Here is a 72,089-nt window from a genome sequence, read left to right on the forward strand (position 1 = left end):
AGGTAAAACAATATTCTTTTAGAATGGTGGAGTTGAACCATGATTTGGGTTTTGATCTAGGCTTTGGAAGAGATTTGGTGGAGTAGAGTCATATTCCCTTGCAGAAGTCAGTAGAAATCCTTGTGGAGCAAACTGTTATTTAGGGTGAACAAGGGCTGCAGAAGGCAGGTTGCATCTTAGGCCCATTGCAAATCCCTTTTGACTAGCAATATTTGCAGTAGGTTTTGAATGGGAAAGCCCATGGGGGTGTAAAAATATACCTTGAAGGTCATTGTGTGAGGAGATTTGCCTCCAAGCAACAAAGCCTATGAACCACTCAGTTTTTTCTATACAATGGTGAATCTCTAAGCATTTCAAGGGAAACGGGAATTGCTAGATTGGCCTTTTCAGATTACTTGGCCTCCCAAAACTTTGCCTTCATAAGCAAGCCTCTACACCCACTGCGGTGTGATCATCATGGGAAAATCAATTTATCTCAGCTCGTATATTTGCTCAATAGTATACTTGTTTTAACTGTATAATGTGAGCCTCCCAAAACATTGCTTGGAAGCAAAAGCCAAATAGAAGGAACTGTATGGAAATTTCACAGCTTTGTCCTTTGTAGCTTCACATAGATGACTTCACTCTTTTCTGTGTGGGGGCTCCAGTTTAAGTTTCCCCATTTCCAAGAATTTAAGCATCTGTGAGACTTGTGAGAGATTTTATTATCATTTGAGACTTTTTCCTCCTCCTTCTGTCTTCAAAATTGAAACTGGCTGATAGATGAGACAGAGAGGCATGATCTCATAACATGGTTTGTTAGAAATGGAAGCTAACAGATAATCTGTGTAAAAACTGTTCGCCAAATCAGATTTTCTTACAGATTTCAGAATTTCACTATTTTATATGTTTATATGACACGTTCTTGTTATTGCTTACCTTAAAATCTCATGCTAGATATTACTAAAAATCAGCTGGGTAGGGTTTTTTTTGTTTGTTTTGTGTTGTTTTTTTTTTCTTTCTTTTGTGTTACTAGAATACATTGTAATGTTGATATTACTTAAGAAGGGTTTGACTGTCAAATATCCTTACTGACAGCATCTTCTGAAAAAATTTTGAGCCAATAAAGCAGGGTAAGCCACTAAGGTGAAGAAGACTTACAATCAACCCACTCCCAAACACAACGAGCTTGATTTTATGCAGTGCAGAGGACAAAAGTAATGAAAAATGAAGGCTACTTAATAGTTGCTAGTCAGATGTGGTAAGTCCTATGGTAGATCTTAAACTTAATGACTCTGAGCTAAGGAATAAAGAAGTCTTTTTCTTCACAGCATCCAGAAGAATGAGTGATGATTTCCAATTGAACTCTTTTAAAATTAAATCAGTGGACAAGTTTGCCTCACATAATGGATCATTTTTAGGCCAAATGCAGCTTTCACTGAAGTCAATGGAAATATTTTCATTGACTTCAACAGATTTTGATTCAGGTGTCTCTATCTATTAAGCTATATAAAGTTCTGGAAAATCAAGGAAATGGCATTTATGTGGTTATTTGTAGTGGCTTTGAAGCTCTTTAGGGATCTCAAAAATGAGCTCAATTTTTTGTCCAAACCTGAGGTTTTATAGCCTGTTAGTCAATAACATGGACTGAAACTTTTTATGCTGTCCAAAAAAATACTAGATACATTTAAAAATAGCTCCTGAGAAAGGTGTGCCACCTACCATTTCCACTGTTGTTTTTCAGCAGCACAAAGCATTACTATACTGCTTTATGATGACTATTTTTACTCTTTGTTTACAAAGCCTGCATTTCAAAGTGTGATAATCCCCTAAACTCAATGCAAATCTCAGAGGGCTGAAAACTGGCATAGGTGATGCCAATCCAGGTGTGGTGCTCGCTTCAAAGCACGATAGAAGTCATGGCTGAGTTATAGGGTGGCAGATGCACACACATCACTTAGCCAAGTTGTAGCTTAAAATGGCTTAATATCAAAACACAACAGTTTACAGGTAGACAGTTAATCCTTCATATGGGCCAGGTGCCTGTTGTGAATAAGGAGGGACAAACCTGATGGAGACTTTTATTTTCCCATCCATTTCTTTCACAAAACAAATAAAGAAAAAAACCCATCAGTTCCTTGTTTCCTCTTCTCACTTCTTAAATCTCTTCATCTCCAGCCTTCCTATTACTCTTGCCAGTCCATTTCTTCTCTCTCATAATGTCTTCCCTTGTTGATGGTGTTTCCACTCATGTGGTGGTTGCTAATTTAACTTTTCAGGGAGTCAGCAACTGGTGTTTGTGTTATGCTGCTTGTTACAAAGGTTCCTTATACACTGTGGAAAGTATTGGAAACCTGTGTCCTTGATTTTCTTTTTGGTTATTTTTCCTTAGTCAATGAAACTGTATAAACCTATTCAGATTGAAAACACTCTTGTTATTTGTGCATGGGGTGAAATTCTATACATTTCTGCCAGGGAAGTGAACATCGAAAAGTGCAAGAATATTTAAAGAAAAATTGCTGAAGACTGTGTTGTCTTTTGAGTTTCCGTGATACATAATCTCTACTATGCTCTTCTGTATGGAGGAAGTTTTCTATCATGGACCTTTTGTTCTCTATTAGCTAGACAGCTAAGTTTGGGTTTTTTTGGGGTTTGTGTATCTGCTAAATAAGTGAGGGTGTCCACAGGTTGTGAATTAATACAAGGTATGCAGTTAATGTAGTCAGTCATCTGTACATTGGGTCAACGACCAGCATTTGTTCTTTAGGGAGTAGCTGCTAACCTTGGAAAATGGTTTGGTTGTTTCACCATGTTGTTCTCTTCTAGCATGTACAATCAGGGTGACTCTTGTAAGGAAGTATTCTACTGGACTTAACTTTCACTTAGATTTCAAGTATCCAGGAAAACATGATCTGAGTATTGGACTTGCCTGGGACAATTTAAGGCATTTCAGGGAATAGTTAGGGCTTGGTGTGATAATGACTTTTGGGTTCCAGGAATCTAAAATTGTTTCATTGGAAATGTTTTCTTAAATCGGAAGCTCCTTGGTGTGGGGGCCAATCCTGAGATTTTGGGAAGGCACACCATGGACAGAATTAGAGCATTAAGTTGAACAGAACTCTAACAAAAGAGATTAATTTTACATCCCTGATGGGGAGCCTTTATCTGGACTTACCTATCCATTTGGCCGTAGGACACATAAATCCTGTGTCAATTTTCTCAATAACTATAACTTCTATAATTTTTTTTTCCTAAATGGACTACAATATTAACTGTGTCATTTTTTCCCCATGCCAATTCTGAGATTAGAATTTTCTCATAGCCACAGCTCCAGTTAGTGGCAGTGCTGGGATTAGAATTTGATGCCAATGTCATACAGAGATTGACATAAATACCAAAGAGAGGAAATTTGGATTAAATATAAGTAAATATAAACAGAGACTGTAGTATAAACTACTTCAAAATCACACCCACTCCTTCAGAGCTTACTCATTAGAAATGTGTCTGACTTTAACTTCTATAGGGGAAACGAACACTGGAATTTGTACAATATTGTCTCATGGAAGAAAATTACTTGCTGGCCATTCTTTGAGGGGTGGAATAGTTTAAGCAGCAGTTCCATTATAGTGCTTTTACTGGGCATTATTTTTACTATGGAAAGTCCTTTAAAATTAATGGGAATTGATTTCAGTAGCCTTTGACATATTACTGAAAATAATATGGCAAAATACAACCTTTTCCCTCGTACCGCTACGTAAAGGCTTTAACTGGGAAAGCAGTTTACAATGGTGCCCCATGTAAGGCTTTATTCAAAAGATTTTACGCTTGATAACATCTGAGCCATAGGAGCTGTATGTGGGGTTTAGCATCTTAGCAGCTGCAATTCTTAATCCTGATTCCGTTGCCTCCATATTAAAAGCTCCATGGTCACAGGACACCAGCTTTGGCCGTTCTACATTGTCATTCATTCCTCTCCCCCACACGCGTGCCTGACCATATAGGAAAATGAGTTTACAACTGACTACGCCTATGGGACTCCCGGAGGGATACAATGTGAGAGCCTTTACTAGTGGTGGATGGTCCTCAAAAGGTTTGAAAGTTTGGTAAGTACATCCTTAGCCAAACTCTTTTGACCTTTATTCAGATTTGTTTTTGGAGAAGGGCAAAGGGTTGGGCCAATTCTTGTTTAACCCAACTGGCTTGTCCATCTGTAGGCTGTAATTAATCACTAAATCGCTGCCATACTTTGTTTTGGAGGCTAGGTCCCAATACAGCAGGGCACTATACTTAACTTTAAGCACATGACTAATTCTTTAAAGTCAAAGGGATTACTCATGTGCTTAAAGTTAGCTGCATATTTAAGTAGTTTGCTAGATCAGGCCTTGAGGAGTTAGGGAGCATTTATATATCTTGTACAGCAGTGCCAGGTTCCTCAGTTTGCCTTTGCATCACTTTGGTCTTCTTTGTTGCCTGGGAATTTTCTTTACAGCAATGGTGCAAAGAGACAGTAGTGTATAATTTGAAGCTGGGCTTCATCCACTCCCGAAGTGGGGGATTAAAGGACTAAGTTTTCAGTTTTGTGGATTTTTGCAAAAAGAGGTAGGTTCAGAATCTGGCCACTTTCAAAATTAGGGAAGTTTCCTATTTGTTACTTCTATTTCATCAGGACTCAGACCATGAGTAGCCTTTGTTTGGTTATGCATTTGTTTCTTAATGTGAAGCTGCTTTGTCATATCAAAAATATAAAGACATATAATAATCAGTATCCAAGAAAACCAACAGAAATCACTCTGTTTGGATCTTTTGCAGTAACTGATCATGTTTCTTCAAGCCTAACTCTCAGCTTACTCAAATAGGTAGCAAGAGCAGTTTTACACCACTTGAGGATTGTCTCCTTAGGAACAAACAGATCTTGCAAATATGCGTTTTGTATTATAAAATGCAGAGGGCAGTGAACTGAACTACATCCCACAGGCTGAAACCTCACCAGAAAATTTGTAATACTAATTTAAAAAAAAAAAGAAAGAAATGCTACCTTTTTTAATGAAACTGACTTTCTGAGTGTACATCAAGGATTTTATTACTGGTTCTACATAATAAAGTAATTGTGTAATTAGTAATACATTTGTCACTCCTTTACTGGGGAAAAAGTAAAACATGTACCGCTTTTGTGTAAATCCTGACAGTGGTGATTTTTTTCCTGAGAATTATACCATTATATCATAAAAGTGTCAAGGCATGAGTTTACTGTTCCTACTAATATTCTAAAATATTCTCTTAGGCTGACATCTCTGTCAATTAAAATTAAACAAAATTGCATTCTGCCATATACACTTCAAATAGGAAGCTTTCAAGTTTATGGCTGTTCTTTGAATTGATTTTTAAGATGGCATCTGTAAAACTTGGCTAGTACAAGATGAGGTAGGATGTAGTTAAGGTTCAGTCAATTTTAAAAATGTTTTAAAGATCATAAATTGACAACTGAAATAGACTGAACATCCTTGGGATTTTGGGCTGTCAAATATAAATCCAGGGTTTTTTAAAAACTGAGCTCTTGCAAAGTGAAAATTTTATGAAAACATGTTCTCCCCCTCTCCCCCCACCCTTGATATTTTTGCAATAAGTTACACAAACAAGAGGGCTTCTGGTGTTGTTTCCAGTTGCTTGGTCTCGCGGGATTTGGAATTCTTCTTCTCCTGGTGTTTCCCACAGAAATAGAGTGAGAACGTGCTTTCTCACGGGACTGTATTTCTCATGGAAAATAATAGGGTTGCCGGCAGCAAACGTTTTCTGCAGTGATACCCTGCCAATAAAGTCTTCAGGGAAATTATTGCCCTCAATAAGATGAAGACTAGTAAATTGGAACCCCCATCCCTACTCCACAAAGATATGTCTTTAGGAAGCTTTCTCCTTCTATTATTCCCTGGAAACCCTGACCCCAAGAAAATGCTGTAGACAGTAATGCTTGGTTTACACTTAATTTTGTTCCCCAGAATAAAGATGTCAGTTAGTGTGTAAAAATAAAAAAAAGAACAATCCCCCCTTCCTACACCCTGACCAACATATTTATGCCAGCCAAAGCCCTGGTATAGACAGTTATGCTGAGGAAAGTTATTTTACAGAATAGCTTTATTATGTTCAAGGAACTACTTTAAACTATAAGAGACAATGATCTTACTTGCTCTTAAAAACTGCATCCTCTAAGAGGGAGGTTTCTGACACAGCAAACCATTATAGGTGTAAACTTGTCAAAGACATGTTGAATGCATTCTAATATCTGGAAGACAAGAGAAATTTGCCACATTAGGTTTTATTATTATTCTGAGACAGAAAAACCTGGCTTTGCTGTGTCTCCACTTCCATCACAACCCATAATACTGCAGATTAAAGAATGGACTCTGTTCATTTAGTGCACACATTTTTGGAAGATGATCTTCTGGCCAAAGGGACTTCAAAGTCAAGCAGTGTGCTTTCCACTGTTGGAAATGCAACAGGTCTCTATGTTTGGAGTGGCTAGGAAATTCGGATCATTCTTAAGAGAAATATTTTCTGGGGAGGAGAAAAAAAAAAAAGAAGAAGAAAGCAAAACTTCCCCCATGAAAATGAGCACTGAAAGAAATGCAGGTGTTAGCCACGCAGGAGTTCATGTCAAGAGAAATATTTCCCCAGAGTCCCATGAGAGGAAAGGGGAAAGGGGGGGACTCTGGGGTGCCTGACCCAGGGAGTAGGGAAAAAAAAGCAGAGACTGGTGACAGAAAGACCTTAATTCATGCACCATGTGCTTGAGTGATGTGTTTACTTTCAACCTTCAAGTCAAATTCAAGCAGCAGCCAAAAACCACAGATCAACACATTTTTAGTACAAAGTGAAAGTAGGGTCATTGGCACCCTCGGTGCTCCACCAATTTCTGAAACAACATTAAATCCATATTAATACTCACTTCTAGTTAACCGTGTCAAAGGAGATGGTAATTATGGGTAAGTAGGAAGGTTGGGATGAAACCAAATAATTGCTGCTGAAGGAGGTAACATAAGCACAATTAGTTGGAAGGGTTATTTTCAGTCTTGAAGGAGACTTTAAAGCCAGTTCTGGTTTAAGTCACTTGTTAGCTTGGAATATGCTGGAAAAACAGGAGTCTGAAAAATCAGAATCTAACTAAATTCATCTTCATGCTAATAGGGAAATTTTTTTTTTTTGGCTACTATTACCATAATTATGCCTTCTGACAGTGTTTCAGGTGTTGCAAAGCAACATGCATCCATTGAAGTTCAGTGGATCTATGCTGGTTTACCCTGGCTGCTCCAAGAAGGTGATGGTGTATTTAGCAGAATTTGACCCTAATTATTAGTCTGTTCAACCAGGGTGGGAGGTTGCTAGATATGGAAATGATCTCAAAGCCAAACTGCTGGGGTCAAGTAGGATGCATCAGAGAAGACTGTTTCACCATGGTTTGTGAATCAATCTAAGTGCTTTCTCTAGCCCTGCTGCTTTGCTGGCTTTGGGGTCCTTGAGGCATCTCACGTATTTTCTTTAGAGTGGTGGCAGCAATGCTAATGGAATCTCATCTAGGAGCAGCTTTGACTCTTGTCAGGGTTTGGGGCAAGGAAGGGCTTTCAAATCTGGCTTTATTCATTGACTGGAGAACCCTACTTAGTGCCCTGAGAAGGCACTAAGCCTGAGCAGTAGGAGTGAAACCTCTTCCTCAAACAGCCAATGTTAGCTGCAGAGGAGAGTAACCGTGCTCTTAGTCTTTTCTGGGACATATTGGGGTTTTACTCAGTCAATAACCACACAGAGGGTCAGGTTTATGCCACATCCTGATGACTGACACCCATCATAGCAAGTTTTGTTTCCAGATTTTTAAATTAAAAAAACATAAAGTAATTCTATTACAACAGTGATCTGGCAAATAAATATATTTTCTTAGTAAATCCGGTGTAGCCAAAATGGACCAATGCTTAAAGAAAACATCTAGCAAAGGTGGGCTTTTTTTTTGTCTCACCTTTTCACATTTGTGTGAAGGTCTTATTTAAGTTTTATTTCTGTTGGCTCAGCCATCTGTGCATTTTATTGCCTGTTCTAAGGAACTTTGCAATGTTTTTGTGAAGAGCAGTAGGAAAGCACTGAGGAAAAAATTGAGTAGATATAAAGCCTTAGAGAAGAGAAGTGACACAACAGGCAATTTCTCCATTTGCTCCTCCAGATATTGAGCTGAGCTGGGGAAATTACTTTAAGTACATAAGGTGACACAATTACTACAGTTGGGTCTTTGTTTAATTTTCAAATAGACAGTCTAGTACACTGAATTCAAAGGTGATTGGTTATGGGCTCTCCAGCCCTTCACCTCTAGGTCATCGGGTTCAATACCATCTCAGGTTGTAGCTCTGCGCTCTATCCTTTATGAACAATCTGTCTGAGAAATTTATACCTTTATTCTGCTCGTGACTTATCTATTGACAAATTTTGGTTTTTTACAAATACGTTCACAATTCAAAATAATTTGGCATGTGGTTCATGTGGTCCTATTTCAGCTTGTGGACTAATCACAGACTATTCACCATGACTGTTGCTTTGAGTATCTCCTATTCACGATGCCTGATTAAGATGCACAGCTATGTTTCTCTGTCTTCATTGGATGACACCCGTATTGCAAAGAGCTTTCAACTGACCTTCTAGCCCTTTTGGTGAAAATATATGTGCACGAGCACCCACAAGGCTCTCTTGCAGCTTTTTTTTTCTGGGCAAAATTTCATGCAGACGAGTGTTAGTGAAAAGTGCCTCATAAAGAACATAAACAATATCTAAAGAGATGGATGAAATTTATTCACACTGATGTTCTGAAATGCTATTTTGGAACTCTTTTCTTAGGTCTTGAAGTGAGCAAAAAACTGTTGTGTGAAATCTTCCCATGCGAAATACATGAATAGTTTCCCTCCATTTCTTAGTGAACATTGCAAATACAGTCACAGCATCCAGCAGTAACTTAATAACTTTGAAGCAGTCTCCACAGCAAAGTCACAGGATACTTGGCATTCAGTGATGCCCTGGCCATATTACTCCTGGGTGTAGTACAGACATAACTAGCTGGTAATATATTAAGGCTCCTGCACTGTCATTTCAGGTGGAGTACTTTTACTAAGGACGTCAATCTCTGCATCTATTAACCTTTAACCAATTAATTTCACTTTAATTATTTTTTTTAATTAAAAAAAAAAAGAGAAAAACCCAAAATCAGTACTGCCCAGAGATAAGAAATGACCAAGCCTCATCTTGTAGTTCTAATTCCAAAGAGAGAACAGGGATACAGTCCAGGGCGAAGAACTGGCTCATTTAATTACACCTGCCCAGTATTTCAATAGTATGCCTTGGTGAGAGGGGCTTTTAAGAGTAAAGTGCTTTGAAATAAAGCTATTAAATGCATATGGAGACATTGATCGATACACTTGAGTTATGGGGGGGGGGGAGGAGGCAGAGAGAAGAAAAGAAAAAGACTTTTTTCTTCTCTGTAAGAGTGGATTTGGAATCTTCAAGGGCATAAGGATGGTAAACGATTGCTAAAAGTCCAAATTAAGAGGTATTAGTCCATTGTGCGGCAGTCAGTCACATCATATTCACATTGCTGTTTTCTTGTCGGAGGTTTTGCCTTGATCTACCCCGGACCACATTGACAAGTCACAATTGAAGCATTCTAAATAATCCACAGTGAAATAAGGCATAGGGTGTCACTCTCTAGGCTACAGAAAGCCTGAGCGCAGTGAAGTTAGAAAGGGTAGCAAAGCCCTTTTCAGTCGCGTTTCTCAGCCGATTAAACTCATTCAGGGCCAGGCTGCTGGAACGAAAACAGAAAGATCACCTCCTGTTCTCCAGTGTTTTGTTGGCAACAGCAGACAGATGTAGAAAAGTAGAAACATTTTTACTATAGCAACAAAGGGGAAAGGGGTGGGAGGCAAATAAAAAAAAGAAGTTGAAATTTGCAGGCTTGTTAATGTTCCAGGTACTTTGGGACAGTACTCCAGGTTAAGAGACCTTGTCAGCATGGACTGGAATTCTAAAGGTTCATGTGAAATAACTGTGCAGTGCAAACCTGTGTCCTCTTTTCTCCTTAAACTCCTCCACTGGTACATTAATTAACCATAAGAACAGATTGACACATGGAGATCCAGTTCATTAACATTTTTTGTTTGGTTGGTTTTTTGGCTTTTCAGAAAAACCCATGTAAGAGTGATGCCTTCTTTAAGAGTATCCCATCCACCCATGCAGCCACACTGATGTGACATACTGTGACATAAGATGCCACATAAAATTAAGCTGAGCCCTCCAACTGAAGACTTGATTTAGCCATACATTCTCCACAAGTCACCATTTAAATTAACTGTTGTAGATTCAAGCTAGGAAAACGATAATTCATCTAGTGTGAGTAGTTGTGCAGAAATGGTTTGCTGCTGCTGGAAAAATAATCTGCAAAATACATCCTTAAAAAATGGTACTTTTCTATGTATAAAGGTAAATAAATTCATTTGCAATAAATGCAACACATTTTTAAGAGGTGACTACAATTTTTTTTACTTGATGAGTATTATGCATTTGTGCATACATAACACACGGTCTTAGCAAATGCAGATTTGCATGTATAAATGTGCATACATATGTATGTTCAAATATATATAATTAAAAAGTTTTTGCTAACTTTCAGTATAGAAATACCCATACATCTAGTTGGGAGTAAATGACAATTATTTTATCTCTGTGCAATGGAAAAAACACCCAACAACTGAAACCTCAACTAAAGCAAGTACAGGAATGATTCTGTAACCGTTCAATTAGGGCAGTAAAATGGGGGACCCCTGTCCCAGCCTCTCCTCTGATGAAAACATTCAGTATAAAATAATAGTTACAATGGCAATACTGAACAAGACTTATTCGCTACCAAGACCTGTGGTTAGGGCAGTCATTTCAGATCTGGCTGACATAGATTTCACTTCTGTAAAAAAAAATTGGGACAGAAAGGATTTATATGGAAATGTTTCTACCTTCTAAATAAATATGCAGATGATGAACATATTCATGCTAAAAGCCCTCTAAAAGCCAAGCACTGCCACCACTTTGGAGTGTTTAGTTAGAAAATTTGGCCATTAACCTTGGTATTTACATTAGTGTTGAGCCCTTTTGAAGATCAGGTCTTGGAGGTGATTGTATAGTTAAATGTTTCTGGAAAAAAATTACTTTAAATTTCTAAGTCTCTCAAACACCTAAGATCCACTTATTTTCACTTAGGTGCTTTTGGAAAAACAAAAACAAATCCAAAACTATCGGTCGCAAAGGAGACAATAAGTGCAAGGCAGGACTTAGCAGTGCCTGTTGGAAGGGGGCAGGAGGATGCACAGGGTTTCTGCACCAACCTGTCACTGTTGGGATAACAAGTTCTGACCCTTCGGAAAGCAGAGGCAATTCCCCTGAGGGCATGTAAAGCAATGTCAAACACTTTAGCAAGTAGGGTAGCCTACATCTGAAGCACTTGAGTGTTTATAGGCAATGACTGGTTCAGAGTTTTTTGTAAGTTCTTGTCTTTCTGGGCTTAGATCTGAACTTTGAACTAATGGCTAACAGGTCCTAACATTATATACTTCCTTTTCCAGTCCTGATTTCTCAAAACCTTAGAGACTTGATGAAGCTCTTGTGCTCTGCATTTGCAGAATGGATATAAAATACTGTGGTCATTTATCACCGGGTTGTGATTTTGCCATGCTTTAAAAATTTGTGTAATATATATCAGGTGTCTATGGATTTTGGCATGGTATTGGTTCATCTGAGCAATTTGGCATTGTTTAGACTGCATAATAACACACAGGGTCAAGAGCAGTCAATATTGGTCCTATAAATTATTGTCTAGGCTCTCATAAATTTTCCTCTAATTTGTGCCTTGAAAAAAAATAAAAAAGAATATATCAGAAGTTAAATCTCTTTGACTCTGGAACAACACCTGGTTTTTTAGTGAAAAGCGCTGTCCTTTGCAGAAGTTCCCCACGGTGTTTGCTTCTATTGTCCACATTGGGCCCAAGTACTAGGGACCAGAGTGACTGCTGATGTGCTTCTACAGGGAAATGAAAAACTAAATCCCCAGGCAAAATTTCAGACAAACAGTCATTTTATTTACTTATATTCATCTCTTCTGGAGAAAAAAAAAGGGGGAGAAAATAGCTTGCTTAATCCCAGTACTAACACAATATTGATTCACATTCATGTTCAGTATTTATTGACGTGCATTGCATACAATGGAGGCTATCAATTAGGCTACTCTGTTCAAGGGAAGGGGCAATCATATTAGAAAACAGATGAAGCTCACAGTTTATATAGTCCTAATTTTATGTAATGTAAACCTTTCAAGCCCTGGGCACATGAGAGTGAAAATGCATGTCCTGATGAAAAAAACCAAAAAAACAAATGGATTTACTCTCCAGCTAATTGCTATGGGTGACTGTCCACAGAGTCACATCATTATTTCCTGAAGTTCTGTAATGAAATCAAACTTATCTTGCTACAAACTGAATTTCTGTGTATTTTATTAACTGACATTAAATACTTTTGTACAATAGCTTAGCACAAGGTTTTGTTTTGTGAGTGGGCCAGATATATGAAATTTTAGAGGTGGTGCGTAATCTTACCGTATTCCTTCTGTACATTTAAGCAAGGGTTCAGCATATTGAGCCCCCATTAAAGATCAATGTCAAGGAGAGTATAATGGCATATGGGCAGTATTCAGGAGACCAAGTTGTTGCGTGCAGAAATCAAATATAAAACACTTTTTTTGCCCCTTGGAGGTTTTATTGCATGGTCGCAGCTGGATTTACACTGTATTTAATAAAACATTAGTAGCCACCAGGGATTTAAATATGTAACGTAATTCTTTTTCAGTAAAATAATTCCATAAATCCAAATATGAAGCTTTTTTCTTTTTTTTGCAAGTGCTCTATGCCCATAATTAAATTAAACCCTATATATGGCTTTTTTCACCATGGAATTTAATGGAAGCAAAATCCATCTGCAAAGTTGATTTTGGATACATATTCACATTTTTTGGAGCTGAAGTAGGTCTGGTGGCTAATAAGTTTTGGGGAGAAACAGGGGTGCTGGCTCACCATCCTGGCTGAGCTACTTTTGATACAGACCTGTGGCAAAATGAAGGTCAGTATTACTTTACAGAGGCAGATGAAGGTATGCCTAGTTCTGCACTGAAAATAAGTGCAGAGTTGGTGTAATTTTCCCCTTGCTCTGTGGTCTCTACTGGCATCTGGGCTACTAAAAAAATGAACACAGTGCAGTCATACTGTTACATTGTGCAGTGACCAAGATGACCTATACATTGTCCAAATATTCTTGTGCATCACATTTTCAGTCCTCAGAGGTTTTTGATAAGATGATAACTGGAAAAAAAGAGACACATCTATATTTTATTTAGCAAATTTAATATTTTGGAGGTATCTTGAGTGTTTCTGGTGAAAGACACGGTTGGTCATATCTTCAGTTGGATGAAACAAGTGCATTGAGGTTTGCACCAGCTACAGATGATTTCCTTGTAGGCATAGTGCTAATCATCATGAAGAAACAAGCAAAGGGAAAAGAAACAGAAAGACTGTGCAGGGAAATAAAGTAAAGGTATTATAAAATGAAGCTTGATGAGATATCTTGAGAGCTCTCTGCAGTTTGCAGAAACAAAAAGTTTCAGTAGTGACAAACAGCTATTTTGTTGCTTTTTAATGAAAATAATGAAGAAAGAGTGAATGTTCCCAAAGACACATATTTTTGGCTCTTATGACAGGGAGGCATTTTCCAAGTAGAATGAAGTGACTGTGGCTAACTGTGGTAGGAAGGGAAGATGACTCCAACCGGAATTTGACTAGATCCATAAAGTTGCCACATTTATACTTCTAGGTGAAACATGATCTTTAAAATTACAAGTCAACAGTCTCTGATGTCACAACTTTTCCATAAACAATTTTGGCAGCAAAGTACCCATGCTGGAGGGTACAGATTCAATGTCTTAGAGGAGCTCTGCATCATTTTGTGAAACGCCTGAAGGTTTTCTCAAATTCTTTTCTTAGAGATCCAGTGGAACTGAATTAGTGATCCAGTCTAGCACACATGGCTGAGTTTGCATGGACTAACGATGCTACAGCATGAAGCAGAATGGATGAAGGCAGATGTAGCATTTAAGCTCTGTGAGTAGTATGGGTAGAGAAACAAGAACATCTGAAGTGAATTCTTAGTTCACACAACACAAATTCTTTAGCTTTCCTACATACGCCAACAGCTACAGTAAACAGGCCCATCGTCTCCCATCCTAACTAAGCTGTCTCTGATTAAGATCTTCAGATCGGATGCCTCTTGCATTGAACAACTGCATCTCACTGAACTTGGAGATCAGAGAACATCAGTAATATCTCATGAAAACCCTTCACTCAGGTTTTTACTTTCTTGAAAAACTGTAGATGAAAGTTATATTGTGTTTTAAACCCCCAACCCTTAAAATATGTAGCATTGTGCTTTTAACAGAACCACTGTTTTCACTTTTTTGAACTTTTGTTCCACTTTCTTCTATTTACCCCCTAATTCTTTCAATTGTTTATTTTCATTTTCATATTGTCTCTGAAAAAAAGGCAAAAGGAAGTATTAAAGGTGTCACAAGTGTTTAAATGTACAGTTTAAAATTGTTCCATTTTTCACTTTAGCATTTCTCATTAAGCAAGTGTGAAACTTCTGGAAAAGAAAAAATTTTGAGATATTTGTGAGTTGGGGTAATTATTGTTTTCAGTAAAAAACACTGACCAGATTCCCTTTTTTGGATCTTGAATGGATGCAATACCTTATTTTGGTTCAGGTGGGAGACCTATTTGTATTTATTTTTCTGTTTCTATCAGCCATAGCTGAAGATTGAAATACTTCACTTGAGATGTTCAGGACACCAATCCAGATGAACTTTTAAACACTGGGATGTGAACCAAACGTGCATTCAGACAGTGGATTTGCACTGCCATCCAAGTGGGCTGAAAAGCATTTGCTACAAATGTCTTCGAACATGGGTTAGAAACAGATTTTGCTGTTGCTGTGTTTTGATTTATTCTTTTGTTTTCTTTTGTCCTAGCAACTCCAAAATAAGACAAGAGTTGCTAAAAAGTCAGTATTTTCTTCTAGCTGCTGGTAAATACTTATCAAATCTTTCTTTGGGGTCAGTGATTTTTCATATGTCTTAGTACACAATGGAATTATTTAATTACTTTTGCTAGCAAGTTTACAGACAAGAATATCCCCATCATACTGCATATCCTCAAATAAGATTATTTACAATCCAATCTAAGGAGTGCTGACTGGTGTCATTGGAAGCTAAAGCTGCATCAGCATTTAAATTTCTACTTTTCTGGGCAAAAACCCAACTGGCTGATTCAATTAAACTCTTTATGTTATATATTATCCAGAAGTTCACAATCTGAAGTGATTCTCAGAGTCTGAAGCCATGCCTTTATGATTGCAATTTGGTAGCAAGACAATTTCCGAGGACTGTTTTACTTGAACTGCAATGAAAATGTCAGGACATAACACACTTTCTGATGTGGGTTTTATGAAAGGCACTCCAAAATCAACCATTATTTCAAGCACAAGCAATAAATAACCTTCATTATTCATTAGAGTGTATATATGCATTTGTGTTTGCAAATACGGTGGTTTCCTGAGCAAAGAACCCTTTAATCAAAAGACCCTTCACTCATTTAAGGAGGTAACAAATGGATAGGCAGGAGGCACGGAAAAAGACAGTCTCTTTAATCGGTAATGGAGATAATCTATAGAGTTCCTGCAATACAAGTAGTCCATCTTCCAGGCATAAACTTTAGCTAAGATATAGATGTGGAAAGATTCATGCAATATTGTGAAGCTACTTTTCATAATAGTCATTTGGACAAATTTTGTTTATGGTTTATATTGAACAAAGAGAATAGACCTTTCCCATATCACGTAAATCACAGCCCTCCTGAAGGATGTCTGGAGTGGTGCTCCGCTATTACTATTCACAAGAACATTAACACCGGTGAAATAGGCTCTGTGAATTTACTGCTATTTACCTGTTCAGATTAGGAGCTAGCGCACCTCTGCAAACAGCCGACATGATATGCCAGACCTGCAGCAGCCTCTTGCATCCTCAAACACTGTGTGAGAGTGCTAGAAAGCAGCCTCTACACACTGATGTCATTTGTGTGAGGGTTTTTGTTTTTCTTTTTAATGACACTTTGAAGAAAGATCATATTTATGCTCAGGTACCCATGTTGATGAGTTTCAGACAGGTCAGTCAGAATTTTAGAGTCAAAACCAGAGCTTGGCCAAAATACACTCATTTATTGGAGCTGTTTTCATTTTGAAATAGAAAAGAAATTTGTTCAGAAAGAAAATGACGAATTTGAATATTTTTCTGGCAATTCAAAAGCATAAATTATGGTTTCTAGAACTGCTTTGTTCTGACAAATTCAAAACAATTTTCAATTTCAAATGTTTTTATTTTGGGGGGTTAAAAATTAAATTGGAGGAGATTTTTGAAAGAAAACAAGCCAAGCGTTCACTGTAAAAGAGTCTGAGCTGCTGTTTCTTGTTGTTCCTTGTGCTTTTGTACAGAAGGGCATTTGTGTAATGAAATTGGTGGGTTTGGTGAGAGAGGTGAAATCAGGAGAAAAACTGCCTGGTAGCATTTCTATAGTTATTTAAAAAAAATGAAAAAAAGAGGCACCAAACCATAATGACCAACAATTCCAAACAAAGGCTTCGGGACGATGCTGGAGGATCAGATCAAACCAATTAAAGCACTAGGGAAGGACACTGGCTCCCCAGCCCCTAGATATCAGCTCAAAAAGGAGGGGAGGAGGAGAAGGGCTCTCTCTTTCTCTCTTCTGCCTCTTTCTTTTTCCTGCTCCTGTTTTTCATAGTGGGGGCACTAATGAACTTTTCAAGTCCCATGAAGACAACCCTTGTGTTCTGATTAGTTGCCTTACTTTTAATGAATTGTTTTAATCAAGTTTCAAAGCAGGCACTCTATGCTTCATTGCAGCAGCCCAATGACAATGAGCTGAATGTTACCAAGACAGTGCATCTGATGGACTTTAATGGATTTTATGTGACAGTGTCTAGTGGCCTCATATTAGACATAGCTTTACAACAGAGAACCCATGGGGTTGCACTATGCATTTAATCTATACAAACTGTAAGGATAAGGGAGAGGGAAGCTTGGGAGGGGGAGAGACTCTGAACCCTGAAGACCTTCAAAAGACATGCATTTCATACTAATAAGAAACAGTCTTCGGTCATTTTATTTTTTGCAATAGCAGAGTCCCGTTGTGTTTTCTTAGGGAATGTCGTGAGTATAATATCTCCAGGGCTTTTTGCAATAACATTCTCAAAACACAAAGTTATCTGGAAAAATTAAGCTCTCAAGGAAATCTTGGCAGCGCTGTAACATTTCCTGGATTTCAGGTAGTGATTCTGAGTTGTGATCTCTTAAGTCCGTAACAATTTGCTATTTCTAATTTATTGCTTCATTTGTGACTGCTGCTACAGCAAGGTAAATTTATTCTGATTTGCACAACCTAAGTCTTAGCTCTGACAGTGACTAATTATTACCTGAGTTAAAATAATGAAAGTGTCGGAAAGTGTCCGAATGCAATTTGTTAGGAAAACATGTGGCATGCTGTGTTACCCAAGCCCAGAAAAGCCTAAGTGATCAGAAACCATGGAGAATTAAGAATTTTTCCCCCAAAGGTTACAAATCAATGTGGAAAATTTTCAGGGAATTGGAGTGCTGAGGGTTTCCATTCACTAGAATATAAAATGCAGACCATACCTGTCTGATTTTTTGCTTAAGGAGGAAAAGTCACTTTTTTAAGAAAGAATCTAAAATGTTATTGTGATGGTAACCGTGCCCAGAGAGCTTGCATCAGTTACAGATTATTACTGGGTACTATTTAAAGTATACACTGCATAAGGATTATTTTGCAGCTGTTTTTTTTTCAGAAAAAAACCCCAAACAAACAAAATCAAAACAAAACCAACACAGAGAAAACAAAATCTGTTGCAAGAGACTCCAAAAGTGTAAGCACCTTTAGCTGATGTAAGTAACATATTATATTTTTTTTTGCTGGCTCAGGGTCAGTCCTGTGTTTTGTCAATTATAGGCATGTCTTATTCACAGAACAGCTCAGCTCCAGCTGTGTAAAATGAATCCTGAAATGAAATGGTCAAATGATGTTAATGACTCTGCTTGCGAAAGTTTCTGAGGAATGTTAGCAGCCCTGGGTTAGAATTGAAAGCATCTGACAGCTCTGTAGTTCTGGTTGTTCAAATAGCTCTATGCAAGCAGACGGGATATCAGTAAATTAAAATAATAATACAAAAATAATAAACTGCTATCTGGCTGAAATAATAAAGCGGTACAAACGATTTGGGACTGCTTCATTCAGGGCATTTGTCACTCTTGTGAGCCATTTAAGCCACACTTTAAATTAAATTTATCTTAAACAGGATTTAATTTAGATTTAATAAGCAATTGTTTTATTGTTAAGTACCAATTGGATGTCAACACATAATGTTTTCTAGCATGATAATTCCACTGTACTCTGAAAAGAGGCTGGGACTACATAAGGCTAGCAATTTCATGGTCCATAACGATGTACCTGTGTTTAATATTACTTAATAGATACCTGTATTTACTGTCTATATTTCAGACCCTCCCACCACATGAACGTCTTGTTGTATTAAGAAGCTATACAATCTGCATCTCCGTCTATATCTAACACACATGCCAGACCTCTAGAGAGATATGATTATATTAATTACAATATATTGATTGATTTCTACTTTACATGGACTGCATGCATTTAATTTAAATATACAATTAAGCATATTGAGGACACAATTTGCATTGTTACTGTGATAAATAATTGCTAATTGTGTCATGATACATCACATATTTTAAGGCAATGTTTCTCACATGCTAGTAGCAACTGCATATATAAAATATGCTGAGAATCTGTTTTAATTATTCATATTTGTTCATGGCCAGTACTCTTCTATTTCTCAGGTCTGGAACAAACAATACATATTGTGGCACTTCAAAACAATTGTTGGCATAATTTTCAGGAGAATGTGTATACCTTTTCGCATAGAGTCCATGTGTGCTTTTATGATGATTATATGGAAAATATAGATGTCAGTACATAATTCTGCTCGCCATTTTACTAATTTCTAGTGTGTGTACAATATATCTACAGATCAGGCAATTAAATCACTAATAATATTTGTACTGATTATTGCTATTAAAATCTATCAGTAGTATAATATTACTGTCAGTAGTATTGCTACTGTCCAAATATATTAGATTTAATTTGTCATTTATATGACAACAATAAAATTATTTTTGAATATTCCCTACACCTATAACAGGATTAACAACTAATTTTCCAAGATTTTCATTCAAGGGAAAAAGCCCTAACAGCATTATCTTTTCTTACCTTCACTCCTATTTTGTGTCTGCTTTCTACAAATAAAACCAAACTTGTACAAGTCAGTTTGCTGAGAGAAGTCTCCATGAAAACAGCAATTTAAAAGAAGTCTGGAGAGTATTTGCAAATTATGAATTTGTAAATACAACATTTATTATTAAAAACTTGGTTCTAAGAGTCACACTCATTTAATCAAAGAACGGAAACAACTCTGTGTGATTCACACACCCAGTAAAAATAATCATAAGAGACCCCAGACATATAATTTCTAATCTGTGACTACACTGAAAAAACTAGCAGCTGTTCAAAGAAAATTCATGTACTGAGAAAGAGGGTGGGATCTGGAGTTTGAAAAGCATCTCCAAAAGACAGATCCTTTTGTCATTGAGGTCACTTGGAAATTTCTGCCCGGGCTGGGTTGCAGGCAGCGGGCACTGATCCCCTCCTCACGCAGAGGAGCGTTGCTGTTTCAGTGCTGTTTGGTACCTTTGAGGATGAGCGGTGGTTGTGGTGTCATTACATGGCCATTTCCAGTGGCATGAGCCCAGCTGAAGGAGTTGCTGCTTTTTCCCCCCCTGCGTATCATTCCCATCCCTGCAGTGCATCCCAGCCCACGGCTGGATATCCCTTTGGTCAGGCAATTCTTTGTGTGGCATCTCTGTCACTACATTATGTCAACAGTGTGAGTCGGGAACACAGTTTTCCTTCCTTTTCTTTATGGAGAGAATCACCGGAAAAATATTTTTATGTTCTTAGGTCCAAGACAAGAATCTGATATGATGCTTGAGGCAAAGGCTGCTCCAAAAGATAGGGAGATAAGGAGAGCCTGAAGCATTGCACATCCTATTCAACTGTTTCAGTGGGTTGAGTAAAATTTAGGCACTCAAGCCTCGGAGGATTGCATTGCACAGTGGCACAGGGCCTTTTCTGTCCAGCCCTGCTGTGAGGCGGTTCCCAGAGGGATGATGTGCACCTAAAGCAGCAGGCAGCGGCCTGGCATCCTCTGGACCGATTGCCCCAGCGTGCAGGATGCTCTGCACAGTCCCAGCACAGAGAGGGAGCATAGCCTGAAAGGCTGCAAGCAATCTGTGCCGTAATGAGCAGCCAATTAATTGATTACTGAAAGTATAACTGAATCCTATGCCTCAGAGAAATCTAAAATATAGTAACTGCTTGCTTTATTGACAGCATTCATGCCATATTTAGTAGCTGGTATGTAAGAAGTAGCTGGACAATTTTGTTACACTTAATATGTTTCAGAACACAGCATAAAACATGTTTTAACACTATAACATCTATTGAGCAGTACCTCTGGGAACAGGCTTTATTATTAGATTACATTATACAAGATTAGACTAGTCAATAAGGGATTTCTTTCACACAGCATGCCATCTGAAATACCTGTTTTCTTTCCTTTTTTTTTTTTTTTTTTTTTTAAATTACTTCAAGACCTTCTTTGTAGGATCTTAGGTACAATATACCCATGAATCATAAAACTGACAAGCCCCAGGGCTGAATGGTCTCTGTACAGGAGATACGAGGCCTAGAGATAAAGGTGCACTACAGGTATACAGTGACAGGGGTGGATTATAGATAAACAAAAGGCGCAGTTATTAGATGGGAAGTGCCAGGCAGGATTGTACACTGAGAATGCAAATTGTAAGGATCAAGTCTCAGGGACCCGACTTTGCTTGGACTGCCAGGCAACAGGAAAACAAAGACAATATATCAGTCTGGGTGTGATCCTGGTTTTTTTAGATCTGCTTTAGCTGCTAGCTACAGAGGGGAGAGGGGAAGCAGGCAGGGTTTCAGCCAGGTTTTGGCACCTGGGTAAAGCCCTGGGGAAATTCAGGCTCAAAGCAAAACTCAAAATCAAAAATCAAATCAAAAAATCAAACCTCTACTTTCTGATCAAATAATTTGCTGATTAGTTAAATAATAATTAGAAAAGCAAAGAATAGGTGTATCATGAGATGGCCTGAGTCAGGGCAGCAAACTGATGCCTCGATCCTCCCGGGAGCTGGTGCCCTGAGTCCTCTCCCTGCTGTATTAATCTTTGCTGCCTTGGTTCAGAACAACGCAGCATCCAGGGGAGAGGCAGGGTGGCAGAGTCCCACCTGCTCAGCTTGGGCTGGGCAGAGCTCCTGGGGGATTTTCAGGACAACTCAATCCCTGCTTGGGCAGGAGTTCCCAGCTTGTGAGTTTGGATTTCAGATTTCGGTGCCTGCAGAGTGCTGAGGCACTATTTTGGTACCTGAACCCTTTTTGAACATATGTCTGCTCAATTACATTGCTGAAATATAGTGAGAATCAAACACACTATTTGCTTTTTCCAAATGATATACAATGCTATTCACACATTTTTCCCCCTTTAAATTCTGTGTTGCACGCTGCATTGGATCTGTTGCTGGCAATTTCTCTCTCTTAGTCCTAAATTAAAAATCTCCACTGAACTACGCAGTTGCTGACTACATCCGTACGAGCAACTTCCATTCAAATTTCCTCGATGGAGAAGCCTTGTGGCCCGCTTTGCTGCACTAACTGGAAATGAATATGAATTGAAAGGACTATATTTAAGAGCAGTTTCTTTTTTTTGCCTACGAGGATTTTTCTTCTCTTATATAACCAAATTTCCCTGCAAGATTGACATTTCAGGAAAGGGGCAGAGGCAGACAGGTGACTACAGATCAAATTGGATTTCTGCAACCTTCCATTGTAAAGGTCAACCCTCCGCAGTGGGTATTCAGCCGGCGGTTCCTCTCTTGGTTTCAAACACAGGTGAAATACTTCACATGCCCAGGTATCCTTTACTCTTCTCTTTTTTTAACAAAAAAAATATTTTTTTTAATTATAGTTTTGGTCTTTTCTTTCTTGGAATGTTTAATAGAGAAAAAAGTTAGTTATGCTGTTGGCTTTGCCGGAGGCTCGCAGTTGGTAGGGCAGTGACCTCAAGCCTGGTATGATAAGAGAAGGGACTGGAGCCCCTTGCTGCCCTTGGCATCTTTAACCTGTTCAGATCTCAGCAACAGTGACCAAGAAAAATTCCTGGAAGTAACAACCTGTTGCCGCATTTGAGGGAAACGGAGGATTTTTAAGTCCCAGACAGAAGCAGGCAAGAAGCTCCCCAAGTGGAGGGCAACATTGCTTACTTTGAACAGGGTTTGGCAGGAACTTTGATGAAGAAACTAGAGAAATAAGTCCAGTAATTACCTTTTCCCCATATTGGCCAGTGGGTTGCCATGGACACTCTGTTCTGACCAAAACACAGGCTCTGCTACAGTGTGAGCAAGCTGTCGAATAACCAATTGGGTGTCAGAAATTTATAGCCAGTAATTAACTGATAGGTTTATAATTAAGCAGAGATGCCCCTGAACAGCAATGCTTGGATCTGAATTTAAATTCTGACTTTTTCCAAAATTCAGGGGCAAAAGAGAGTGACAATTTGGGTTCAGTCCCATCTTTATAATTAAACAATGATTTTTGACAGGAGGGGAATCTCCAGCAGTTAATGACTGACTGCAGGAGTTGAGGGCCTGAGGCAAAGCTGAGGGCTTTTAATCCAGGTGGTCATTAACTGCCTGGGAATGCCTGACCCTGAGGTTAATTGTTTCTATTTTAAATCATGAAAATAATATACACATAATACAGACCCTCTTTCCTTCTTTTCTGCTGTACACATGTGTTACAAATATAAATATGCTGCCATTTTATGCATTGAAGAAGATGAAAGCTGAGCTGTTGGGATGCTCTTGATGTGTTTGCTAAAGAACTCAGGTACCTAAATAAAATCTTCTCATGACAAAGTGCTCTTTCCATCCAGAAAATTTGACTCACAGCCTGGCCAGAAGGGACCAACTGGGAAAGGCTCTGGGTTGGGGTGTGCAAGGAACAGGAGTGGTCACTGGGGTTTTTACAAGTACTCAGGCTGCCTCAGATTCACAAATCCCCAAATTTTGGGAGCTGATTTAATTTTGATTTAATCTGCTGATTTAATAAACCTGCTCTCTGCAAATCTGCACACCCTGGGAGTGAGGCACAAAGCCACTTTTAAAGGCTCTTTGTGCACCTTTAAATATCTGATCCTTTCTGGGCTTTTAGCTCTGGCTGCTCAGCACAGTGCAGGATCAGGCCCTTAGAAACCAGCAACACTTTATTTTCAGTGCTAACTCCGGCTTGTGCAAAAGAAGCCATCGGGAATTAAGTACAGCCTGCAAACCCAGGGAAAGGCAGAAACTCTGAGCAGGTGATGTGCAACACTGTGGGGCAGGCAAAGCCAACAGCCAGGGGATACCTCATCTGAACCAGAAAGAATTAGGTTGTGGTTCATTTAGATGTATTTTCTTCCCCCAGTCCTTCTCTCTCTCCTTTCCTCGCTTTCCTTGTTTTTAAAGAGACATATGACATCATTGCCAGTTCAGTTTCCTGTGTTTAACCCTTGCTATATCTAGCCTGATTACTCCTAATAAAGCTTGACAGTTGGAGGGTTAATCCAACCCTTAGTCTCATGGTTTCTTCTCAGGAAACAATCTGTCCCTGAGAGCTTTCTGGCCTGTTGCAAGGTTATATCCCCCTGGGGTGCCATCAGCGCCAGCCAGGGCTCCTTTCCCATTGTCTGCCAAATGGCCACCAATTAAGTCAACTGTTCCCCAATTAGAATTTTGAGGAATTTATCTTGTTCCTCCTGTGTTCAAACTCCCAAGCAGGGGCAGCTCTTGGAGTCGGTTACAAGGGCTTTTTTTTTTTCCCCTTCCAGAGTAAGAAGGGGGGGGGGGGGGGGGGCGGGGGGGTGGTGGTGGTGAGGGTGTGGAAATTAAATAAATAAATAGCAGCTCTTTCCTGTAATCGGATACTCCTGGGTTTTTCCTGTTGCCCATTCACACAGCTTAATCCTGGGATATGTGATGAGAACTTGGTAATATTTAGGGGGGGATATTTTATTATTGTTCCATTCACCTGGTGTGGCTGCTTTTTTTTTTTTTAATCGATGCTGCTCTCAGTAAAAGTTTTTGCTGTGACATCAGCTATAAATATAATGAGATTTTCTAAATTAAAGGAAGAAAACAATAATTTTTAATTTCAATTGCTCTAATAGCCAAATGTGCGGGGTTGTTGTTGATTTTTTTTTTTTCCTCCCCCCGAAATTGCTTAACTGATTGTTTACATCTTTTTATTGGTGAATTAAATTCTGGGCTCTGGGTCACCTTTAATATGGAAAATGCAAAGTCTGGCAAAGTTATCAGGATAGTATCCTTTAAACTAGATATACAAAGATCTGATCGATCCATTCTAGGCAAATAGGACCTTTGGCTTTCTTCCTGGGAGAGCATGTGAAGGTCTTCTTTAGCAAACTCTTTATGTGATACCTCAACTGCCCTTACCATGAAGGAGTAAAATATACAGCCCTAGTGCCATGGGCAGACTGTGCTAGGCCAGGCATGCTGTCACCGTCAATCCACACATCTGAATTTATCTTTCAACAGAAAGAAAGGGATTACATTTTTCTGCAAGTTAAAGTCCATTTTTCTAAAACTGCTAAGAAAAAGGAATGAATTACAATGTGTGACTGGAGATGGAAACATCTCCTGCCTTTCATTTGCACTTTTCAAAAGTTGGTGCACAATACAACTTCTTTTCTTTTTGGCTTTGTTACATGTGGACCTCCACTTCTGGAGTTTTGTTGTAGAATTGGGGTTTGAATAAATCCAAGGTTTCAGAGCAAACTTTGGGATTAATAATGAAAACTCACTTTTTCACAAGGTATTCACTTTGACGTTAAGCAAGTTCACTGAAATACGGTCCTGGGTCTTCAAACATTTTGGTAATCGAGCCACCTTACACACTTTTCTGCTGATCCTTTGCTGTGCTTGGCTCCATAGTTTCTGACTTCCTTCTGCTGATGCATTAAGTGATGTGACTAAAAATGTAACCAACATCTGTCATGTGTATGTTGTCTTCTCTTTTTTTCCAGAGAGAGTCAAATGTTTTGTTTGGGATTGCTTAGGGAAGATTTTTAGCTCTCATTTTCGCACATTTCCTTCTTATTACTGCAAATAAGGCCAATTCACTCAACTCACATCTGCTTCTAAGTGTCACCAATTTCCTACGAGTTCAAAAACATGAGGCAAGATGGAGATAAAGACCATATATAAAATTTAGCTGCCAATCCAGTTTTTGCTAGGGTTTATGTATGATTTTATCTGAAGTTGTGTGTTTGACCATCCAGATTTGCTTTCAATCATTACAAAAAAATGGCAGGTCTGATCCTACATGTGAGAAATTGCAGAAGTTATTACAAATTTACCCAAATTAAACTGAGACCTTTAGCACCCTTCTTAAGTCCTGTAGTCTTCTGCTATTTGAATGAAGGAAAATTACAGTGATGTGTATGGAAATCTGAGACCCACAAAGGTTTGCAAAACATTAGGGATATATCATAATTTTATTTTAATTTTTTTCTTTGTCCATGATGCACAGCTTTTCCAGGAAGAAGGGGTGAGTACATGTCCCAAACATAGTGTAACTGTAGAAAACAGAAATATATAGACATGCTACCCTTGAGGGTGGGAGGTGGAGGAAGTTAGTGAAAAAATATAGCACAGTAATAATATCAGAAGAACAGGACAGAAAATTATAGCTGTCTCTGGTCAGATTTAATTGGGTTTTCCTCAATATAGTGAAGAGCAGTTGAGGAATTTCTTTGCTTGCCATAAAGCTCCCAGCAGTCCCCCCAGACTGCACTCAGCTCCAGTCCCATGGAAGCGAGTACATAATCTTTACCCACACATCAATACCCAGCTCCCACATCAACCAGAAGGAAGCATGCACCATTAAAGAGGTTAATTCCCATGCGTTAAAATAGACTGTATTTATTGAGGAAATGCAAGTAAGCATTTTAATAGAAAATTTAAAACCCATTGGGCATGATTCTCCTCACATTCGTTTTAAATCAGTGCCACTCAGTTTAGTTAAATGTATATTTTTTCTGGAGTTAGCAAAAGGATGATGCAAGTCATTCTCTCCTTGTTCCTAAGTAAATTAATGATTTTGCTCAAACTGTTCTTATCAAACCAGGCTACTTAAACTCGGTGAAACTCCCAAATGTTGGTGAAACTCAAGCACTCAAGCACACCTTCCCTGTTTGGCTTGCACCTCTTGAGCATCCTTGCCATGGCTCTCTGCACAATTTACGAATGTGCAAATTGCACGTGGTTGTTTTGCCTGCCCATGCAATCCTCAGGTGAAAAAGCAGTATTCCTTTTTACAGATGCAGGTTTTATTTTCCTGTAGCCATGCTCCGGGCAAGTTCTTTGGCATTTTCCATCTCTCCCCTAAGGAAAAATAGAGCATGGAGGGAGGCAGGGGACCCAACACACAGACATGGTGAGCACACAGTACTGCAAATGCATCCCAATTCACTTGCTGCTATGCATTTATGTAAAGGATCTACTGTTGGGAAATTCTGTCAATACTCTGGCTATGTCAGGAAGATTAAGGGCCCTGATTTTATTCCCTTTCTTTGTTTGGGTGTTTGATTTTATATCTTTTCTCCTTTTATTATTTTTTTTTCCCCCCTTTGGAAAATGCTTACCTACCATGCATCACTTCAAATAAAGACAGGAATCTCCTCACATTAGCCTGAGTAGGATACCCTCATGTGCTGAATAAACAGTGCCAATGACCTCCTTTAGCTGTTAATGATAACTGCTCCACCAAAAGGTGTCCCTTAGAGGAGGGGTTCCCAAAATCCTGTTCATGGGGCATCATGATGGGATCTCCATATGGGATCAGCCTAGTGGTAACTGCTGGGGCATTGAGACTCCTTTTGTCTTCCCTTTCCAGGCCTACGGGCTATACTCCATGCTTAGGAGGGGTCCCAGCAAGACATCCCCCTTGATGCAGCCCCTGCAGGGGATTTTGCTGGTTGGGGGGGAAGATACAGAACTTATCAGCTCCGGGGCTCTGCATCGCACCAGGGCAATGCTCAGCCCAGTGACGCCACGCCTGGAGGAAAGTCTGCAATTGCTGCAGCATCAGCAATGAGCTGGTTGTGTTGAGAAGGGCTACAAATAAAAAGAGCCTTTGTAGCCCCCCGTACAAAGGCCTCCTGGTTGCTCTTTAAGAGCTCTGCTTGAGCGTGCATTGGCCCAGCTGGCTGCATCACTGCCTCCTTGGCACGGTGTTAATGCACACGAGGGCAACAGAGATGCTCTCAGCAGCAGGAAGAGCAACTGAAACACAGATGTTTGCGGGCGAAACGGCACGATGTACCAGTGGTGACACAGCTTTGCTATGACAAATAATTTAGCAGGCCCAAAGAGGGCTTTCTCAGGTCCACGCACATCATTAACTGTGACAAACAGAAAATTGTTCCCTAGCCAACAGCTTAAGTAGATTTACAAAAAGTGATTTATTTCTGTGCAGTTAGTAACAGCCCCAAAGCATTATATTTTTATATATATATATAAAAATTAAACCCCAGAATTTGGATGATTTTCTGTGAGAAACAAAAAGCCTTCCCAACCACTTTGGCAAAAAGTAGGTCTGGCTTTTAGCAGGCTTGCTGTGGTCAGGAGCTGAGCTTCTCCCACACATCTAAATGAAACTCCTCTTAGGTGGGCCCAGGACACCTTGCTGTGACTGGTGTGGGGTGATGCTGATCCCAGCACACCTCCTCCTGGTCGTGAGAAGAGGTGTCGGTGACATCCTCTTAGGGAGTCAGATCTCGCTGCCAATCTGATAAGGCAACAGGTGCCTGGTGTGCGCCCCGGGCATTTGATAATTCACGTCAACAAAAGGAAATAGAGAGTCTGAAATGATGGAATGAAGAAAAGAAAACTCTAAACCACGGCTGCAATTTCCTACACTGTTTGTTACCTCTCACTTGTCACTAGAGCTTTGATACCTTCAAGGCCAAATTTGCTTTTTCCTTTATTTTCCTATTCTACTTTTCTATTTACTTGCTTCAAGGCTACAATGTGTTGTGGTTTTTTTTTTTTTTTTTTTTTTTTTAAATCCCCTGGGGAAACCAGGTAATCTTTCTCAAAAGATATTTTTTAACTTGATAAAAGCAAATAGATAAACAACTCTCTTTTAACCCAGAAGGATGTAAATAATCAAGCTAACCCACAAAACAAAGGACCTGAATGGATATTTATTTAATTGGAGTTATTTATCCCTTTCTGTTAGATTCTGAGCTTTTCAGGGTACAGACTCAAATTCTCTGTTTGTAGAGTTCCTAATACAATATAGCACATTTTCACTTGTTCCTTTGCCGCTGTAATAATCAGCATGAAAAAATAACAAATGTCAATTTTAGACTAATTTTAGACTAACTTTCTTTTCTGTTCCTCCTCTTAAAATGTACTGAAAACCCTAGATTTCCTCTGGTAACCTGAAAAGAAACTTGATATAATACAATTGCTACCAAAGCACTATCACTTTGTGACATTCAGTTTATAAGGAAATGTGGGAATGTGCAATCCATTAATGGTAATTTAAATGGATGTTTTGATTGGATTATGTAAGTATATTTGTGTTTGCATGTACTTGTGTGTGTGTGCATATATGTCATAATTTGTCAAAAGAGGTCACTCCATAAAAGTGAATTTAAACTTAATTTTACATTCTTGGTAAAAGTTCAAAGGCTAAGTTCAGTTTAACCTTGCCTCAGCAGAGCTTTTTCTTCTGATTTTTCAGTCTGATATGAAAATTGCTTGTGAAATAAAGACAAACATAGGTTCGCCTGAGAAGGCATTAATAATCCGATCCTTACATGTTTGTATAGAAGACAGGTACAATCCAGTGTTGATTGCTTCTTAGCTTCTCTTTGCTTTCACAGAAAATCCTGGGAGATAATACCAGGTCATCACAACCGTGCACTGGAGCACTGTGCACCCACAAACAAACATTGGCAACTCTGAAAGGCGTAGCTAGCGGTGCTTCATATGTGTGGGACTGATATATCCAGATATACAAGAGGAATCATCGTTGCAATAAATAATTTCTGGCATTTTACAATCCCCATTTGACCATTTTCCCAAACAAATTATTTAAAGTGTATATTACGTTGCATTTTTAAAATTTTGTTTAAAATAGAAGACCTTTTACAGGGAGCCTAAAAGATTATTTTATGAGATAAACTTAGTGGAGAGTTTTCCAGTCTAAGTAAATAAGAATCCCATGGGAACTATGAATCTGGGATACATTCAAACAAACACTGTAAAGTTTTGAGAAATGCCAAGTTCTTTGGAGATCGGGGTGTGTGTGTACTATGTGTTTGTATAGTCAACAATCTCAGAGCAATATGGTATGCCAGTTATTAATTCTGCTCATTGCAGATGGCTTCATTATGTGTATTTAATTTCAGTACTTAAGCAAACATACAAAAGTAGGGCTTACAAACTGCTTTAGGATACGATGGTTATGTACAGTCAAATGAAATGGAAACGAAAGGGAAACAACTGATACTGCTTGGGCTGGAGGTAAATCTATATTGATGGGATTAAGCTATTCAGAAGCATCCCTCAACTTGAATAGACCTAAAACCACCAATTGCTTTGTTTGTGGTGTCGAGAAGGTACTGATCACTAGAGCCGTAATTTGCCACAGCAGTTAAGTGCTCCAATTCCTCAGCGCAATAATTGCCACATGTTGAGTGTGCAGATGTCTAAACACGTGGGAGCACTTCCCTTTCCTAAAGACAAATGAAGATTTTCATTTTGTTTTGTAAACGTGTCAGGATTTATCACTTAGTCATGTGTCATGCATTAGGGTGTTTATACAATACGGCTTTCCACACCCTGGTTCTGGACTTCTATGATTTCAATAACAAGGCCACGGAGTAACGGGGGTTTGCCAAACCTTCCTCTTTTAACCCAAAACTTTGGCTGGACTAAAGAGAAGCGTGAGCTGAGAGTGCCTAGTAAATGGTAAATAAGGTTATTTCCAAGAGCGAGACGAGTGGGATTCACCTATATCCTTGAAGACTGCTTGATAAAAGAGACACTATTGGCAAGACAGGCAGCCATTAAAAACAAAAGAAGATAAAAGTAAAATTGAAATAAAGATGTCCACCAGCAGTAATTATGTGTCTGTATTACACTGGTACTGTATTTAATTGCATCTGTAGCCTCTCCTCAGCCTCCACGTCCCACCCAAACACTGAATATCTAACTTTTTTAACTTTCCTTTTCATATAAATAGCTAAATTTTAAAGCAATTTGTTTTGAAGTTTGAATATGTAACATCTTATCAGAGACAGGCTGACTGACTGTAATAATTTTTCTGCAATAATCCTGTTTCTGTAGTGGAAACAGGAATGGAAAGAAATTGGGAAATTTGGAGGTGGCTTGGGCACCAAGCCCAAAGTTTACTTCATTTCAATTTGGAGTTTCAGGCTGATGTTGTTGCTGCAGTTATGGAGCTTCTCTCATTAGACCAAAATCAAGATCTGAACATTCATACGTAGTGATGAATGTGTGGTTTGGGGTCCCAGTATATAGTCTGTCTCTCAGAAAGACTTTACAAACAAAGCCAGGATTAGCTGCTAAAATGTCAAAATAGCTAACTGATGTTTCTAATGATCTTTTGTCTTTTTTGATCTGAAAATAAAGATGACAAAAACTGTCCAAGAAGGAAAGTATCTCCCTCTCTACTCTGTTACCCTTTTGGGGGCTGATACTCCTTTTTGTTTGCAGAAGAGAGGAAAAAAAAAACCCCAAACCAACAGTTATTTATCTGTTACCAGACAAAGACTGTAAAGAAATCCAAGAAGACCATCCCAGCACAAAAGCCTGAACTCGCTGACCTCTTAGGCCTCGGGCCTGGACAATTGGCCAAGCCGGGCTTTTTCCTGAGAACTGCCCCAGGGCAAAGGCTGAGAAAAGATGCACATTGTTCCCCCGCACCATCCATTAAATGCAAGGGCTGAAAGGCAAAAGGATCTTACCAGGTTATAGCACTGCTGAGAATGCAGTCTGACGCTCATTTTCAAGGTAATGTAATAAAGGGAAAAAGTGAGTTGTAGAGATCTTAATTCTTTAAAATTTAAAAGCTAATTTTGTGTCTTTTAGTCAATTTCCTATGCAGGAAGGAAGAATTTATTAACTGACTTCTGATGTTAAATGGAGTGCTAATGGGCAAGTACAACAATTCAACAGGTGCCAAGTAGAAATATAGAGACATTATATCAATATTAATCTTAGAGCCTTGCAAAAGCCTTGGTAGGGGCTTTTATTAGGCAGGTTGTGATGGGAACACCCCCACCATCTACAAAGTAAAAAGGGGGTTTGGTTCTCCTCTTTAAAGTGTTTGAATGCTCACATAGCAAGGTGTTTTAATGGAAGATTATGAATTTTGTGCCATTGGAAATCGCTGTTTGTTGACAGAGGTTGTCCTGAGCTGGGAACTCCTCCTGGAAGAGATGCCTTTGAGTGGCTGTGCTCTGTGCGTGCCTTGGCCAGGGCAGGCAAGGCAGCAATGCTGGAGAGCAAAAGTATTTCCAGCATTGAACACTCAGCTGGAAACCTGGACACCCGTTACTAGTCTGGATAAAAGTCAAAAGAATAGTTGAAGCTGCTGAAAATCTACACAACCACTATTTTACAGACTGATCTTCTGCCAGTAAACAAATGCTGACTCTAATGTACTTCTGATTTTGACCCCTGGGTTGAAAATTTTCTGTATAAACACCAGCTGATGAACAGGTCACTTTGTTTTCAAGACAAGACTCTCAGAGTTGCACCCCACACAGCAGGTCTCTGATCCAGATAAAAGACTTCAAAATGTCCAGCAATAATTTTCACTGAACAATTTTTTCATTGTTCCAAGCTGTCAAATTATTAGTGGGAAAGGGTTAGTGGGAAAGGGAAAGTATTTTTGTCTAAATATCTTACTCAGGTGAAAAAAAATAAAATCCATTTTGATGTTTTCAGGTGGAAAAATTCGACATTTTATAGACAAGAGGGTTTGAAAATTGCAAGATGTATGCTAAATGTAATTTTAAAAATGACAAAGCAAAATCAAAAGGAAATATTTTGATGTTTCACAGTACAACTTTTTTTTTGTTCAGCTGCACATATTTTCTGGTTGAAAGTGTGTTTTTTGCAGACTAACAACTTTTCATTTCATACCAAAGCCAAATAAAAAGGAAGGCACAGAAATTCCCTGGAATTGTCTGTGGCTCTGCTCCTCTTCACTAATGCATTAAAAATAACAAATAATAGGGATATCTGGCAGCACTGAAATAATAATAAAAATTTCAGTGGAAAAAGTGAGACTTAGTTATCTGGAGACCTGCTTCTCAGGGTTTTGACTCCTGTGAGGTTTACCACCAACCATTTTATCTGCCTGGCTCTATTTTTTAATGTTGGTTTTTAAGTAGCAGAAATGACCTGTGACAAAAGTGCCCCACAAATTGCATACAGGTGACAAATTATGTCATCCCCGATATGGCAAAAATAGGCAAGGTGATATCACAGCGTCAACAGCCCCTTCTCTAAGCAAGGTTTCGTTGTGTGACAGCCACTGGGAACTTCTGAGCCTGCTGCTGTGTGTAGTTAGAAAATAAATTTCCCTGCTCTCAACCTTTCTTGCTTCCTCCAAAAGCTCGGAGCACCCTGCCTGGCCCTGCCTCACCGCTGTGCTGAGCTTCGTGCGGGAGGATGCTCTGAGCATCGGCAGCAGTTTTCGGCGAGTCCATCCCTTTCCCCAGAAGCAGTAGCAATCCCAGCCCCCTGCTCAGCCCCTGTTGAGAGGATATTGCACAACCTGGCTGCATCACGTTCTTACTCTGTCATGTCCCTTTGCGAGCAGTGTCATAAACAGCATCTTATTCATTTCAGCGGCATGCTGCAGAGGAGAAACATCACACAGTAATCCTGCGTAGCTGGGGCCAGAAAAGGAAATAAAAACTGTGCAATGCGAATGACACAGACTCCTGGGCTGCTTGACGCTGGGCTTTTTTTTTTTTTTTGTGTGTGTGTGTGAAAATGGTAACAGGCTTTGTCTCACATGAAGAATTAGTTTCCTGTTCTAATAATAGTAATAGTAAACATAACAATAATCATAATAAAAATCCCCCCAAGCAAATGAATATTTTTTGTGTTCTAGCATCATCTAAGCAATCCCCTCACCCCTTTAACTCTATCAATCAAAAGTAGCCCCAAAGAATTCAGCTCAGTTTTATATATATAAAATATGCTGAGTGGGACTAACAGCATCTCCCATTGCAATCCCAAAATGTGGTTGAAAAAAACCAATGCAATTAACCCCCCAAAATCAGGGAATACAAGTGCCGGGGTGTGAGGGAGTGAGGGGGGGAAATTTGAACATGCAGTGCTATTGTTTAGCAAAAGTTTATGTAAGAAAAATAATGATGTCAAATTCTGTAGCTGCTAGATGTATTCAATAATTTTTTATTCAAATATAAATATTTAAGATACTGGAAAGCTGCTTTCTCTACTCCCTTAAAATTTCCAAACTGTACGACCAATTCCCATAAATGACTAATCTTATTTTAAATGAAGCTAATTTTTGGCTAGGTCTTGAGAAGAAAAAAATATTGGATCTGCAACAAAATCCATATTTTCCCCCCACACTGTATCTTAAAAATGCATCCAGACTAACAGCTTGTTTCCAGATGATATTGGATACTCCTTTTAGTTTCCAAAATAGGGTTTTTGAAGCTGGTTGTGTGACACGGAGATCGGATATGGGTTCTAGGTTTTTACCCCCTCCACTTTGCAAGGTTCAGGCTGGGGTGTCTGCACAAGCTGCTGGAGGAAAAAAAGGAAAAAAAGGGAAAAAAAAGAGAGTTTGAAAAATCTGGACCTGGGATTTTAAGTGGAAGAGCGCAGTCCTTCCCCCCTATGGCGGGTGGATTTATTGGGTGTCACGATGACACAATGTGTCTATTCGAAGCTGAAGAAAGCCCCCTACTTAACCTTCATCTTTTTGTGTGTGCACGTACCAGAAGGCACCACACTGTTGCTGGAAAGCAAATAATTAGTGACATGTTCTGTAACACCATTGCTATTTAAAGCTAAATCAGTGGGTTAATGCTTCTCGAAATGTGACATCCATGAGGGATTCTCGCTCCAGTACTGTTAGTCACTTGGTGGTCTCCGGAGTGACAGGATCAATGCCCTGAGTTTTAAAAGTCTTGGTTGCAACAGGAAAAAAAGTGATTATTGGAGAAATTTGGGGGGGCGAGTGTTGGGGGAGGATCCTGCAGGGGCTGACTCTTTCTCCTCAAAGAGCCCCATGGGGGATGTCGGTCCTCAGCCCTTTTGCTAACCCTCACCCCAGCACACGGCTTGCTGCGGCCCCTCTCCTTGCAGGCTGGTGGGGTAAGCAAAAGCATGTGGGATCGACTTCTGAATTGTAAAATCCCTGAAGGCAGAGCCCAGGGCTCCCTGGGCATCTGCACAACACTAAACACTCTGACGGGCTCGAAAGAATGAATCCCGAGAGTTTATAATTACACGCCAATGATATAGAGAGAGACTCTGGTGTTGATTTTGCTCAAAGAACTGAAGCAAAGCCATTTTTCATTAGGGCAAATGGCCTGAACAAAACTCTTTGCATGGGTGAGAATAAAATCCAAAAGCATTAAGGAAAGAAAAAAAGAAGAAAAAAGAAGAAATAAAACAGTCAAATCACATTTTACTTCTTCTTACCCAGGAGATTGACACAGTAGCTTTTTTTTCTCCTTCCCATTTTCCATTAAGCTGGTTCTTTAAAACACATCTGAACTTTTCCCATCCTGATGATTCCCACGGACAATTGGCAGAGAATCTAGGACAACTTGCAATACTGGGATTTTTTCCAGGCATGAGTAACTTGTTAAAAAGCCACTATTTCCCTAATACTAACAGTAAACAGAGTTCACATCCACATGAAATCCTCTGTGACCCATCGGGGAAAGTTTTTTGTATATTTATATAGAGAGATATATGAAATCATTTAATTCCTTTATCCATCAAGCACTTGGAACTCAGCATGTCCGTTTATATTTCACTTATAAAAATAAATATACACATGCATGCCAGGCTAGATTTAAAGGTATCCTTTTCCCCCAGTTGACAGCTCCATGCTTGTAGTTTTATAAGGGAACGCTTTAGAAAGAACAGTATTTAAAATAAAGTCATTGAGCCATGTTTTATGTCACATTGATGAAATATAACTCCATCACACCTGCTGCTCCTACTACTTTGGGTGGCGGACAACTCTGCTGAGTAGCTACTTCCCAAATTTCTGAGCATTTAGGAATTTGTGCTGTTGGGCAAGCAGAAATTTCAGGCAGACATCTGCTGTGTAGATGTATTAAATGTACAATGTTTTCAAAACATCCCCATGTGATCAGTACTTTTTGGGACCTGTCGATGTTAACAGGTAGCTAACTAAGCTGAATCTATTTTGGAGTATGAAGGCCAAATTGTTGTAATATTTGAAGTCCTGCTCACACTGTGTCCCACCACAGAAATGGGTGCTGCCTAGGTAGCTCAGAAAAGTTGAAAATATCTAAAAATAGATAGTCTATTACAGGCTTTTCAATAGTCTAAAAATATCAGGAAGCCCTTGTAAAAGACAGGGACAACAGCATGTGAGAGGGCTGGCAAACTCAGGTTTGCCTATGGCTCAAGTGTGGGTGCCATATGGGACAGACCAAAGAGATGCTATCAGCTTGAGTGCAAGTGCCTGATGGACTTGGTTGCCTTTTCAAGTACGGCTATCAAAGGCAGTGTAGATGTTTCCAGTAGGGCCATGCTCTCTGTAGTAAGCGGCCCTGTATTTTGAGAGCTGGACAGAAATTGGGAGCCCTGAACTTTGTTCACAGCCCTGCAACTCTCCTACTCAAATCTGTTCTCCTGGCTGTGCCTCAGTTTCCCTACAGAAAAACAAAACAAACAGAATGAGCAAAATACTTCATAAGACACTTTGAAATTTGTTTTATCCTGATTATAATCATGCAATCCTAAATCATATGGCTAGAGTTGGGTGATGTGCAGACTTTTCCATGTTTCTGACTTTTTCCCATCCAAAAAGAGTGTGAAAAGACAAAGCTGTGATTTCTTTCCAGAAGGGATTTCCAGAAAACATTGGGTTTTGGAAGAATCAAAAGAAAACACACTGGCTTAGGACTGATTTCCTCTTGGAAGGCTCTGTCAACCTCACACTCTCTGCAAGTGAAATTAGGTGTGTTTGCCCAGCATTTTATGTACAGACCTGATGTCAGCTCTTGGGTCTGTCTACAAAACACCATTCTCATTAATAAGAACCATTAACAAGCCTCTTCCATTAGGCTAGATTTCCTCAGTGGGTTGTGGTTTCTTTGTTTGTTGGCAAAGTGGACACTTTCCTTGGGAAAATCTCTCCTTAAAAAAGGGAATTATTTGATCAGAAGAGTATTCTGACTTAAACATTCCCAATCGGGCTGACCATTACAGTGCTGATTTAGGTAGGGAGAGCAGGCAATGTTGAACATTGACAGTGCCTCAGACCAGAAGGATTCCCAGCCAGCCCAAATCCTCCAGCTTTCCTGATCTCTGAAACCACGGCCTACAAAGTCCAGGACGAAAGTGGAGCATCCACAGAGACAGGAGAAAAGAGGACATCCCTACAACTATCCAGGACCTGAAGATTTCTGCCTCCACCCCCTGCAGAAGGAAGAGAAACCAGGGTCTGTGTTTTTATTCCATGTCCTGTCTTTGCATCTCAAGGCATCAAATTAATTTCCTTGTCTTGCACAAGAGAAACTCTTTTGGGTTTGGTTTTTGTTTAGTGGAGCCCTTCATTTAGACTCACAGGATATTCTGGAGAGCTTTGAGGGTCTTATAACATGTTTCAGCCAAGTGCTTTTGTTTGTCTTCAGTGTCTACGTGGCAAAATGAATACATGATAGTTCAGTCTTCACTATTTCAGGGACAATTTTTGGAATGGATTTGAGAAGTGTATCAGCAAAAACACACGAGGGAATGTCACCCCTGAATTATTCTTACTACATACCTGTTTAGAAGCAGGAAATTGATCACCACCTCTGCATCTCAAATGTACCGTTAAATTCATAGCCAGTCTATTATACAGGAGGAGTCATTAAGGGTCTCTTTGGCATTGTGGCCCTACCTACCGTCTGGTAAGAAATCCTAAAAAACGAGCCAGATCCTTCCTTGGAATTATGGTATATGAAATCTCCCATTATAATAGTGATCCAGCAATAAACCAAACCAAAACTAAAAAGAACTGGTTCCATCTCTGAAGGCTTACAGTGATACATTTGCTAGAATTTTATTAGTTCTGGCATAATGAAAAGTATTCTGCATTTAAGTAAAATAAAAGTGTGGTAGTTACAGCAATAAGCTATATTTTTGCTGTTTGGACGAAATGTTTCAGTCTTGCTGGGAATAAGCAGATCGCTTTTCCCAGCTCCTCAGGAAGTCAGTGCCAATCTTGTAAACTCTCAGATTTTCTCAAAGTACAACTGAGGCCAGAACCAGTTTTTTTCTATATAGTTACATTGCTAGCTTTCTCCGACTAATGGTTATTCCTTTGACTCAGGAGTTCAGGACTAGGCCCCAAGAATAAAAAACCTAAAAAACTCCACCCTTTGTGACTAAATCTGCAGAGTGGATTTGAACCCCTTCTTTCAGCATTAACAATGTTCTCAACCTACCATAAGGTCACGTTTGAGTACTTCTATGAGAAGGGACAGGGAGCTGTTCTGTGGGAGCTTCTTGTATTTCATTCTCATGGAGCTCAAGTCATTTTAAAGGATGAGAAAGTTAGTGTAATGTTTTTCTCTTTATTTGTGGTGTCTCGAATTATTTTTTATTAAGTTATTTGTACACATTTCGGCACTTCCTGTTTGGGAGCAGACGTGGAGGCTGAAATACCATGAGAAAAACTTCTTATCCTGATGGCAATTTGGATCTGGCTAAAAGGAGGATGCACTTAAAATCCTCACAGAACTCCTGTTTTTTATCCAAGTTTTCTGCTGATTTACAGACAAATGATGTATTCTGACTGATGGACCAGATATTTTCTGATTTTTAGACCACACAAATATTGAAAGTTTGTCTCCTAGCTGGACTTTGAGGTTTGGAGTTTCACTAGATAATATCTAACAAGTAGAATGTCAGTGTGAGATTAAGTGACTTTTGTATCAGGCAGATTTTAAACTGGTCTAATCTGAGAGTAAATCTTGCTTTAATTTCTAAAAATGGTATATTCATTCCTATGTCCCACCAACCTGTTTACAATTTGTATTCTATATGCTGCAGATGTTGTCAAAAATGCTGTCCTTTCCCAATAGTTTCTTATGTCACAGATCAGAACCAGGTATTTTTTTTTTTTTTTGTTGGCTCAGGGCAAATGAAAGAATGCAGCATTGCCATCAACAGATGCACCACCAAACAACCCAGTTCTGTCTGACTTGGTTCTTGGCATCTGTGTGCTATTTCTGTCAAACTCAATCAAACTGAGTGTTAATTTTTGAAGCAAAACCCCTATGATCATTTCACTTGTGATGTAAGCCAGATCTAACCTCAAGACTGTCAAAGGCCAGAAGTCAGTGACCCAATTTTGCATGCCATGCAGTCCCTATCAGTAGCCAGTGCTTTTCCCGTTCCTCATTCCTACTTATGTAGATTATTCACTCTTTGTGAAATTTGTTAGAGATGCCAGATACAGTATTTATATAAAATGCAGCCCAGTTGCCACTTTAAGAAGCTTTGTCTCTAACACACTGTGGCAAATGGACCCCAGACTGTATGTCAGGTAAGTATAAAACCTCATCCAGACAGGGATCTAACTTTGTAAAGGGAAATACTTCCACTAAGCCTTAGTTCAATGCAACTGAATGTTGAGAGTCCCCAATGAAAAGCTTTAGTAAGAAATTTGTGCTTGGTTAATGCAATTATGGAGCTTTCTCTAATTGCTCACTCACTTGGAATACAAAATGGAATAATCTGAGTATTTTAGGACCTTTCTACCCTGATTATACTGTAGAGCCTAGTGGAACAAGATTTTGACCTGGATTTCTGTGTTCACCTGAGCTGAACTTGGGTTATGATGGTTTGTCTGTTTGGTCTTTTCACTTTTTTTTTTTTTTTTCCTCCTGAGGCAAGGAATGCAAAATCCTACCAGTACAAATTTAGCTTGTGTTTTGCAAAACTAGTAAATAGTAAGCCATGTCAATTAGAGAATTTCAGCAAACTGGAAGAGACATGCTAAATAAAAAAAGGGGAGGGGAAAGGGCAGAGTGGCTTCATACATTGATAATATCTTCCTACCTTTCTTTTGATCAGCAGGAGCACTGTGTAATGAGGCAGGGGAATGTCTTCTCTCTGGTAATGCATTTATTCAGAGTTGGTGACAGCATGAAACCTCTGCATATTTGGTCTTCCAATCGCACAACCTTTTCTGCTTTTGCAGACTTCATCTTTCCCCATGCATAGACTGACTTTGGGGAAACCTTCCTTTCTAGGACAGCACAAGGTTCACAGCCATCTGTGAACCCTATCGTGAGTGGAAAAGATGTAGAGAAAATGCAGTGAGACAAAAACAAAAATAGACTTAGTTATGTACAGAATTATAGTAAATAAATACAAGAGAGCTAAAGAAGTATTAACTGAACTGTGAAACAGTAATTGGCTGAATTCAATTCAAATTGGTTAAAGAACAGCAAGTTAACAGAATTTCATACTGAAATTCCCTCTAAGGTGCAGGTCCTATTGAAAGTACTGAAAGAACTCAAGAGCCTTATTAATGCATGAACTATTTAGCAGAGCTAGATGGAAAAGTAAGACTGGGAAATAACTAATTTGTACATGGCTTTGTTCCTTGCCCAGCCCCATTTTCTGACAAAATTTATTTAAGCAACGTATTTTTGACAGATTTAACTGCAGTAATGATCCAGATATTGTCAGTCCCCTGCATATTTTCCCTTTGTTGTTATTGTGTATCCCAAATCCATATAAATAGAGGGTATTTGCTCCAGGTGGCTTGCACACAGAGCCTACAGCATGTGAAAAGTTAAAAGCAGTCAGGCTGTGATGGTATCAGTGGTTGCTGGTCTCTGAACGCAATTCCAAATGCACGAACCTATTTTTAGAACACCACATTCTTTTTCATTTTTTTTTTCTTTTTAAACCATAACCTTCATGAAAAGGCTGTGATGTATATTACAGCCACACTGAGCTGGAAAAAAAAAAGTCACATTAGCCGTGAAACAATAATCCTGCTGCCAAATGTACAAATATTCGCTAATAACTGCTGTGGTCCTGCAGGCCTAGAGGAGTGCTTCATCTTATTCTTCTGGCCTGGTTTTTGACAGAGGGCTTCCCTTAAATCCGTCTGCCACTCAGCTGTTCACAGCAATCTGATTCCTACCAGCCCATTCTGCAGAGCTGCTGCCACACTGCGAGGCGCTCTGGGCTTGGTGCTGCTGCTGGTCTGCATCGCCAGAGGTCAAGTGGGGCACCAGGAAGGAAAGTGAAAGACAGACAGGCTCCGATGTTTGCTTTTCCTGGGGTGCTGCTCACTATATTTGCTTATTATAGTCAAATAAACATGATGGATGCTCATGTATACATGCAAACGCATGGTGTTCCCCAGGTGAACCTGTCTGCGGCAGGACGCCACCATAAACTGTGCTGCTTAGACCTAAAGGGAACATCTATGAAATTAATTGGCTCTTTCAAATAAAAGGCATTTAATGTAAAACTGATAAATCCATTAAATGTGTATTACGACTGCCGTTGCTTTATTCAGGCTAAAGATTTATTCATGGAACAGTTTGCTATTGCCTGTGTAGTTATCAGTGAATAATGATCTGCTGGTTTCATGCCTGAATTCCAGGTAGATAATAAAAACAAAACAAAAGGATTAATGCATTTTATCTATTTCTCTTCCATTTCTATGTGTGCGACCCCCTGCAGAGCTGCAGGCATGCAAATAAGAGCAGAGAAATTAGTCTGATGCTGTAACTCCTGTCTGACTGCCTATGCAATGTGCTGATGTTTGTAAAGCTGTGGTCCTTGTATCGCTGTAAGTGCAGAGAAATTGTGTGAACATGCAAAGTCTGTCGGCATGAGCTCAAAGCACACATTTGCTAAGGCACGGTCTCCCCAAAAGAGCCCATGAGTCCTAAAACCAAGTCTCCAACTGAAACCCCACAATGTGTCCCACGACTCCCCTCAGTGCTTTGCTTTGCCTTTTGGGTCTGCAATGTTCATCTCCACACAGAAGCATGTACTATCTGTGCGGGTAAATCCTCAAAACATGCTCTTGTTTTATCCACAAGTCAGGGGAGCAGCTGGGAGACATTGTGGTTTTCTCTTTTTTTTTTTCCCCCCTTTTTTTTCCCCCTTTTTTTTTCTTTGTTTGCTGCCCCATCTCTGACTTGGAGGGTCAAATCCATGGCAAGTTCATTTCTGGGCCAACTCTGCCAAATTATATGATGTGAATTAATGTCTACTAGAGCTTAGAACAGCAAACTCTGATTTAAGCTCTTAGGTTGAACTTGTCTACAATTGTTGAGGTGAAAGGCCAGTTCATACCCATTAATTAACCTAATCCATCTCAATCTACTTTATTTTATACCTTTTAGGGTTTGTGACTCTAAGAAATATATTTAGATAAAGCAATGCTGTTAAAATCCAGGAACATTGCTAAAGACACTCACCACCCACCATTGGTTTATACTAGGGATCACTTCAAACATTTTTTAAATGCTGGGAACTAATTTAATGATGTATCTGTTAGTTAGTCCCAACACACTGCGCAGTTTTCTATCCAGTTGATTCAAATAAGCATTCCATTAATGTCAGGGTTATTTCTGATTCTGACTTTTAGTCCGTTTCTAGTAATTTCATTAATAGGCAAGCATTATTGTTAGACTCCCCCTGCTTTTTCCTTCCACCTCCTCCCTTATTGTGGTTCTAGTGCTAAAACACATGAAAATGAGGGAGTGCAATTACCTTGTGAAATGTGAACCTAAACACGACCCCTAAGTACAGCTTTTAGGGGCTGTTGTGTACGTAGAAGCAGGCAGAGAATATTCAGAAAGATTAGCAAGGTTCAAGCTTTATCTAAAAGCATATGGGAATTTCTTAAGAGGATCTAATCTAAAAATAGGATTAAGACATATTACCAGATGTCTATCCCCTAAATATTCATTTTAAACTGAAGATATTTAATGACTGAGTAATATTTAATAAGTTATTAGTTGACCGTAGAGGCTTCTGAAATTGAAATTTCTTGGAAATGTCTATCACGATAATAATTAATAAAGATTTTAAAACAGCATCTTCATTGGAATGGTTTTCTGCCATATTAAAGAAGCCCATTTTTTAAAAGTATGGGCTGTTTTAGATTTTTGGGGTTTTTTAATAATATACAGAGAACAGAAAATCACATATGCCATGACATTGAAATACCTAAAGCTAAGTGGAAAGGGGCAGAAAGCAGTCATGAACGGTTTGAGATTTTAATTGTAAGAATGAAATAAGAATCTGCATATTTATCCATTTTTATCTGAATGTTTTTATCCTGGAAAACAGTCCAGAACTACAGAGCAGCATGTGATATTTAGGCAAGATGCACTTAGTGAGTTTTGTGTGGCTGTGCCTTGCATGTGGCCCTTACGTTATAGGATACAGTCAGACAGCTCATTTAAGGCACAGAAGATCTTATTGATCTCAGCGTCTATAAAAACCTGGAACACATCTGAAAGAAAACATTTCTCAAAGATTTAAATTTTCTACAGTCAGATAAATGAAGAGAAGCTGAAATAATGCTAGTACAGGATTTCCAGTACAATCAGAAATGTGGGAGCATGCAGCTAAGCCCTGATCCACTTTTACATTTGCATTTCTATCTCAAATTTTCTAATACATATCCACACTTCAACCCAATCTTGGGTTGTGGGTTTTTTTTATGCTAAGAGTTGTGGTAAATCTGAAGGCTGGGCCCTGATGGAGGTTACCTGCTCAGAGTCATGAGGTAAATCAAACTCAGAGTTGTCCCAAAATACCTCATCATTAACTCTCCTATAGGCATGATATCTTAAGCTAAGTCAAGAATATCATCCAAGTATGTTTCTTGTGATATTTAGACACATATTTCACAGAGGAGAACAATATCTGAAGGGTATAATAACAGTTTTTTTAATTGGATTTCCTCTCCTCTTCCCTGTTGAAGTATTTTAAAGGTCCCATACATGAAAACAATAAGTATTTTAACCACTTTTATAGTTCTTAGACTTACTCCTGAAAATGAGGGCTATATGTACCTTCAATAAATTCTAGTTACACCAGTTCCCTCACCTGGAGAAATCTAGTGTCCTTCATTAGGAAAAGACAGAGAGTGAAGATCCGGGGTGACAGAGGCAAAAATGTTGAGTTTGTGGAAAACCATGAAACTCCTAATCATTTCCAGGGTTTCATCCATTGCCATAGCTAAGAAGCTCTAGAAGATGAGAGGGAGGAATAATAATGGGAAGCTAGTGGAGCTCTGGTAGCCTTATAGTAATGCTTGGAAATAGTGCGCCCTTCTTCCTCCCCTTCAGACCTGCTGGAGGCTGGCACATAAAACCTGAGACACAGCTATACCTAGGGGGGAAATTTAGCTGACGTGTTTTACGGTAGTTGTTTTGAGTCACTGATAAAGCCAAGCACTAGGGAATAGTTTGTTTGAAGTGTGCGTGCTCCATTCTGAGCAGGATGGGAATTATCAGTTTATACGCCAATCAGATAATCATGGTGGAGAATAACTGGCAAGTGTGATGTTGATATTTTGGCTGAGCGCTGAAGAGGACCATTTCTTCTTCCCCTTCATGTACCTAAAATTTTGGCTCCTAAATAACTTGGGAACCCAATACACATCCAGGTTTTTATTGTGCTTTATTGTGTTTTATTTTATTTTTTTGTCCAGCCAGAATAATTAGTTATAGGAAAGAAAATATAGTGGAAGCAAACATTCCTGGAGAGATCTTTCCATTCTTTTTTTTTTTCCTTCATCACTTGCCAACCGCAGGCTCTGCATTTGGCTTCTCAAGCAGAAAGAGAAAAGAAAAGATAAAGGGACAAAAAAACTTTCTGCACTTCATGCTTGAAATATTTTTGCTTTCATGGGTGAGAGGCAGAAGACATCAACCTGGGACTGGACTGAAAACAAACACTACATGTATGCTGCAGGTCTTAGTGCTCTAGTAATCAGCAATACTATCCCTCAAACAGGTTAGCTTATAACAAAAATGAAGGCTAGTCCAGCAGTTAACATGATAGTCTGTACTTGATAAATGTGAATTCAAATCCTTGTTCTTGTCTTGTTTGTGTATTGCAATGTATATTGTTAGCTGTTTGAGACCAGATGCACAAAGATACTGATGAACACAGATTTACACTGAAATTACAAGCAAGACTTTTTTTTTAGGGATGGAACACGCGTGCCTTGTTTTCAGTGTGGACCTGGCCTCTAGTCTCTTGTTACTTGTCTGAGTGCAAATACCCCTTTTCCATACCAAAGCAGTGCTTTAAAGAAAAATAAATTAAAGATTACACAAGTATTACAGTAAAAGAGACAGAAGTTCAGCATTTCTGAGTGATGGGTCACATGTTAGAAAGACTTATTCTCCCATGACCCAAAAAGTCATACCTATGTATATTTATGAAATATGTAGCAGATTATTTTTCTAGGCTACCCTAGTCCACAGTCAAGAAGCTGAAATGTGGCCATTTGTATAATATTTTGACTTTTATAGTCACCTGGAGAGACAAAGAAGTTTTGCAAAATGCGTAATGCATGCTACATGACAGAATGGCAGCAGCAATGACTATAGTGATACCACACACACTCTGCAAAAGTTTGGGAACGAAGAAATGTGATAAAATTCTCCCATTCATTGGAAACCTAGAATAATTGAGTTTTCTGTGGGGGATCTTCTGAGATAGGAAATTGCTCTCAGAGCTCACAGCAAATCTCCAAACATAGATCCCTGAGTATATGCAGACTTCAAGTGGAGCATGAGGAGACTGTCTACATAGTAGATATCTATGCCTGTAAGCTGCTTATCAGCCAAATCCTTTCTACTCCTTGAAAAGTTTCCTTCACTGATCTTCATGAACCCACTCTACTCCCCATTGTCTGGGTGTGTGTATGTATGTCTGCCTGTGTGTACACTCAGAGAGTGATTCTGATCAAAGCTACCACTTCTTGGCCTGTATCTTCACACTGATGCAATTCTGTCACGGCTAAGATGATGTTCTGGTATGGCAAATAAAAGCATAGCATAAAAAAGCTTTATTTGCTCTCCAGATTCCATACAATTTTGCCTTACACATTCTTTACTCTGGCCCTCTTCTTTCCATCAGTTGCCAAACTAAAGTTTTGTACTGGGTCATTAAAGAAAAAGTGAAAACAAAACTTTTATTGACATGAACACTTTTTTTTTCCTCTCTTTCTCTTCGCCACTGGGGCCTCAGCTAAAGTGACCTGAGGCTAAACAGGCTCTCAAAGAAAGCTTTCTTGCCAAAGAAATGTCATTGCTGTTAAACAGTACTAATGAATGCATAGATTTAGAACCTTATTTACATTGAAATTTGTTTAGTAAGCCAAGTTAGGTCTGAAAATTGGGACAAACTGTTTCCTCAATAATTTAATAACTCCAAGGACCTCGTCCATTTGGAAAAGGCAGAGCCTCACCATCCACTTACAAATGCAAAGTCACGTTTCCCAAAATTGAATAAAATGCTAATAATACAGCAGATCCACAGATCAGCAAGTAAAGTGGCTTTTAGCTCTGAGTTCGGCTGGAGACAGAGTGAATAACAACAGTCAGCTTACTCTGTCCTAAGCAAAATGGGTTTATTACATCAATTGCCTGTGTTTCAAGTGTTTTGAAGGGTTCACATTTATTTTCATAACCTCACTGAATTTGGCACCCTTGCCAGTAGTGCTGGAACTTTCAAATCAGGAGCTTTTCATTGAAACAGGCCAATTAACTCACTCGGGTCACATTCCCTATATGAACTGCTTTTAATAGTGAGCCATACCACCCATTTTGTGGCAAACAAAAATCCATACAGAAAAACAAATTAATTCCTTCAGTGAGGGCTTCCCAGGGGAGAGCATATATCAGCTGGTTAACCAAATATGGGACACTTGGACAAATAAATAAGATGTCCTTCCATCACACACCTCCCCAAAAGTTATTGCATCTGCTTTGTGGAAACCGTAACACTTATTCCTACATCTTATGGATCAGTATTTCTGCAAAATCCAGTTTTGGTCTTCTGAGCCAGGTAGCCTTGACACAGAGGCTCGAATCTTTACCCAGATAGAAATGCCTCTACAGCATGGGAAGTGTAGAAACTAATTTATAGCCTGGGTCTGGGCTGAATTACACAGTATCTTTCTGCTCTGTCCCTTAGAGACAGAACTGAGTCTTCTAGAATAAAGACAACAGTTGCCATCTAAGGCATAAGTTGGAGGTAACATTGGTTTGGGAATCTGTTCTCAGATGAAAGCTGAATACTCAATATATTATGAAATGTGCAGGGACTGGTGAAACATAAAGGTACCTATGAACACTCTATATTCCATTGTCATAGAGCAGGTATGAAAAACCCTACCACAGAGACAGATGCCACAGAGATCAGAATTTCATGACAAAGCTTGGACAGCCACCCATCATTTTGGGGCTTGTGCTTTTTCCACTAGACTACACTTATTATGCTGAATTCCAGTCCCAAAATTTATTCACAGTCTCCCACTACTATCATTTAAAATACTATTTTAAATGGAAATAAACAAATGCAATTTGTCCATTATAACTCTTGCCCTGAAATGGGTAGTGAGGAAACAAGAGAGACGTCGGTAATGCCTAAATATTTGAAATATGTCTGAAAAATGATCTGCTGCTCCCATCCAGCAAACTTTTTGCGGAACATGGCAGATCTCAGTCAAACTAAGAGCTCCCAAACAAATCTACCTCTCTTCACTACAAACTGTTAGGAAATACATTTTTGAAGTTGAGCCTCTATCAGAATATGATATTACATGACACTGTAACCTTTTTCCCTCCAGAAAACCACCCTTTATGAATAAAACATAGGTGACCTTTAAAAACTTAGCAGTTGTACTAGGTGATTGCATATTAACAAGCTTTTTGAGGAACTAGGACAGGCACTGTACGTTTCAGTTAAGGACAGATAATAGAACTATTCAAATAATTTATTATTTTATACAATATAGGGAAATGTAAGAAAACTACCTCAACAAGAGTCTGCTTAAATTTTTGTAAGTATAATTTTATGTGGCTCCCCCCATTCATCTAAATTATACAGTCACTGCTAAATGAAAGACTTCCTTTTAAAGGACAACTCTGATTCTCCTTTGCTTGAAGTTTATGAGCAGCTTTGGTTTGAGGCCACTTGGTCGGACAAGTTGCAGTGACTACTAGGCATTTTACATTCACGATCAAAGATGTCTAAGGCTTTCTGTCCTTCCTTTGCCAGGATAAAGGGTTTGGAAACAAGGCCTGAGCTGATTTAAATCAGTAGAAATGCTGGGACATTAAGGTATATACAGCAATATATGCGGGTAAAGAGGACTCAGTCCTTTGGCCGACTTTTTCTCTCTAAGAAAGGCTCTTGACTCTATTTGATCATTGCTATTGAAGTCAAGTGAAGAAAAGAGAGAGTAGGTTCACACCAAAGAGAACATTTCTACCAAAGGGATCACTTTGGAAATTCATGACATTTATAAGTTTGAATAATTACACTAAATCTCATATTCCTCCATGGGCCTTCCTTCATTCTAGCTGCTCTCAGTAGTTCTAGAGCCTAGTTATCTACAGTAGAAATTTAGGGTGCTATTCTGATATCTTCCAGCTCTTGATTGGTCCATCATGTTGGGACCTTTCCTTAATTACATATTCAGTACATGGAGGTCTGACAGATGAGAAAAATAAATTGCTCAACATTTTTTCTCAAGATATTTTTTCTATTTAAGAGCTATCCTGTTGCATGTGAGCAGGATTCCTTCTTCTACTGAAGGACGTAATGGTCACAAACCTCACACCATGCAAGTAGTCAATTCCCAGCTTAGTAAAGATGAAATAATAGTAGTTACGAAGCAGATCAGCCCTTACAGAAATCCAAATGATTATTTTAAAACCCAATACCCATTGCGTCACTCCCTCTGAATTTATCAGCTGGAATCCTGGAAGGCTAAATTCAAATGAAAATGCTGATAAACCACGCCCCATTGCTTGTTTTGTTTGCACCATCTCAGGTTTAATTGCCTTAAGATGACTAGATGTTACTTCAACCTTTTGATACATAAGCTGCTTCCTCTGAGTATTAGAACTGTATCCAGGCACAAAAGAGAAAAAATCACTGACATTCGTCATTTTAGCATTTAGGCTCTTTAGGTTGGCTGAAGAGTTTCCAAGAGGGAGTCTTGGAGATGTTGAGTGTGTGTAACTTTCCCTTGTGTAGGCAGAGCACACGGTGGTTTATCCTTTGAGCCAGGGGGAGGTGGGAAAGGGAAAAATGTTCCACCAGGCCAACCTGATAGGTTTTCTCCAATGTGTCATTACCGTGTTTCAGAGCATCTGTGTTGCTGCCATATGAACTGGATAGGAACACAAAGTAATCAATTTCAGTTGAGAGCACTAATTTATCACCTTGCCATCTTTTATTGCAAAGTAGAGAATCTCTCTCTCTCTGTTTCTCTTCTATTTTCTAAATGCAAAATCAGGACAATAGAGCTGACACCACCCCCCCCATCTCTTCCCTCTCCCTATTTGTTTATAATCCCTTGTAATTAAAATAAATGCTTTGAGAAGCAGAAATGTACATGATCATCCTCCATCATTGCCCGTTAAAGGGCAAGAGCCATGATGGTTCTCACTGGAAAATATACAGGAAAAGTTAAAATTTTAGCTACTTCTGCATTACTAAGAACCTCCTAATTCATAATCAGTTGTTCACCAAACCATGGCAGATATAGAAAACAAGTACCCTTTAATTCTTTCCTATGAAAATGGAAAAAACCCCTGTTTTGTTGTCCTTGACATAAATATGCTCTATCAAGACTAGAAAAAAAAACAAATGATGGATCCAGGCTTTGAGAGTCAGAAGCAGCCTGCACTTTGCAATCTCATACCTGAGAAAGATCCTGAAAGAGGGCATGAAAGAAGGGCAGAACCTCCCCTAATGGTATGTCTACATGGTCTTTTGTAGGTGTGAGCTGACTCTGTATGACTGCAGATGACCAGACGCCGTTGGACTGCAATACCACAAACCAAGCCTGAGTATGCTGCCAGCCACAGATACTTGGCTCCTAGTTTGTCAGTGTTCAAACTATGGCTTGACCAAGCCCCTGTCTTCATGCAAAGACTCTGTATGCTTCTGGTTTAGCCCTTGTCTTTTATATTCTTCCTAACGCCCATAAGTACACAGCACACTACAAAAAGAAGGAATTCAAAGTTCATGGGTTTGTTGTTTTGGTTTTCTTTCAGGCTCAAATCTGAGCTTCCCAAATCATCACCTATTTTTAATATAGCTTTAAAATCATACTTGCAACCTTCCCAAAAGTTTTTCTAGCCTTCAGTGAAGTGAGGCTGTGTAGTTAAAGCCAGGCAGGTTTTGGGTGCACACATGTACACGTGGATAGATGTTCTTTCAGGACTGTTAGACACAACTAACTTCAGACGCTAGGGGCAACCTGGACATAGTGAAATGACTAATATCCTATCCAAGGTACTAAGTGTTGCCCTTACTTGGTTTTCACATTGTCTTTAAATACTATTTACATGAAGCACTATTAGCTAACAAGTTCTATTTGCATTGACACCCTTTTTACACTCTGTTTGCTATTCTTTCAGTCTTAAAACCTTTACTGTAGATGTTAAAGTCTTTCATCATTTTCCTTAGAAAAAACACCCTAGTTTATGCACACACATGGATATGTATATATATTCTTGGAACCTGTGCCATTCCCAATATATCTTTCTAGGCCCCAATTTCCTAACCAAAAGCACATTACAGATCTGATGCTTTCCACAGCCTAGTAGCACATCAATAAACTAAAGATTATTGTGCTTTGTCAGGTTTTATTTTGTAACATTATGGGAAATTCTCTGCTGCTTTGGATGAGTGCATAAACTCTTATTGCTTGACAATTAACAGAGCTAGTAATAGAAAATGCAATGTAATTTACCTTAGTACAAGGGATTTTGGTTAACAAAAATTAAACTATTGAACTCTCCTCTCGTAGGAGAAGGACATTGTCTCATTATGTGTGCAATTTTTTTTTGGTGGTTAAATAAATAAAAAACCGCTGTAGACAACAGCAAGTGGGTGCTGGGCCTTGGGTGGATTTATTATGAAGGGTATGTGGAATTCTTCTAATGTGCTTGCTTTGGAACTGGACAAAATGATCCCTTTGCAAAATAAGCATGCTCTAGCCTTTTTTTGTGATACAGAGTTCACCCAAATAAATAATGTTGAAGGGGGAGTTCCTTTATGTGCTGTGTAATTTCACTGTGCTGGAGACTTCTTCTTACCTCTGTTGCTGAATTAGGAAGGTCAGAATTCAATTCTCTCCCTCAGCAACTACATGCTATAAATGTTGAGGGGCCACCACATTACTCTGAGGACCAGTCTATCTTTTCAGGTTGACCTCCAAAGAGGTAGCTTGTATGTTTTTGATCTTCCTGGCCTATGAAAGTTGTGTTTCGGCTGAGGACTTGGAGTGGGGAGCTGACATTGGGGGTTCAAAGCACAGCTTTAGTTTCCATGGTGCCTAGTGTGAACCTGAACACATCCATGGAGAATTTGCTTTGTGTAGACTATGGGAATAGGAAGTTTCACATTCACTGTGTTTTCCTGAGCATACCTGAAGAAGAACCTTAATAAGAAAATATACCTCAGAACTGCAAGTTTTATCTCTGTCTCTTGAATAAAAGTTAATTTTTATATTTTAAAAGACACACTTTGACCCATTGGTATTTTCAGGCCAAAGAAATGGTCTAATAAAATTTAAGGCCATAATTATTAATTCTTTATGACCTCTTCATTTTGCATAGTTTCTTTATAGTGGGACTTATATCTGAGTCTTAAATGAGTGAGGGGGAAAGGTTAGTGTTTCTGTCTGACTACCTGTCTGCCTATCCATCCCTTAAAGCTTCCAGCTAGAGGGTGGATCGTGGTGCTCTTAGTCAATCTTCCTTCACCGGCACCAAATCAATGTTTGATTCAAATATGAGGGTGAGGTTTGGTCTTTAAAAAATTGGAGAGGGTTATTTAATTGAGACTTGCATGTCTATTCCCTACCACATTTCAGTGGGTTTTATGCTCCAGATTTTGGAGGAAATTTAGATAATCCCAGGCTAAGGTAAGAGTATTGGTCTTTCCTGTAACAATAAGTGTGCACATGGGTGAAAAAGTTAGAAAGGTTTCAACAATGGAACAGTCCAGTTGAACATGGTCTTTTCTGGGGAATTGGGTGTATTTGAACAGTGGGCTTTGTAAGCAAGGCAATAATAGTCTCACATAGACAGATAATGATGGATGTTATGGAATTGTGAATTGGGGTTTAAAATTGTGCCCTCCTGCCCTCAAACCTCCTTACACATACAAACAAAACAAAGCGGAGTTTGAGATGGAAGCATTAGACTGGGTTGGCTGAAAGGCTTTCCTTTTACTGGAGAGGGTAAGCCTGTATCAGATAGTGTTGAAATCGCCTACTTGACCCTTGTCTAACCTTCAATCCAGAACGTACAAAGTAGGACAGAGCTAATCCCAGCAAGTAGGTTTAAGCAAACAGAGTCACAATTTACTACCACTCAGAGAATGTAGCTTTCTGAACTTTCTGCTCACACATGATTTTGGAAACAAGAGACGTTTAAAGCAGAGATGCATTACAGGAGCAATATGAAGCTCCCCTTCAAATCCAGTGAAAGCTCCTCACTCTGAACAAGCACTGAAGAAGACATCTGTGTTTTTACTGGTATGCATGGTGGAGCATACATGATGTATGACTTCTAGAGTACAATATAGTGATTCTTCAGCAGGTTTTCCAACTCTTGTCATTTACCTGAAAGATGTCAGGTCTCCCGTCAGACTATTTGCCATGATGTGTAGCATTCTCAATAGCACAAATAAAAGCAATTACATAAAATGTGTGTGTATGGAGTTATTAATATTTATGAAGATTTTCTTCTTATACAACTGCTTATGAAGGAGTTATTTTAGGCTGGAAACCTCTAGACTCTTCCTACATCAACTTGGAGCACAGAGGAAGATTGAGAAAAATGAAATGTGACAATTCTTCAAACCTAGCCTGCCAATTGGAAAAGTTTGTTCATTGTTTTTTCAAGGCCAGACTGTGCTGATGCTAGTGAGGTCGATCTGTCCCTTACTTTCCAGTTAGTTCTGACAGTCTAAAAGGCGTTATCACGTGAGAAAGGTACAATGCAAAGCAAGTAGGAAAGTACTATTCAAATTATGCCAAAAATACAGGATCATACTCATCATGGAATGGACTCTGACCCTCAACTATTACTTTTGCACATCGCACAGGGTCAAATCATGATGACTTTTTTAATGAGATCATTTTTTTATTTCAGGAGAACAACATGTGAGATTATCTTTTTTTCACTCCTGAACAGAAAATTTATGTGGTTCTGAATATAAATTGTAACCTTGTGGCTGAACTCAGCACCTCAGCTTTGTGGTTGCCCACACCAAAGTCCTCTCAACTTTTAGGGGAGTTTGGATCTGATTCCTTAGTGGGACATTGTGTCTTAGATTAATTTTTTTGTTCCTTATATCCACTAAGACATTTTCATGACAAGGATCAGGTACAATGTGGATAGCCACTGACATGCAGAAATTATGGTGTCAGGGTTGTTTGAGAGGTTTTTATCTACTCTAAGGCAAATATCACATTCCTTATATATTTTTTCCTTGAGATTCCTGTCTATAAATTGTCCTACAAAAATGAACTAGAACTTTGTTGTAAGTTTCATCAAGGCCAGAAACAATTCTGGCTAAGAAATAAACTACATTCAAAGGCAAAAGAAGTACAAAACTAGCGGACACTGTCATAAATTACTGGCAAAACTCAAATTGTAGTTATGCAATTCTTTGTTTGCCTTTTTTCATCATTTGTTCCAGCATGAGTCTCTTTTTAAAGAGAGAGTTAGTGAAATACCGCCATCCTGAAACAGGAATGAGGGGACTGTGAATGTTTCCCACTGAAATATACAGTGAGCTCGTTAAAAATACAGTCAATTTTTTTAATAGTAAAATCATTTTGAGCTTGCTTATATGGTGCACATAAATCTGAAAGCCTGAATTATTGAGTGTTATTAAGCCTAACGCCTTGAAACCTGCGGTATTGTTCCCTCTGCACTTTCGTAGGCAATGCTTAGCTGCCCACAGTCCCTAGAAAGATACTTGCCCTCTCAAAGGTGAGTGCTAAAGCCACCAACACCCTTCCTGAATCCCTCATCCTTTGCTCAGTCCTTTCCCCAGCTTTCCTAGGTAATGGAGCCAAACACCCAACTTTTGGAGGTGAGGTCAGATCATGAAGGTAATCCCAGAAAAAAGAGGGAGAACAAAACCAAACCTGTAGAAGAATGAGTGGAGTGTGGAAGGCCCAAGAGTTTGGATCTCCTTTTATCTGCTTCATGCTGAATCTGCTGTCTTATCTGTTTCTCATTTTTGGTATGTGATTTTGTTGGTACTAACAGGGAGGTTTTTTTCTCCTCTCATTCTGGAAGACATGCCAAAGAGTGCACAGAAAGCTCATATGACAATCTTTTAATGGTATATGTGAAAGCATGAGGAATTTAAAAGGAAGAAGGAACATACTTGCAATTAAAATCACATGCTATATCCTGTAAATAGACTTTCACTGAGAGAGTCACATCTCAGGCACATGCTGCAACAATTCCTGCACATGGCTCTAACTGTCATGAAACTACTTGCAGGTAAAATATTTACACTTCCTCAAGCTATATACAGAGGGCACCTTCTTGTGAAGCAATGTCAATGGAGGGAACTCAGTGAACACTAATTCCTCTCTATCGTTTAAGCTCTTTACAGTAAATGAAAGCCAAAACAATCCTAACATTTTCTCAGTTGCCAGATTAGTTTAGTAGCATCATGTTTCTGAATTTGTGATGCAGTCTTTCATGCTCACACTTCCACAGAGATCTGCCCACATGCATGGTTGCACTCCCCCCTTTCCCTTCCCAGTCCTGCTGATTCTGGATCAAATCTGTAGCTGAGGACTGGACCTTGCATACATACCCAGTCTGCTTCTGCAGCACAGCTGAGCCAATAACCTGGAGCCATCACAATCAGGTAGTTACAAGCAGCACTGGCCCCCTTGCATGGCTCAGAACTTTCCATCCATTATTTCTGTTTCAGGAATGACAAAACCTCATCCCACTGGTGTTTGTTGGTTTGCAGTTGTATTTACTTCCTTAAAAATGTGAGTTCCTCCTTCACGTAGCTCTGGCAGGCATTTGTTACTCCTCAGGACAGCACAGTAAGCATAAATGTGTTCCTGCAAGATTGGCTGAACATGTGGTCTTGCATGTCTAGGACTTCTCCTAGTGACTGAATAGCTTTGCAAAATGGGGTTTGTTTTAACCATAGCTTCACTGGTTATTGCTGGTAAAAAGACTCTCCCAGACCTAATGCTGAAGAAATGCTAAATTTTCTTTGTAAAAGTAAAGCAAGTATATGTAACTTTGACATTAACTGGGTTGAGTTTGTAAAGACTTTATTTTTAAATGGTCAATGATTCTGTTATCAAACCATGGAATGATCTGATTTATGGTTGTCCCTGAACCAGACCTATTTTGAAGATTTACACTATCTGCATAAAAGATGGTTAAAAGGATATTTTCTCACTCATTTTATGAAATATAGCAGGTTAGCTGAGGTAAGGTTTAGCATTAGGACTAAAAAAGTTATTCTCACATGTTGTAGAGAGCATCAGAACTAACACCTCATACATCTTTCTTTGCAATTAATTTTTATCTTCTGTGTCTTAGACATTTATCCCAGATTTTCAGGTCTGTCCTTCACCGAGATCTTTATCAATTGGAAAAGTACACCAGTCTTGAAGCATTAATGTAAAGCACATTTCCACAAGAAAGTATTGCTTTAACAAGGGTGGAAAATGCTCTCCTTAGAAGAGCAATTATCATTAAAAATTCATTATCAAAAGAATAGTTACCTAAAGCAGAAAAGTATGAACAGTCCCACTGATTCATTCTCCTGACAAAGTGTGACAGCAATCCCAAGATGAATATATTTCAAAGACTAGTACAAATTTGGTCTGTCTGTCTATGCATATAATATGGCTATTGCTATATTACCAGATTGAGCACATCTTTAACTGATGCCAACAGGCTGATGCTTTAATGATGATATGTTGTTTTTACACTGTGTGGGGACCTGTTCGTATATTTTGAACCAGTGGCTGAATTTTCTCTTTGGTTTTCTATTCCAGGTCATCTTCTCAAAAGGGTTAACTTCTTCACCAACATCTTGGAACTCAAAGTGAGCCTTCAACTTCACACCACAGGCTCATGTGCTTTCAAACTGTTTGAGATCCAACTGCTGTTAATCTGTAGGCACATGTAGCACAAACTGTGATTTGCTTATGTCTTTATCATGAATCATTTACATTCCCCTGCACCATATAAAGCACTCAAGCTAGAGATGACCCACTCTTGCTTTGTGTGTGATAAGGATTTATTCACTCCCAGGCTGAGACCTTGGGAAAAGGATTTTTTTCATAATTGTTTTACTCCAGAGCATCTGGGAGGAGCTATACATTAAGATTTATAGAGGTCTTTAAGATTTTTAATTTAAGATAAAATAGAGATGCATACCTTTTAGAGTATATATCTGTATTCACACATTAAACTCTAATTATACGTAGACTTATGTGACTCTAATGATAGATTTGGCTGATTTTAGTAGAAATTGAATCCAGTAGATTGAATATATATTAGTATTATCACATTAAGTCACAATGTACCTTTTAATCTGAAAATAATAACAAAAAGACATTCCACTTTTTGCCAAGAAAAACAATATAATGACAGTAACCAACTGTGTTGGGTTTTTCTCATGTCAGAGTTGAGCAGGAATGCCAGACCAAATTATGAAGTCCTTCACCAGGCACAAAAGTCTCAACAAAATCAATGGGAGTTTGTTTAAATACAGATTTAATTAAATCCACAGAATTTGCCAGTTATCGGTAACTTTGGTCAGGATGAGAATTTTAAGGAGGCAGTGGAATCTTCCCCATCTCTGCCATTATATAAATGTTATTTTTGCTAGGATATCTTCCTTCACCCCCACCCCCCAAGCAGTTCAGAGACAATAAAACACCAGGAATCCCTGAAGAGTGGTAAAATGCTGACATGATTTAAGGAGGAAGACTCTGATAAGAAGATAAAAATCTAATAAACAGAGTCTGGAGGACCTTGGCATGTCTTAGATGCTTGCCAGTGTAAGCAAAGCCCCTCCCAAGGAAAACAAAGGGAACCTTAATCTCAAGGACATTCCACTCACAAACCATCTGAAGGAGAAAGTCAAGGCCATGACCTCTGCAGTCTGAAGTTATGAGCATACTGACAAGAAAATATTTGACTTGGTTCAAGAAGCAAAATCAGTCATTGGATTTTTTAATATCTTTTTTTCTTCCATAAGAGACAAAATAATGCTGTGCTGTGTTATGTGTAAATGTGTATATATACCCACCTCTTCTCACTATTAAAGGAAGGGATATTCACATGCACATGATGCATGTATATTATTATTATGCATGATATATACATTGAATCAAATATCTACACCCCAAGACTTCCCCAAGATAAATAAGCTAATTGTATATGACTGCTGTATTTTTGACTAGACAAGACACAATGTCAACAGATTAAAATGTTGCCTTTGTGTCTTACTGTATGTAACTTTAGGCCACTTAAAAGCTTCTAAAAGATAGGTTGTAATTAGGTACAAGGAGTCTAAATTGGCTCAGATAAATCAAATGGAAACACAAAACGACATCTAACAGCCAAAGTTTTCTCAGGCTGCAGAGATTCATTGTCTCCTTTGGTCACCATCTACTTACCCTTAATGCTCACTCTCCTGCCCTTCTGTGGATGCTTCACATGTTTTTAACACTGGAAATGAAGACATCAGCAACATTTGGAAAGTGAGGTCCTCAGACTGCTCCACAGCACTTTTCTGAAATTTCTGCTCTGATTTGAAAGGTTGATAGGGTTTAGGCACTAAAGGTATGCAAAAAGGTACAGGCACTTCTCAGCTTTCTGGATGGTGTGGACTTTGACCTTGGTAGTCATCACATCTTGTCATTCAAGTTCAAATTTAAGAAATACAGGTGATATTTTCTGAAGCTGGCTCTTCAAATCAGCACAGGACCATAAAAACTCTTTCTGTTTCTACCTATTCCAGTTTATTCCTAGCAATCTGAAACTTTCCTTATCTTGGAGGAAATTCTCCCCTGGTGCAGAGGATTAGGACTTGGCATGTCACACTCCACTCACTATGAGAAGATCTCCAGCTAAATATTTCATACAGATTTTTAATGCCCCATTTGTTTCCAGATGCTGGTAACTTTATTAAGGTTAATTGTAGTGCCCTGAAACATGGCTATGAAGCACATTATTCACACACATTGCTGCAGCTCACTAACCCTGTGGGTTCCCTTACCAATGCCTAACACTTTGATTTCACCACTGGAAGTTGTATCTTCTCAGACCTGGTGTGGGGACCAGCAGAAGCATTTTGAGGTGTCAGATCACTAAGACATAATGTCAGATGTAAGTAACCCTCTGCATATTCAGAGAGTATCCAGACTGACCCCAGCTCTTCTTAGAAAAATAAATGCAATCCATGGATAAGAATAATCATTATTTTTCCCAGTACTCCACCAGAAGCTGGGAATTTGAATTTTGAGCCATGGGGGAGTAAGTTGTACAACATAAAGAGAAGCAAGGATGATCTGTGAGAGAGATAAGCCTGACAAGCAGAATTTGGGTTCAGTCTGGAACTAGGCTAACATCCATCAGAAGTCTGAACTAATCTGAACTGAACCCTGCTCCTTCAATAACCTGCCTTGTTGTTGTGGCACCTGATGACATTTTCTGCCGTGTTGTGTAATGACTTAAGGGCTGTAATGGGTTGCATGCTGTTAAATGTCATCAAATGCCATGAATCATAAACAATCCTGGCTTCTAAACCAGAGATTAGGGATATTTATGAAGTTTAGTCTCAGTTTGGGTTTTCCAGACTCTTGAAGTTCAGAGGGTTCCTTTTATTCTTCTTTTTTTTTTTTTTTTTTTTTTTTTTTTTTTTATTGCACAGACTGCTTCCTGCTGCTGTGATTGACCCTGCTGCTAATATACCCAAACTGCAGAGCTTGATGTTAATCCAAAGGAGCTGAACATCTGAACTGATTGCCTGCTGACAGCCAGTGTAAAACTCAAAAGCATGACTGCAGATATTGAGATTAGATATTGGAAGATGAAAAAAAAAGAAGAAAAAAAAAAAAGGATGCAACTGTTTCTTCTCTGCAGAAGCATCAGGAAACAATCCCTATTATCCCACTCCCTAAGTGCAATTTCTGGTTTCCAAAACTTTGCAATGTTACAAACCTTTTATTGATCCTATAAGAATGAAAACAGATACAACAAGGAAGCCATAAAGCACAAAGATAAAAGGGGAATAAAAGGGACAAGGCACTTACTGTTGTTTGTTATAGTCTTAAAAAGAATTAAGTTACAAAAAAAAAAAAAAAAAGAAAGAAAAAAAGATAAGCACCATAAAAAGTAGTGAAGTGGTGCAAAATCCAGATCTGGCTGTAACTGGCCATACCTACACTGATTCATATTGCCATGCTCATTTAGGAGGATGCTCTACGGGACAGTTCTCTAGATCCTTGCTTTTGTTTTAATTTATATGGATTTCCTGGAGAAAGGACTGAAGATTAAATTTATATTCAGTGCTGTATTTCTGTTCACCTATGGCTTTACTGGAAGAGACAAGGGAATTGCGCACACACCTGCACAAATGTTCTCCAGTGCCACTGAATGACTCTTCTGGTCATGCTGTGTTATGGTGTTTGATACTTGTGCACATACCTTACTGATCCCATTCGGATTTGTTCTCCCCATTCTTATTAATAGTTGCTAGATAAAGATTATCTGTCTATAAGTGACAGAGATCTCGTGTTGTTTGCCAGGTCATCTGATGCTGTTCAAGATAAATGCTCGTAAGTATTATTTGAAAGTTATTTTGAGCCAAATGGAAGCACTTTGGTGAAACCCTTAAGAAAAAACTTGACTTTACTGGTCTGTAGAAGGCCTGATTCTGCCCAAACCTGTTTCTTCAGCTGTGGAACTAACCTTCTTATACATTTATTATGGCAAACAGCACCGACACTGAACAAGTGTAAATATTCATTAACAATGACAAATCATTCTGAATGTTGGACATAAGCAATAACGGAAAGGGCTCCTGCATAAATAAACAAGCAGAAGTGTCTGAAGGTTTAAGATTTTATTCTGGCATTTTCAAAGCACCTTAATGATGTGGATGTTCCAGCCTCAGCTCCTTTGGACCCGTTTGGAAATCCTGTATTTGGGCAAGTCACAAGAACCTGAAAGCATCTGCTTCAAATCCAGGGTTAAAAGCAAACAGTTTGTGTTTATATGCTACTCTACTGCTGAGCCAAGCTCTTAGAAATGTACGCAACCATCCATCCTTCTTCAACTCTCCCTCCCCAGCACTCCCTAAACTTGTATTAGGAGTTGAGGAAGAAGTCAGAGGTGGTTATTGTGCACAAATCATCTGCTGGCTGAAGTTTTTGGTGGCAGCCAAGAGAGAAGAAGGAAAAAAAATTAGAAAAATTTCAATTTCAGGACCATTATTATTTTCATTAATCATAAGAGGCGCTGTCACCCCTGTCCTTATTCTTTAGAGGGAGATCTATTATACGGTCCATTTAGTCCAAGCCATATTACCTCATATGTTTTCCTGGCTGACCAAATAAGACTTAAGAGATAAAACAATTTACTGTTCATTATGATCCGTGTCACTGGAATCAATCTATTAACCTACATTAACTGGATATGTGACGATAGCTCACATACACGCTTCTCCGATTTAAAAAAAAGAAAGAGAGAATAAGGGAGGGGCTGAAGGGAGGGGGGTGGAAAGGGAGAGGCAGGGAGAGGGGAAAGGAAATCAAGGCCCATAAAGTGCAGCAGACGTATAATTTGCCAAGCGAATACAACTTCATTTTCCAGCGGCCACTGCTGCGCCCTCCACATCTTCACGCAGCCCCTGACCTGTGAAGAATTCTAACAAATTGGCTTCTATTGTGAAGCCAAAAGGTGCCATCAATGAAGGGACGGTTCGCTGGTCCTAAAGTATGATGGGAAATCGCAGGCTGGAATAAAGAGCTGCAGTTTTATGAAGTTAACCCATTGAGGTTAAATCCAAGCGGGGAGGCTGAAACAGGCTCTTGCCCCTTCCGATGACTTAATAGGGAGAAGAGGATTTATTCAGATGTGTTGCCCCAATGCAGGAAATGTCCCTTGCCGAGCAAGGTAGAAAAAAGAGTTTCTCTCTGGCACACGGATGAAGCGACTTCTGCTGTGCCACAGTGTGGATTCATTCTCTCTCTTTTGCTCTCTCTTTTGCTCTCCATGCTTGATAGATTGTAAGTGTCTAGAGGGAAGAAAGCAAATCAATAGGTGGTCTTCCTGATGCTCGTTTGTGCAGCAAAATAACTTTTGAGTAAAGAACCAATGAGTTAAGGTAGTGCCACCTCTACACAGCCCCATTGGTCTATTTACTCTGGATTTGCACTTGCTTATTAAGAGCTCATCTGGGTGTAGGTCCTTTTTTTGTGACACCCTTTTCCAACATGCTGGGTCACTGCTGGCAGCTGATAACTAGGAGATGTTTCCTTTGTGCTGGCTGTCTCAATGCTTTCTGACCCAGCTGTGCTTGCATAGAGAAGGCTGTGTGCGCCCAGGACCTGGCAGGGACTCTGCCCTGCTCCCAGTCACTCTGTCTTGCACCCAGGCTCCAGAATCACGTGCCGAATGTACTGGAAGAGGTGGGGATGGTGTTGGTACCAGATGTCTCACTCTTATGCAGTTATCAACCTTGAGTTACTCCACTTTGGCCTCGACATAAGGCCCTTGTGGCTATGACACTGGATTTCTCTGAAGTGATGGAGCTGCTTCTGTCCTCTGCTGTGTTTGCAGGCTCTGTCCTTGTGTATGCCAGTAAAGAGTGGGCATCCAGGAGTATGTAGATTCTACAAAGACCTGGCCCATCTCCACTGACTCTAGCAGCAATTGTATCAAATTGGACTCACTCTTCCTTGCTAGAGATTGGATGGCCTTTAATAGCAAGGACTGGTGGGGTCATATTCACAACCATGTAACGCGCATCTGCCTTAACTATTCCTTCCAGCTCAGCAAATTACAAATATATAGCTACAAACCCTGTGAATATTCCAGGACTTGTTTTCTCATTCTTCTGTAAAAGCAATAATGAAGGGCTGCAAGGGTGCTTACAGTGAATGTAATGAATAGTAGAATAAAAATAATATTATGGTTGTGCCTCATAGTTTTTCCTCTATGCAGTGAGCCATCATGCTAGGAACTGGACTAACATTTTGCAGAGGCTGTCACTGCCCCACTGTGCCTTCAGGCTAAAAAAGAGACTGTAAATTAACCATCTGAGGGAGAAAAAAGACAAAAAGACTTGCCAGAGGCCATCCCAGAAACTAAGTGGTAGAGCCAAGGATAGAATCAAAGCTACCTGCTTTGCCCAATCGACCACATTTTCCTTAATCTTTTTAATGATCCCATTCATTGCAAAATATAAAAAATTAGATCATAACTTTATGGGGTTGAGGGGAAGCTGGTAACATGGTCCTTAATCAGGTCTCAGATTGGATCTTTTGACTCATCCATGCTGTGTTGGGCCAGACATTGTGCCACGGATCTGGCCCATGCTCATTCATGTTCCCTCCTCATTCATGTTCTCTCCTCAGCCATGCGGCCTACAGCACTTCAGATCTTCATACTTCAGATTTACCACTTGCAGCATGAGGCTAAAAATACTTTGTTCAAGTCAATGAAACAGTCTGAGGTGCTCCTGGAAAAGTGCAGAGCATGAAGTCCACTGGGGTCAAAAAAATCAGAGTCACTGACACTGGCTAGATCCAGAGTATTCTAAGAGAAAAGAAGGATTATAGGGGTTACAGAAACTATTTCCTCATCCTCAAAGGCACATTCTTCAGAAAAGTGGAAAAAAAAGCCTGCACTGAAAAGCATGATTTATTCTTAAGACACTTTTGCAAAATCTGTATGAGTCCCTGTGGCGGAACAAACAAGGGAATAAATTTTCCAGGACTATTAATCCAGGACTGCAATTCTTCAATTAAACAGAACTAAACAAAACAACAGAAAACTATACAGCAAACTAACCTTGTGGCTGTCCTATACTCAAGAATTTGTAAGGGCAGAAATTATAACACCCAATTAAAGGAATTCAATGTTTATCTCATGGTAAGTAAAAAATCAGTGGTAAGTGAGTTAAACAGACAAGAGGAATAGTGAAGACACATGTATGTCTCCTTGAGAGGCTAGAGGCCTAAGAAAAGCAGGGAAATTAATGTACTGGAGGTCTAGTCACAGTTGGCAAAAGAAATAAAAGTTGGGAGTGTATTAATGTCATGGTCCCAGACTTTATTCCCTCTCCAGAGTACACACCATTGTGACCTCCAAATCTGAAAATTAAACTGAAGGGAAATGTTTATTCTTACAAAATATCAATTCATTACTGGGAATGGAGATATTTAACCAATAAATGATTGCTTAATGGCCCATAGGACCTTTTCTGTAGTTACAAAAACACTGCATGTTGTTAAACAACCAAGGATACCTCTTGAAAATGCCATGCTTACAAATAACATGCGGGTTTATTTGCTGCTTGATAAATGTCCATAAACAGATACTCCCTGGGTGCTCTGGCATAACACAACACTGGGGATCAAGGTGCAGTTGAAGAGAGGAAGTGGGGAGTTGAGATGGAAGAAAATGTGACTGTCTCCAGTTACACACCTCTGCAGTGACTTACAGCTTGCTCAGTCTGTGCTTCACTGATGACTTTTATCTTACAGTGGGCATCTCAGTGTTGAGTGAAGGGGAACAAAACCTGTTACTTTCTCCAGAATACAGAAGAAGCTCTTTTGGAACAGGAATATTGCCATGAGGCTATATTTTCAGGCCACTGCAGAAATGATCTGATTGACCTTTTGATGGCTGTTGTAAAATCTTTCTCTATTTCTCATGAGAAGTCCAAGTTTACCAGTAACACCATCAGCTTTTCCTGCTGAGCAGAGGAGTAAGTGCTGAACGTTAATATGGGGCCTGGCTTTCTGCAAGCACTTCCAAGTGGCAGTTGCAACTGAACAGATGACAAGGTCTGCTGCTTGATTCAGCTTTATAAGGTCCAGTACTTCTGCTGGTCCCAGCCATCTCTGCCTAACCCTGGGCATTTCCAGCATGAAAACTGCAGTAGGAATTAAGTTAACCCCTAATGCCATATGAACATGGAGACACAGCCTGGAGCAGTGACTGCACATGTAACTCATCAGAGTCATTAACAGTGATATAAATGACTTGTGGCATTTGAAAATGAAGTGTGTGTGTGAGTGCGTGTATACACGTGTGTGTACGTAAACAAAACATCTGAGTTCAGCTTCCAGGGAAACAATTTTCACTCCTCGTTCATCCCAGGACACTGTTAGAGGTTTCTAATTAGAAACATTCTCCTTCATTAGTATTCTTTTTCTCAGCCAATGCTGGCATGGATGAATATCCCAAGATATTTTAGTTTGTCATTTAGGCAGATGATTTTTGTAATTCTCCCCATTCAAGAATCTAAGCTCTGTGCAAATGTGAACAAGAAATAAAACTGCAGGGACTGAAGATCCTGGTTCCTTCATCAGCTGATCAGTAACATGCAGAGATATTCAAGGGCCATGTGGTTCACTTGACTGCAGCTGTAGGCATACCCCTAAGGATGTCACGATATGGCAAAGGAACAGCAGTTAAAAAGCTCAGTTTGATTCTTTTGTAAAGGTCCAGTCATTCTAGGGAAATCAACAGAGTTATCCTTAATGTAATTAAGAGAAGTTTTCTGTCATATCTATTCACTAGCTATATATTAGTACAAGTATATTTGAATAGTGCAAGCAGATTTGACTCTCATCAATTGAATTAGTGATTATTTAGTTATCATTTCATTATAGGCAAGCAGAATTGATTGCTTTGACAATAAAATGAGGTTTGAGTCCAGCAATGCTACTCTGCTGCCTAAATGTCTTTCCTTGGGGAGAGGAAAAAAAAGTAAACAGGTATGAGATAGGTGATAGTCATGTTGCTAACTAGAAAGTGTTCAGATGCCATGATGACAAAACCAGTATGGGAACATACACAGAACAGAACAGACACTCCCTCCACTTCCCTGAATAAAGTGTGGAAACTTTTTTTTCAGAAAGACATGATAGTATAAAAAGACACAAGAAAAAGAAGCACTGGGGTTATCATGGGGACAACAATGCTGACAGTCAAGTCCTACATTTACAAATCAGGTCCTGTAGGTGTATGCTAAAGAATGGGGCAAAAAGTTATTCTGCCATAAACCCCCCAAACCAACTTTTTGTTCCACGGACACAAGGAGAAGAGGTTAACCCTGTGGTCAGGTAACTGCACTGCCTCTTTACTACCTCATTCGGACCAATACGATAACACAGAGAATGTGTTCCTTAATGAGTCCTATCTGTGACAACTGATGTGTGGTGACAATCACTGCTATAATAGACAATAGACCCGAACCTTTGTTGCTAGAGATTTCTTCCCTTTTTGCCCTGCTATACTATTGAACTTCTAGTAGAGAAAAAGCATGTAAGGGAAAGAAAAATCTGTCTACTGGAAACTCTTCAGACCAACCCCACAGGAGACATTTGAAGCTCCGATGAGGCATCAGATTCTCAATTACTGAGGCACGCCTTTTAACATGCCCAGGAACTGACTTGCTGACATGCTCGGAAGAGTATATGACTTGCCAAGGTCTGCTGGCATCAAGCCTAAATGTTTCTCCTTTTTGTGCTCAGGTCTTCCATTTGGCATCAGAAGATGTCATGGTGCCAATGTCAGTCCACCTGGACCACAAACAATGCTTCCATTCACTTCCCAGCATTTAATCAGTAACTAGTATCACTGGTATTTTCATTCAGGACTGTTTCCTTTAGCTCTAGCTCCAGGTGCCCTGGAACAACCACTGATAACAAGGGAGCAGTCGATTTACTTGCTGTAAGGACATACCATACGATATTCTCAGCAGCAGCACAAGGCAGCGGTTTGTAAGGCAGCTCCGATTTGTTGTACCTGCCAATGGGTTGAGCAGGTGATAGAGCAGACTTGACCAATTAACAGAGTCACACGTCTGCTAGCTGGACTTACCATCTATGCCTCTTGTTTGCTTCTGCAACTGAAACTCTTACTAAGATCCTGGCCTAAAAGACTTGGAAATAAGCTGTAGTGAGTGCCCTGTCCAGTGGCCTTTATTCTGGTGGAAAGTTCATGTATTCTCTTTGTGCTTAGTTGTATTTTTATATCATCAAACTTAAACTCTTTGTTCATATAAGGGCAAAGCTCTGCTGTATCAATACCCAAGAAGGCTGTATGTTGGGCTATAACTTTAAATTGACATCAAAGATGACTTAACATGTCAAACCTTCTGATGACTCTTCAGAAAGGTCAGAAGGAAACAAAGAACTAGATTTGTCCTTAGCATACTTTCCTGCTTTTAATAGAGTTATGCCAGGGCCTGAAATGTCCATCAGAAAGGAGGGTTAAGTTGTCTCCAGCTAACGAAGATGAAAAGAATAATTTAATGGAGGTGGGAGCCAGAATGCAGTGTAGGGATGAAAGGACGAGCAGTAACTGAGACTGAATTTAAACAACTCTGGAGAATAAAACGATCCTTTAAAAAAAAAAAAGATAATTATGTCTTACAACAATTACCCTGGCTATGAAGCAAAATTAGCATAGTCCTTTCTAATTTAAATGTGTTGAAAGTGCCTGAGCATGACAGCAGAAAATTACAAGGTTTACGACACGGGCTTTGGTTAAAGTGATGGCAATCGGATTATTGTAGCTTTTTGTCTGTTGATAGCAATGATTGCAAAGTTACCTATAAATATTAACTATTTAGTACTGGGAGACTTTTGGTTTAGATGGCTAAGATATACCTCTTCTAGACACGCCAAGGCACAAAATTCTTGCACAGAAAATATTTTCTATTTTAAATTATATACAGTTACTTCTGATTCATTAATCTGCTTTTCTGATATAATTCCATGAACAGGAAGATCCTAGATTATGATTTAAGTCTGTTGTTAAAATGATAAAAATTGTAATACCCATTTAATGACTACTTCATACTTTTTCTTCAGCTTTCTCATGCAATATGGTAGGTAGATGATAGAATCTGGATCAAAAATATTTTTATATACGGGTTGAAAGAGACAAGCTTGACCTTGTGGAGATGTTTCACGTTGGTGTGCTTCGGTTTCCAAAGATTTTGTCAAGGCATATCTTTAGTTTCCCATATCAAGTCTGCCCTGCAATTAAGAAGAAGTGTTATTAAAATAAATTAAAAAATTGGTAGCAAATCACGATTTGCACTTACACAGTAGCATCTGTCTGGTTTTGTCCTGGACTGATCATAGACACATTAATACTCTGTATTGCCTACATTTTGTTTACATGTGTTTTACCTTGGTTACACATCGATCATCACTTTTTATCGTGAGTAAAGTACTAACAGTGTTATAACCAGATTGTTTATACAGAAGACCCTTTCTTTCCCCTCAGATGTAACAGGCAAAGTAGTGCTGAGCAAGACTCGTATGCGCTAAGTTGGACTAGAATATACCTTGGGCAAGGCAAGATGTGCAGTACAGGGTATGACACACTACAGTCCAGTTGCATGTTGTACCCCAAAGTTCATCCTACGCTTTTGTAAATAATCTGTGGTGGAGTCTGTTCCTGCTCCATGTGAATTCAAACACCATGATTTATATTCACACTAAGGTCAGTTGCTCAAATACTTTCATTTATTAAATTAACTCTGCAGTAAATTAATATGATTTTCTTAAACAACCTTACAACTTGGGAGGTTTGGAAAACAGAATAGAGCTCAGCTGTTTCCTGTGGAATCTTGTTTTCGTAACCTCACTGAATCTTCTCTGCTTGACTTGAGATATATCTATATGTCTATAATAGATAGATATGTTTTAGTGTACATGAAACAAAAAATCTGTAGATTAGAATTTAGTTTCAAGTATGAGTCTACTTGATTTACACATAAACTGATTTGCTTTTTGCATTTTTGAGTCTGACATTCGGATTAATTTTGTTTCTTCTCTTTCTAAGTTTACTAAAAGCTTTCTCAGTTTTTTTTTTTCTTGTCAGGATTCTGGGAAAAAAATCCCCTGCTATTGAAACGGTGGCTTATTAAATTAATACAATTACATAAAGAAGCTGTGTTATATTTTAAGTAGATCTCTGATAAGATGCTTTGCTCTGAATACTAAAAAGAATTTGGTCTCCCTGTATGCCTGATTCAAATGATTATCAAAGGCATTTAATTTTTGTATGTGACATGTTGTTAAATATGTTAATTTCCTAGAAGCACAGTGTAAGAAGTGCAAGAGCAGCTGTGTAGGACAGTGAGCTTAAAAATAACAAGGCTGAGCTCTTCTTGGGAATTAGTGTGGTTCAATGGGTAGACGAGTAGCCTACGATGCCAGACACCTGGGTTCTGCTCTGAAAGCTGCCACTGACCTACTATTTTCCACCGGGCAAATCATTTCACCCTTTGCTTTTCTGTTCCTATCCATAAAATGATCGGGAGTAAAATGATATTTACTATAGAAACAGTTTTGTGTCATTATAGTACAATACAGGTTGATATGTGGAAGTGCCTGAGTAGTAAAAACTTAGCATTATTCACAGGTAATTGATGCCTGTTAGGGCCTTATATTTAAGGAAGAAGGAGAAAGCCCAACTGCATCTAGATACAAACTCATGGTAGAGCTCCAAGGCTTGGCAGATAGAGTAATGGTGGACATGTTTTAAATGAATAAATGGTTTCAACTTGAATAGTAGTTCCATTTAATTTGTGGTGATGATGGGCAGGGCTATTTAATTGAAATAATAATTGATTTTGATGATATTACCTGCTTGACTGAAGGATATATGCTGCAAAGGGAAGCACTGTGCTGTGGCAGGCAGAGAACCAGTGATATTCATAAGCCAAACAGTAATGGATAAGGGAAATCAGGACTTGGTTCTGCAGTTAACCTGCTTTGTAAATTTGAGTTATTTACTTCATTCCTTCCCATTAATATTGTAGTAATAGTCCTTTTAAACTAGAAGATAAGATGGGTGAGTGCAACCTCATGCACATTAGAGGGAAAAAATTTGAGCTGGTCATGTTGTATCCCTCCCTAGCTGCTCCTTTCTGTTCCACTGGATGTATGCTGGGGATGAAGGTACAGCCCCTGCTCCATCATGGCATGTGTTCATGACAGGTATTTCTGTCTGTGTCTGCACACAAAGTCTGGACAGTTTATGAGGAAGGTAAGCTTTGGATCTTTCATTTCTTTGTGCCCCTATAGGGGTCTGTGTTCAAGGGCATGATTCAGTCCCTAACGATTACTGAGATTTTATCTGTGCATTTCATATCTCTGAAGAATACAGAGTTAGACTGCAGTTTCCAGACTAGGAGTCTTATTTCATTATTTTCATATTTTAGGTTCTAGTTCCAGCCCAAGTCAGAGGAACTTGGAAGTTCCTTGGAACCACAGAAGCAAAACACTTGATAAACCACTTTCTCAGTCAGTCTGTTTGCCCAGCTGTCTCAGTGTGTCTTGCAGGTCCTTCTCCAATTCTACTATACATATCCTAAATGTGAGAATCTCTCCAACTTCTGTTCAGATGTTAAACCGTAATTTTGTTCATTTTGTTTTCAGAAATGGTTTTCCAATGATCCATTTCTCAATTTCCTCTTCTCCTCTTCTCACCTTTTTTCACCAGGCTTTGTTCTGCTAATGCAAATACCCTGAGCAAAAGTTATCAAGTGTTGTTCCTGTCTGGTGCCCAGAACTCCCTGTAATTTCTACACTGAGGTCCCTCAGAAGTGGAAAGCATTTCTACCCTATGAGGAAATGTTCCCTTTCTTCCAGGGTCAGATCACTTCACTTGAAAAATCAATACCAAAGCATAATCAGTGATCAGGATCAGGTTCTCACTATGATAATTTGTATAAAGCCAAATATTCTTTCCCACTGAGTCCTTTTTACAGACTCCTAGAAATAGAAAGGAAAAAAAAATCTTAAAGGTGATGTAAATGTGATTATGTGCTTCTTAAAGGCCCCTTTGTACTATCAGACTGTTACATAGGTGTCTTAGTGTAAGTGACACTCAAGCCAGTAAAATTTTCAGATCGTTTGGCTATTGACATTTCTGCCTAAAACCCACATCAGAAAGCCAGAAACAGAATTAAAAAGAGACAAAAAGGATCTCCCTCTTAATCAAATAATTAAGGCATGGAAGAACTTTGTAGGGATCTGAAGACAAATTATTGGGAAATACATTCTGAGGGTGATTTTTGTTTCAGTTTCTGTTCATTTTATCACTGAGTTTTATGTTTGCACTTATTTAAACTGTCTGGGAAAAGAGGCTGTACATAAAAGACGATTAGTTTTTAAAGCACTCCAGGGCTGGTTTCAGGGAGAGTTCTTTGTTTTGTTTTAACTTCTTGTTGTTGGGGTTGTTGGTTTTTCCCCCTTAGATAGAAGACATAAACTGTAGCTCTTAAATAGATGAATGCTGAGAATAAAATTACCAAATACTACTTTTTAGAAAGGAAGGCAAAAGAAGAAAAGAACAAGAAAAAATAATCCATGTCCTGTAGCAGTCATCCAACGATACTGAAATACCGGGCCAAATTCTCAGTGGGTAGAAATCAATATACCTTCAGTGAAGTCCATGAAGCAACATCACTTTGCACAGGCTGAGGGGCTGATAGCTACATATATATTTTATCTATCTGTATGCAGCATTACAAAAAAAAAAAAAAAAAGGAAAAGAAAAGATAAAAGAGCTCTTGAAAGTGAATGAAGTTGATTCTTAAAAAAAAAGTGGGTTTTAGATGTTGAATATTTAATTTGCTGATAAAAGGACCCTGATTTCCTGCATATAGCCACCACAAATAAAAAAAAAGAAAAGAAAGGAAAAAAAAAAAGGCACATCTTAAAAGGGAAGCAATGAGCAGAAACTGACCTTTCTGTGAGCAAGCAGATGAGAGAAGGTATTTGGTTAATCCCAGCTGTCGCTGATTGGTCAGACAGAACCGTGTTGAAAATGTCTCCATCTGGGCTAATCTGCTCTCAGTTGGATGAGCTGAGGCCTTCAGAGTTAACCTGACATTTAACAATAATTACCCTTTCGGATGACCCCAGCCCAATCTCCTGCTCTCTTAGAAATCTCTCTTTTTTTGTGTGTGCTCCCAAACCCCTTGACTCTTGTGTAGAGATAGCTGAAAAGTGATGATACGATAATGAGATATGCTATACAAACATACATACACACACGCGTGTGCACGCACACGTACGCACAGGTATGCACGTGTTCTCATGTTTAAATATGCAGTGTGTCACGATTGTTCCTGCATTGTTTATAAGATTTCTGTGGCACACAGGAGGGGCGATATTTTAAAAATCAAGGGGGGATAATTTCCCAAATTAAAGAGTAGTCATGCCTGCTTGCTAACCTTTGTGTGAAAGCTCTAAGTTTCTTTCTGGCACTTGGAAGTCTCTTATCTGTGGTGAGGAGAAATGGTGCATGGAAATAGGTTCAGATAGAAAAGCAGAGTTCAGAGGTCGCGAAGGCTAACCGTAGATGAAATGTGGCTATTTCTTTTTACCTGAGGCTGGCTTCATCTTTCCTCTGAAAGGTCATTGCGATAAAACAAAAACACATCTCAGGAGAGGAATCATTTATCTCTGGTCAGGTTCTCCTTTCCATTCTGGTACTTTATTTATTTTTCTCATCTTCTGCCCACATTTCTCCCAGTGTCACCTCCTTCCTGAATGAAATGACGTCCAATGCTGAGTTTTGGGTGTCAGTAAAAGTTTGGCCTCGTTATACTTATTGTCCTTGTTTTAGTTGGAAGTCACGTCCAGAGACTTGGATGATTCCCCAAATCACTTTAATCTGTTGGTGATGAGCTGAAAAGTTTGAGAAAATAGCCATGCTAATGGAAAAAGAACAAGGACAAGTCTATATGATAGGAAGCTCATTTCCAGTGCCTGATTTATTTCATATCTCCGTTGTGACGATACATAAATCTTGTCTCT

At 39.1% G+C, this 72,089-nt stretch overlaps 1 long non-coding RNA gene across 1 annotated transcript; it reads left to right on the forward strand.

The window, feature by feature from the left end:
* Positions 1–3,902: 3,902 nt before the first annotated feature.
* LOC141928729 (uncharacterized) lies at positions 3,903–50,800 on the forward strand. The gene is made up of 2 exons (XR_012624850.1): positions 3,903–4,082; positions 49,757–50,800. It is a non-coding gene; the product is annotated as an uncharacterized LOC141928729 (long non-coding RNA).
* The last annotated feature ends 21,289 nt before the right edge of the window (positions 50,801–72,089 follow it).

This window comes from Strix aluco, chromosome 12, assembly GCF_031877795.1.
Source record: "Strix aluco isolate bStrAlu1 chromosome 12, bStrAlu1.hap1, whole genome shotgun sequence".
NCBI lineage: Eukaryota > Metazoa > Chordata > Aves > Strigiformes > Strigidae > Strix > Strix aluco.